The sequence below is a fragment of the Phaenicophaeus curvirostris genome, chromosome 6, assembly GCF_032191515.1.
Source record: "Phaenicophaeus curvirostris isolate KB17595 chromosome 6, BPBGC_Pcur_1.0, whole genome shotgun sequence".
NCBI classification, from domain to species: Eukaryota; Metazoa; Chordata; class Aves; order Cuculiformes; family Cuculidae; genus Phaenicophaeus; species Phaenicophaeus curvirostris.
Window position 1 is genome coordinate 41,960,250 of NC_091397.1, and position 69,855 is coordinate 42,030,104.

At 48.6% G+C, this 69,855-nt stretch overlaps 1 protein-coding gene and 1 long non-coding RNA gene across 4 annotated transcripts; one reads left to right on the plus strand and one right to left on the minus strand.

Moving 5' to 3' along the window:
• Positions 1-471: 471 nt before the first annotated feature.
• On the minus strand, positions 472-22,471 carry CRTAP (cartilage associated protein). The gene is made up of 7 exons (XM_069859949.1): positions 22,001-22,471; positions 17,269-17,418; positions 16,487-16,658; positions 15,100-15,228; positions 13,366-13,511; positions 10,878-10,961; positions 472-1,006 (listed from the first exon to the last, which is right to left on the minus strand). Exons 1-7 carry the CDS (start codon positions 22,451-22,453, stop codon positions 947-949), a joined length of 1,194 nt encoding a protein of 397 aa, XP_069716050.1. The 5' UTR covers positions 22,454-22,471; the 3' UTR covers positions 472-946.
• An 838-nt stretch (positions 22,472-23,309) lies between these two features.
• Positions 23,310-47,282, plus strand: LOC138722107 (uncharacterized). Of its 3 annotated transcripts, none has more exons than XR_011337662.1 (4): positions 23,310-23,397; positions 34,011-34,187; positions 43,341-43,517; positions 46,629-47,282. It is a non-coding gene; the product is annotated as an uncharacterized lncRNA (long non-coding RNA). The 3 variants fall into 3 exon arrangements; XR_011337661.1 differs by lacking the exon at positions 46,629-47,282 and adding an exon at positions 25,046-25,160 and having other exon boundaries at positions 23,315-23,397; positions 43,341-43,589; XR_011337660.1 differs by lacking the exon at positions 46,629-47,282 and having other exon boundaries at positions 43,341-43,589.
• The last annotated feature ends 22,573 nt before the right edge of the window (positions 47,283-69,855 follow it).

The window sequence follows — 69,855 nt, forward strand, 5'->3', positions numbered from 1 at the left end:
GCTCTGATTCACTATTCATCTCTAACACCATTTTTTGGGGAACTTCCAAGTAGGTTTGTATAGGATTCTGCCATATGGTTAATAAAAACTTAATTCCACCTGTACTGACTTTTGGATGAAAACTATGCAGATAGTCCCATCAGACTGAAAAAAGCATGCAAACTGTTTTCTGCAGAAGAGAATACCAAATATATACATTGATGATTATTATTTTATACAAGCTTGGCCCCATGTCACACAGGAACCACAAGTTGTTCCAACAGAAAGAGTAAGAATTGCTAGGAAAAAGGAATTACTTATTATTCAGCTTTAAGTGACCTCACTTTCACATCATGCAATTTCATTTCATTTTTAAGAAAGAACGCTACTTACAGATTTTTTCAAGCAATTTTTACAAGATCTCTGGTTGTGCTTTGTTATTCATCTTCCTTCATATATTTAAATTCATCTTAACATCTTCCAGGTGCACTGGGATTCAGTATCACTTTATTCATCATCACAGAAAAAAGACATATATAAATAATACAATACATAGCTCAGAAAGTCTAGAGGAACTGTTATATCTTCTGTGGCTCATAACCTGACAAAAGTTCTTTGGAATTTAGCTGTCCTGCTATAACAGAAGAACAGCACTGAAATGAGGACCCTTAGTGTTAGTCCAGAAAATACAAATAGTCTACTTTGTTGTGGTTTTGTGTAAAGGAAAGAAAGCACAAGAGGAAAACCCATATGCACCGATTCTGTAAATGCACAGGGAAAAGCCATGGTCACGGAACAGCCTGTGCAGCATGGAGGTGATCTTTCAGGAGTGGACCTCGTGACATAAGGTAGAGCTTAAAGAGCAGCTTTGAGGTATATCTAACCAGAACTACAGGTGACCAAAAAAAGTAGTAAGGAGCAATGGGAGTCTTCACTTCTGTAAAATACTGCATAGTGATTTCGCTCATCAGGATTTCTGGTTTTCCTCTACTTCTAACAGCTCATCAAGGAATTCCACCACTTCACCCTAGAAAGGATTAAAATCAGCAGAAACAGATTTACAGTAAATCCTCTTGTACTTTTTCAGGTTTTTAAACAGACAATGAAATCCTCATACATAGAACATAGAGGCATAAATGTTGAAAGCACCTGTTAAATTAGGAAACTTTTAAATTACCATAAAACATTAAAGAATTCTAGAAAGCTTCAAAATTCAAAGTAAATGTGTTCTGTAGAACCATGACACTGACTTTGCACCTGTCTGCTCTAACTGTTCCATGTCCTCTGTTACATCCTTCAACACACATCACTTCCATTTTCAGCCACAGATCTTCACATGCCATGCTTGAATGCAGCAAAAACGTAAAGAAACAGAGATACTAGAATGTTTTCCATACTGGAAATAAATACGTTGGGTTCAGATTCAGACCAGAAAATATTGTATTTACAAGGCCCCGTCTTCTACTACAGCGTACCAACATAACAATCCCCACTCCTGATGCAGATGTATGTCATATGCAGTAGTTAAATGTCTTCCTGCCTAAATACTTCAGGATCATAAAATCATAGAATAGTTTGGGTTGGAAGGGACCTTAAAGATCATCTGGTTCCAACTGCCCAATGACACAGACCCACCAGCTGGAATTTCACAAAATTGCCTAAGTTGGAAAGGACCCACAAGGATCATTGAGTCCAACTCCTACCCCTGTGCAGTACAACCCCAAATTCACACCACGTGTCTGATTGTCCAAACGTTCTTGAATATTGTTAGGCCTGGTGCCATGACTACTTCCCTGGGGAGCCTGGTCCAGTGCTCCACCACCCTCTGAGTGAAGAACTTTTTCCTATCACTGGTCACCAGAATTTACTACCTTTTCAACCAAGCTACAGAAACTGAGCTCAAACCAGTTGTACTCACTTTCAGCACAAGGGGAAAGTAAATAGCTAATAGCAAATGCGCAGCAGCACCTGAGACTACTCAAAACTGACTGTAGCAGCCCATCTGCTGGCACCCTCAGAAACGCTGGTATTTTCTGGTTTGTCTTCCATGCACAGTTCAGCAACAACACTGCCTGGGATGGGAGACAACGTGGGAATGCCCGTGTACATTCTCACTTTGCGATACAACTGAAATATTGAGCTGTAAGAGATATGTGGATACAAAATATTACATTTCCAACCTTCTATTCTAATACCTACAATGTTCTGTTAAACAGTTTTAATTTAACTGTATTTTTTTAAAAAACCTTCCTGTCCTTCCTTTCTTGACATAAACTTGTGTTCTAAAAAGGTTTTAAGATGTCATTTAGGATTTTTCCGAAACAAATTGTCACGTTCTGAGAGAAAAATATCCTGCTGGAAAATCTGCTCAGCTCTTACTCACTCTCATGTTCAAAATAATGAGAATTTATTAGAGTGATTTTGAAAGCAAGTCATCCTTGTTTTGATGCTTATTCTTCCTCTTCCCTTCATCCCCCAATCCAAGTCTATGTGAACTGTATTAGGCTTCTGAATTTGATCAATGAAGACTGCAAACAGTGTTTTATAATCCTAATTAAATTTTAAGCACATTTTTGTCTAGAAAGGTACTCCTTAGGAAAACAGCACCTTCCAGACACATGCAATTTGAGACTCGACATTTTATAGTTTTCTATTCTGTTAAGAAAGGACATTAAAATCTCTGTTAGTGAAAATAATAAGAGGAAACACAGAATTTTTGTCTATTGTAAACACAACAATTGTAGCATGGATGTAGTGAATAAAAATATGAACATCACATTTTTCAGGAGTGTGATTAGCAAGGAGAGAAGTAATGAGAGTTAAGAAAAAAAAAAAGCGAGAGGAAAGCTGGCTGAAACAACTGCTGCTCTTGCTTCCTGCTTCACAGTTCCATCTCAAAAGAGTGCTGAGTTTTTGCAACTATGAAGTGGTTTTAGCAAGTCCTGAAGAATGACAATTTATTTTGCTTTTAATTTGTTCAAAACATTGAAGTACCCAGTTCAATAAAAAGACAAGAAAATATGCCAGCACTTTCATATTCCCTATTTGTCCTCCTGGCTGCAGGAAATCTGGCAACTGGAAAACAGCAATTCAACATTTCTACACGTTTTCCTTTGTTAGGAGTATTTTGATTGCCTAAGGAGCCCAATCATGGGAGGAACTCAATTCCACTTCACAAATGCACATGACGAAAACAGTCATTAGGTCCAACAGTCACCATGCAAGCAGTCGAGAGATACAGAAACAGAGGCACAAAGGACTCCAAGCCTTCTAACACAGCTCCGAAACTGGGTATAAGCATTTGGGTGCCTCTTGAAGGACTATAGACTAGGAGGTCCTGTTAACTTTGAACGGACTTAAGAGACTGGGAATACACGTGTCTATTTCAGGGGTCCCAGATCTAATAGAACTGATTCTTTTACAACTCAGGATCATAGTTTAATGAAAGAATATAAGATATTAAAAAGGAATTCCCTCCTTTGTCTATCTGCAAAGACAACTCTCAAAGGTAAGAGCCTGAGAGGAAGGGTGAAAGGCACAGCCATCTGACTGGATAACCCAGAATTAGTATCAGGAAGGCATGGGGATTTCAATACTGTACCTTTGGTAATTCAATCATACAGGAACTTAATTCATATTATTGGCATGCTTATCAGTAAAGCACGGTATTGCAGAAGAAACAGAAGATTCAGACAGAATTCAGTTTTCTTTTCTTCTAGTATGTTTTCAAATCCAGAAACACATAAGAAACCAAAGTTTTAAATGGAAAAGGATGTTTAAAAGCAGCAGTATTTGGAATAAATTTTACTGAAATCTGAAATCTCCAGTGCCCGAAACTGATCTCTAAAGGAAGGTATGAAGAAGCTTTTGCAGTGTACTGAGAAGCACTGGTGAGTAAGAGAGGCTGAATTATATTAAAAATATAAAAACAGTTGCTGAAACAACACATAAACAGAACATATGCTGTGAGGCAACAGAAAAATTGTCTGGATGGTGGTTATTTTTGAAAACGTAAAAACCTCCAGATTACAGTTAAAGACAAACAAAACTCACAGCTAAAATATTTTTGCCTGCACATAAACAGTCAGAATGTAAAACATTTGCAAGTCGTCCATACTGTGGTTGACAGCCTGATGAAAAGGTGATAAGCTGTCAGAAAAACTGATCACATTGTCACATGAGCAGCTATGACCAGACTGATTACTGTCCTTGCCTCATTAGCACTCACTTGACACTGTATCAGGCATTTTGCAGGACTGAAGTCAGCAAATATTTCACAGGTGTTCGTTCCAGGGAGTCTCCTGCCTACTGATGTCTGATAACTTTACGCTGGCCTGCAGACCTGGAGACTGAAAATGGTTCTGTCATACAATTTAAGCATTCAGTGTGACAGAGTTATATAGTACGCTCTTTGGTTCCTACCTACCTTTTATAGGAAGGACAGAAAATTTTACGTTCAAAGTGTGCTGCAAACCCATAATTCTTTCTCCTGCCAGCTACTGGAGAGGACAACAGCCACCCAGATGTAACGCAGGTTACATAAACATGCTGCTCAGACACAGCGCTGATATAAATCAGAGTTGAGCAATATACAGCCCACAGCATGATGTAGCTGTCTGGCTGGTAGCTAGTAAATCAGTACCTGAAGTCTGACTAAGCTCAGGGAAAAGAAGGGTTTGCTGCCATACAGATAGTTAGGCAGCCAACAACTGAGAAGAAGTATGCACACATGGACTGCTTGGTTAGCCACAGTGAAGAACATCCTCATTAGGAAGTTGTCCCTGAACCCAGAGTCACTGCCTCCTGGCTGGCACTGGAGGTTAGGTATGTGCCTGCAGGTACAACAGCTTTGCCAGCACCCCATGACCTCTTTCCTCTCCCAATCCCGGGACAGGCAGCAGAAAATGGGAGTGACAGCAAGGATGTATGCGAAAAGATGGGACAGGTATAGCCTGAAATGTGGGAGGCATAATATCAAAGAGCAGCAGGGGAATGCTCCCAGACTGGAGCAAGAGGTAGGAAGATTCAGAGTAGCTTATCTGATCAACTGGAGGCTAATTATCTGTCAGATACACAAACTGAGCACCCTTGGCTTAGATTAATGCCTGAACAGAGGCACAAACAGATAGAATAAGTTCTGTACCACAGCAAGTAATTCAAGAAGGCTTTACAGAGGGTATGTGAGTAGGCAGGTTATACTAAAAAAACAATTTTATAATAGTGATCTTGATCAATTCTGAAGAAGCTAACCCAATCTAGTGAGACTGGTGCACTATTATAGGTGAAGCTAGAACCTTTGAAAAAAGAAGTCCTAAAATGGAGAAAAATGCAGAACTCCTCACTTGCTACCACAAGCTGAGTGTCCAAGACCAAGGTACACATTGGGCCGGGGATTGTTGCCGGCCCTTCCTTATGCAATAATAAATGCTGCATTCCCACACAAAACACAGCCTCTTAGAAGAAACTTCTGTACTTTGGAGACTCCTAGACAGCTATTAAAATAAACAGCAAAAAGAAAAAGCTACCAATACACAGTTCAGTTATGGCCCACTTGAGACTGATGGTCCAGCACCAACTTTTCATTTGACAGCAGCATCAGAAACAGTAACAACCAGTGGCAGTTGTACTGCTCACCAGCAGCCCCAGATGTTTTACCTTTGGTTGCTAAGACTAAGCATTGCCTTCTGCATAGCAAATATTAATCATTCATTGGTTCTTGCCTTCACCTACACTCTGTTCTGTCCTTTCACAGTGTGGACTGGAAAAGTTCTGGGAAAAAATAGCTTTCTTGCAATAACCCACACTTTCTGATCTGTGGATGCCCGTTTCTATGGGGATATCCCAGTGGGGCAGCCTGTTCTTCAGGGAAGGAACAGAGTATATTAAAATAATAGTGATTCAGAATGAATTAAGATCTACAGAAAAATATTATTATTGACATGCTTTCATGTGTGATTATCACTGAATGAATAAGAAACAGTCTTTATCCTAACTCATCCAACAAACTGAACCTTAAGAGACAATATGCATGGCAAAAAGAATTAGCCAGATCTTTGTTTCCTTATAGTCCATGACCTAGAAGAAAAATATCCCAGAAAACATCTCCCAGCTGTCCTTCACAGCAGAAGATCAGATTTTGCCAAAGTTCAAAGATCTTAATGACTGGAAACATTTTCAACAGTGAGAGTAACAGATTTTATTCCCTTACGTATTGTGCGCAGGTTTCAAGACTGTGGTAGCAGGAGGGGCTGCAGTGGTGGCCTCTGTAAGAAGAGGTGAAAGCTGCCCTATAACTAATGTATAACTACCCTGTAACTGTCCCAGTAACTACTTTGAGTAACTAATGGGACTAGTGACAAGGAATTTGGTTCATGAAAAACAGCAGGTTTTGTTCAAGGACAAATAAGCATCTTGCAAGAGAGAAGACAAAGGTTTGATATGTGTGTCTGTGGACGATAGGTGCTCTGTGGGCCTGAGAGAGCCTGCAAACACACAGCACATAGCCCACTGGCCAGTGATATTTTGTGGGGAGAGACATTATTTTGGGATAACAGTAAGGCATGTGTCAATGGGTGGCTCAGTCTGAAATGTTTATTCAGCCTTTGACCAAGAAAAAGTTCCTTGATCTAACTTTCAGTTAAAACACGCGAGTTCACTGTAACCACCTCAAAGCCCTCCCAGATCCTCGACGAGCAGTACAGACTAGGCTGGACATTCCTCGCATTCTAGCAGGAGGAAAAAAAAATCCTTCAATTCTTTGTGCAGAAAAATTATTTGGCCCTTAACTTGTTTATTTTTCAGATACTTATGTCCACAGCATGACCCAGTATCACATGCTTTTAGGGTCTGTTTTTTTTTTAATATTAAAAGAGCTTAGTTGTTCTTCACATGTATATTAACTTCTTTTCTCAGATACATCTTCATTTCATTTTTTAATGATATATTCTGAACATGTAACTGCTCTCTTCTCATACACTATGGGAGACTGCAGTACAATGCAGTTTTTACCATAGTATTTTAAAGTAATCCAGTAAATCTGCATACCTCTTAACTTTTTTATAATGCCTATAAAACATGAGTCAACCCAGTTCCAGAGCAACTTCAACATTGCTCCCATTGCACTGGAAACAGAAGCCTTCTAGTGCCTTTGTTTCTGAGCTCTGCTTATGCTGTCTTGCCTGCTTCATACTGCACACAGAAGCTTAAGTAAATCTGGGCAGGTAAAAATCTCTCCTAATGTCAGTACCTCCAGCTTGGAGGTATTTTGCCATTTAAGCCCTACCATGCTTGCAGCTTCCCATGGCAGATGGTTTAAATGGAAGGAGGAACACCTTTGACCAAGATACACACCTTGGTAAAGAAGCAAGAGGGGGAAGCAGGAAACTTCTGGAGAGCCGGCCACATGGCCAGTATTTACGCTAGGAAATGATGATGATGAAAATTTTTTTTCTTTTTTCTTTAAAGAAATGTTTGTTGAACAGGGATGCTAACAATGGAAATCAGCTGCCAGCTCTCTCAGAAACAGCTGCCACCAGCTCTTCTCAGTGCAGCAGTGCTGTTGTAGCTGTGTTGGTCCGAGGTCAGAGGCAGGGCAGAGTTTACAGGTCTGCATTTACAACTTGCCTTTATGAGCGCACTTGTATAAATTCATTTGAATATACACAAAAAAATGAGTTAATAAAGCTGAAAATATCTTGTTAGCAATTCCTGAACAGAAAAATAGGCTGAACTCAGACTATTATTTGCGATCAGTAGTCCACTGGGCCCCTCATGCTTTGATGTTATTCTGCATGCTCTCTTTTCACCAGTCACATTAGATCATCACTTATTCTCCTTTGCATCCCACTCAGGAATGGAGCATTTCAATTTCAGCCACTGTACAAAATGACACACAGCATATACAAATAAAAAAAAATGGGATGCCAAAAAATGTATCAAAGCCGCCAAAAGTTTTTCACCTTCTGATTACGTACTGAAAGAAAAATCACATTGTGGGATCATCCTAGCCAAATACTTGTGGTTCTTATGTAATTTAGAACAGCTAAGTAGCTATCCCTGAAAAAAAAAATACTCCAGAACATGGATTTTATGGGCCAGAAACATATCTTATACAATTAGCATATTGCTGTTATATCTACAGTAGCTGAGTATAGCATTTCCACTTGCCATTTAATCTTAACAGCATTTCCGTTTGCTATTTAATCTTAACAGCATTTTCGTTTGCCATTTAAAGCTGTGCAGTGCTGGGAGTTGTATCTGTTATAGCCTTTATGCATTACACATCTGAACAGAAATAACACAGCTTGACTACCTATGGTGAACTAAGATGACAACACTGTGTAATGTTCTTTTAACCTCACTGTGGAAAACTGTAAGGATGTTTAATAATAATTACTTTTAATAAAAAGTAATTTGTAGCTAGCTGGCACTAATATTCTTCATCACCTCTACTGTGTTAAACGTTTGAGCTAGAGTTTTTCATTTCCTTGTGGAAAAATATTAATAAAGGAACATAAACAGGACAGTATTTCTGGTAGTGACATGTGCAAAAATCATTACCGCATGTTCCAGCCTCTGCAATAGCTGCAGTGTATTACTGGAAGAAGCCACATGTTCTCACTCGCTTTGCTAATGGGATTTGAAAAGAGACATGGGTGATCTGGGATATGGGAGCACTGAGGAGTCTGAATAAAGTAAGATTCTCCAATTGGGTATAGTCACATATTCACATAGGAATCAATCCTATCACATCAATCCTTCCACATCAATCCTTTTGCTCTACTCAAGAAAAGAGAATGATTTAATTTCAGCAGATTTTTTTATGGGCTTGCTGGCCCACAAGCAGCTTCACAGACAGCAAACATGAACCACAGAAACTCACCAAATGTAAGGCCTATGGCCCAAGAAGCACATGGTTCGAATAAACAGAATGCACTAAACAGATAGGTTGTCTTCATCCTTAACATTTTTTAATAAAGCTTTTACTGTTACACCTTATCTGGGTTTTTCATCACTGTCAGCATTCCTGTGGAATAAACTTTTCTATCTATGCCAGGAGAAATATAAAAAAATATTCCACTTACACTAGCAGGTCCTGTCCATACAGCAGAAACTGCAAGGTAGTGATTTTACCTTTCGGCTATTCCTGCTCTGTCTGGACTCCCTGGAAGGCTCCTGCAGCCAAAGACAAGTTCTGGTAGCCAGGGATTTATGAGTTCACTACTAAAACCCAGAGCCAAGCCAGAAGCATGGACAGCCTCCATCCCTCCCAGGTTCTTCAGCTCTAGTAAGGGACGGTACAGAAACCCTTCTGCTTTTACCTGGCAGAGGAGAATGTTAACTTCCTAAAATTATGGAAGTGTAGGGTAGAGATAATCTGTGGCATGACCAGGACCAGCAATTTTGGTTGTTTAATCCAAACACGTAATCCAGTGTAATAAGACTTCCTTGACACTTCCCCTAGAGTATTAACTGATGTTTCAACTGCACTGATGTTTCAAGGTCATTTATAATTGCACCTGTAAAATGGGCTGTAGGAATGAATGCCAGCAAATGAATGCTTGTTTATTCCATACACAGTGCTTGAGGCTGAAGACTATTTCTATAATACCTTCTTGTAACAACATATGGGGAAAGTCCTCACAACAGACTGCTTCTATCCTTCCTCCATTACTCATCCCCGTGTTTTGAAGCAGTAGATGTGAAGGAAAAGAAATATAAATTAAGTCTAAGTCTAACACAAGAAAACATTATGGGTAAAGTACAAGCCAACTAGGGAATATAAAAAAGTGCTCAATTATTTCACATCCTGATGAAAATCCATACAGACTAGTTGTCATCTAAGCTTAACCTTGTAAGAAGCTTATTAAACTGCCTTTCACAGAGTTTAATCACAATGGAAACTCCTCCTAGAGTCTGGTAACCTTGCAATGGAATTTTATGCACAGAGTTGTTTTCAGGTCACTAGCATAGTGAAGCAGCATAGACATGTTATTACTTCTCTACTATAAAATATTATCTCTCCCTGTGCACTGCATAACATGAAAATTGCAAAAGTGATTTTGTTTTTTAACATAAACAATCTTTCTCTTTCCTAGCTAGAAAAGATCTCCGAAGTGCTCATTACAAGTACCTTGCTCCATGCCATAACTGGACTCAGCTCTTTGCCAACACCAGCAATGAACTGTTCCATCATTTGAAGACTTTTTAAAACTTTAAATGAAAGGTTCTGAAAACAAAGCAAAACAAAAGGCAATCCAAGGCCTCCATGATTTATACTTTAATTTCAGTTGTGGGGACAAAGAAATGCCCTTTCAACAATTCAGCTTCTTTTCTTGCACTAGAAATCCTATTTTTTGTATTTCCAATCTATTAGTAATTATTACATGCTATTTGGCCATGAATTCCTCATTTAAGAAGCAAGACTGGGTGACCAAAATGTTACCATCCAGAAAAGACAAAGAGGAAACAAGACTTCCCTTTGAAAAAAAACACATTTTAGGTTACTTCTGGACAAAATTTTAAAGCTTTGTAAATCTAATTTAAACAACATTTCAGAAAAAAAAACCCCAACCAAAACCAAACAGAAAAACGTTTGGTTTAAACATACATACTACTCCTCTGCCCCCTGGTGTCAGAGCTTGCAAAGTGGATTTTCTGCTGAGTGCATTCTACTTACCCTTGTGTTAATACTGCCCCATTTTTTTTTAATATCACATGATGTTGTTTGGGTTTGTTCCCTATATTCTATTTACAAAAGAAAAAAATATGATAAATTACTCGTGATTACGAGAAGATTTTTCCATACTAGCTAAACCCTGGAATTCCATCTATGCATGATCTTCACCTTAATGTGATTGTTGTTTTTTTGACCATGATTTCCTTTCTAGACAACTCACCTCATCATCATCCATCAGATTTTCCTTTGCGAATTCATACATTTCCAACTGGAGCGTGGTTATGTTGTGGTATCGAATTGCCTCCTATCAAAAAAAAAAAAAAGTCTATGTTACTTTAGGGTAGCAAGACAAGGGAGAGTCATCATATGTTACCTGAAACTATTCCAATGAAGTCAGATCCAGACTTAGTAGAAAGTAGATCCCAGGGGGAGTTATAATGTTTGAGAAAGGGAACAGCAGAACAGCAAGAAGCATATCCAATGTCTTCTGTGGATCTTTTCAAGCACAGGCTCGATCGGTGTGAGAAGAACAAAGCACTCTCCTCTTTCTCATGTTTCAAAGCGCTGGCGAGTCTGAGAATAAGGAATGAGACTGCCAGAGCTGAGCAGCAGCCCGTGCCTGCATTCCAGCGGGCTTTGGACATGAGAAATCCTCTGTCTCCCAGCAGCAGGCAGTTCTGAGAAAAAGAGACACTAAGCTATTTTGCATGATAATGACTCACCTCCCCCAGAGTGTGGGTTAGGGAAATTTTGCCTGGTCCCCCACCTGTCTCTCCTCACTTAACCTGGCTGTTGGCCTGGACAGCAGATTAACTCAGTCACCTACTGTCATATTTGTGAATGCCAACGGTAATTGACTTTGATTATCCCATTTCCCCCTTTTTGGGGAGGAAAACAGATTTCCTCTTCCCCAAGAACATCTAAAGCTTAGACCCAGAGCCAAATGCTGCTGTCACCCCATTCTCCTTTTTGGAAATAAACCAGAGGCATTATATAGCAAGTAATAAGGACAGCAAGCAACTTCTGTTCAGAGTTACATGGATCAAAGTCCCAGTAAACACAGCTGTGTGCATTTAGTATTTTATATTTAAAAATTAAATTATCTGTAATCCCCAGCTCCTGAGAAATTATCAATGAAACATTCAGAACTAATGTGTAGGGCCCTTGTTCTGTCCTCTCCGCACACGTATGCCAAATCTGTCTGTGGTTCGCAATTTTATACAGTTGCTATCCCCACACTCCCAACACCATCAAATATTGTCTCCCATTTGGCTATAAAGTACAGTCCTGTTCCCAAAAGCAGTGACAAAGGAGTGTTCCCTTTCTCCAGTGAGCTCAGACTCGCTACTGCTGCTCGAAAGAACCAAATGCATTTTTGCTGTCTTCTGCCTGGCAGGGCAGACCTGGGTTTCAGCGTGGAGATAAAAGTGTGTTGCATATAACTCAACAGCTGTCCACAACCAAAAACCACTTAACTCTAGTGGAGTAGTATTTTTTACTTGATCTGGCTGGCCTGAGAGGAAGGAAAATGTAATTATCAAATCAGTACAGCCTATAAGGTGCATATGTGAACTGCTCTGCAGTATTGCTAGAGATAAAGCCAGTCAGCTAAGTACTACACAAACGCACTGAGCTTTAATGCAGCACTAAGAGTCAAGGGCTTTGCCTTAGGGCCAGTACAGGTCTCAGTGACTGAAATGTCTGAAGAAGCAACATGGGAATGTTACCCTGTGGGGTGCCTGCTGCTGCTACAGCTCGGTTAACTTTAATGACTCTTCACAGGGAAGTCACGCCATAAGAGAAAGAGAAGGCACTATATTTAATTGACGGAACGTGCACGGCTAATAGCTAGCTGCTTGTACAGCACATACCACTAATGCCTAAGGAGTCATTCAGGTGTCATGCAGTAGTTAATTCTGCATGAAATAAACCCTGGTTACAAGAAATGACATAAAATCCAACTTGACTGTTATATAGAGTCCAGGCTGCAGGATTCCAAAACCACAGGAAAGATGCTTTTATGTTTAAAATTCCCATAGACATGGGAATTTGAGAACAACATAGAAACCCACTTATCAAAGCCAGATCACAATCATGGCTGGATGGACTGATGTTAACTATGTTTTTTTTTGCAGCAAGCATTCTAATTGAGATAATTAGGTAGACTATGGTTGCGAGCCTTTTCCCATCATCATCTACTCAAATACGTTCTAATTTAAGTGGAAAGTGGGTTTAGCTAGGGTTATCATAGGATATCTCATATTATATCACATTTCAATGCACAAAGACCCTGAAAAGACAAGCAGGTGGGCAACTACATGTTGACAAATAATAACGTGATTGACAAAAGCCAGAATGCCACTGGAGCGATCGTTTCATCAGCAGATTTCAGGGGCCAGCTGCTTTATTTATTGCAGTGGATAAAGATATAAATAAACATGAGTGGCAGAGAAGTACCAGTATGAATTTACTTGTCATCATATCACATTATATGCTATTGTAGTATATTTCAACATAGAGGGAGGAATCAGAATGACATTCACTGCCTACATCACATAGTACATCTCTGTGTACAACTTTCCGTACGGCATTAACACAACTTTTAACTCCAGAACCAACAGATAACCCCATTTTCACAACCTCCGACCCAGTGAGTTTTGGGGAAATATCTGGATTTGCCTAGTATGCATTATAAGTAATTCACCTACCGATCTGGGCTGAAAATCCTCTTCTTTAAGTCCCCATTTGTCTTTGTGGTACTGATAATATACCATGTTCTGTTTCATTACTTCATCTTTCTCGTCAAACAGAAGGTAACTAGCAGCACAAGAAGCTGCATTCTTCATGTCATTCACTAATTAATAAACACAGAAAAATATCCAGATAAGGTAAATGAAGAAATTCCTACTATTATCTAAGCTCTGAAAAACTCAGATGGAAAAAGGACCCATTTTCTACTTCTAAACAGCTGCGCAGAAAAAAAAAAATTGCTTCTCAGAAAGGATCTGCTGGTTTTGTGTTCTGAAACAGGTAAGACCATGATTCAGATATGGGGACTTACATCTGATGGTTTTCAATGGAAATCCTAACCAAACGTCCTTCCCAGGTATCTCAGTATCAGTGAGCTGTGATCCCCCTTGGGGCATTGATTAATGAAAAGACACAAAACCAAATTATCATTCCTCCCCACCCCCACCCCCCCCGACTTCTTTGTACTAGAACTGACGAAGAGGGAAGAGTTGATGTGTAAAATGTGTAGTCAAACAACATAATCAAAAGTTATTACTGGCCTGATTCTACATGTCTGGATGCGTCTTCCCTTTAATGTCAGAGCCTGCAGGAGTAGCTGTAAGGGCTACATGTGTTCTTTACAGTGCAAGTAGCTCCTCAAGACACCATAAAATTCACTGAATGATTTATCTACCAAATATGTAATCACTGAGCACCAGAACACTACTTCTGTCAAGTGGTCTCCTCTTTCTTCAAAACCCATTTAACCTCACACGCCCCATTCTAACAGGATTATAAGAAACTACTAGAAGAAAGTGAGTGGTATGAAATACTCTCTGAGTTTGTCCGTGGAACAAATTCTGAGCAGCAAATCGAAAATTGAATATTAATTCGATATAATAAGAGGTGTTTTGTTATATGTGTTATCTTGAAGTCACAATCTTTCTTCTCTCTAACTGAAGGAGTTAGAAGTTTAAGAAAAAAACTTTTTGTTAGAGCAATACATTCAGCTGCTTAATAACTGCATGGGCCTGACAGCTTGACCACCATGACTTTTTGGCACAAGACATGTTTTATTGCACACACGTGGACAAAATGGGTCTATGTCACTGCACGTGTTCCAATGTATGGGGAAGTGGCTGATATTGTTTACCCTGACATGTCATATTACAAGTTACTTCGAAAAGGCAGAAGAGTTGGTTTATCATTTGGACATTTAAAATAAACATGACGAACATTTGTAATTTATATGAAGCTCTGAAAAGTGTAAGCAACTTGTGCTGGCAGTACCTAGCAAATAAAGAATGAAGGACAGTAACAGATCGGATCACACTTACTCTGTAACCACCTAATTTTTCTAACACTCAATTGGAGACCAGTCACAACTGTGCTTAACTTAAAACATAGAGGTCTGCCCCGGGCAAATTCCAGCTCTTGTGGGACTTCTGTTCAGCAATTTTTTTTTGTCATGGACAATTTTATAAACACAGGCTCTATACATAACGTTTATCTCTCATGTCTGTTAACTACAATTACACAAGGAGAAAAAATGTCAGGGGACTCAGACATTCTGTTCCAGAACAGATTAAAATGCAGACGCTGAAGGCCCCTGTTTTACACTTTAGAGCACTGTAACCAGAGGGAAAAGATTATGAATGGAAACTGTCCCACAGCATCCCTACGTTACTTAAGAAAATTAAATCATGACTTACATTTGTAATAAGCGAACTGTAAGTAATGGTACATGGTGGCCACAAATTTCTCGACAACAAAGCCTCCTATAATGGGTGTCAGATTACTCTCACACTGCACTTTGCATTCAAGGACTTCAATATAATGATCTAGAAGGAAGAAGAAAACAACACAGGAAATGGATGAGTGCACAGTGAATTGTTACAATCCCTCCCATTAGCTACTCATTTAAGTTTGGCCTTGTGATGCTCTCCCAGGTCCTGTGCATCTGAATCTTGCTGACTGGAAGTTCTGAGCATCTACAACCTTATCTGAAGTATATACCAAGTGCTGGTACTCAGCCCTTCTGTAAAAATGAGTGCAATCTGGACTTGAAATCTATCAAAGCAGTGATTCCAGAGAACTAAGCAGTTATGTTTCACTGACACCTACAGGCAGGCTTTGGTGGTAGGTTTTATACAGAGCCTTACGGAGTATCGCATTATTTCCTAACTGTGAACTTAACAGTGCTCTTTTTTTTTTTTTTTTTCATTTTGAGAGTCTTTGCAATTTCGTTAAATTATTACATGAATAAGGTCTGCAATGCCCAACTGTGTCACAAAGAAATACAGCAAGTGATTACAAAATAAACCTTCAGGGATGGCTGAATTTAGTGCCTGCATTTTGGATGTTCTAAAAGAGAAGACAGACCCGAATATGCTGCTCACTACAAAACATTTTTCAGCCACAAATGTCTAAGTTAACAAGCTTACCTTGTTCACAAAAACTTGGTACAATGGGATAGGACTATTGGTGATCTTATCTTCAAGAAAATACATTGCAAGAAAACTTTTCATTAAAGAATTACAAGTGTTTTCAGGATCTGTCACGTTAGGCCACACCACCAAACAGAAATATTTTAAAGGCTTACTTTCACGCTTAGCCACATGTGGCAGGTGAAAGCAAGTTGTCTAAGCTTGTGCATCAAGTCCCTACTTGTTACAAGAAAGGAGATATGTGATATAAAACCACAAAGCAGATTTTGAAGGCAAGCTAACCACTGAGCCCCAAAGGTGGCCAAACTGATATTGAAATAATAGTTAAGAGACTTGTCTAGAAAACTTGCTAGCTGGATGGAGCAGTTGTTACTACTTAAACACTTACTCTGATACACAACTTCTGTGCTAATGGAAGAACTCTCTGTTCTGATTTTCTGACAGCCCTCACTTACATTACTGAAAAGAAGAAAAAAGTAAATCGGAGTTAAAGCAGTTCTCAGTGAAACTAATAGATTGGTCCAAATGGAACAGAGGGCACCATGTGCACTTCATGCTGCAAACGGAGGAACAAGACTTCGGCAGCCAATTCTGTGGATAAACTGAAATGCACTTTTGGGACATTTTTCCGTGTTGTTTCCTAACCACTCACCTGCAATGGAAAGATAGAAGTCTTTAAAATCTTTGATCTCTCGGGAGCCCTCACAAGCTGCTATACAGTCATCATAGGCTTTGAAGAAATCAGGAAGAGCCAGTTCCATGTCTGAGATGGATGTCCTCCAATTGTCCCCGTTGTATGCTCTCACAGCCCTGACAAAGAGATTCTGAAAAATTGGCAGGAATGAGAATCAGCAGTAACTGATCTATGGAAAGCTGTGTGTAAATTCGAATACAGTAAGTAATGCCTCTGTGTTTCTAGATTACTATATAAGCTGTTATCCAATAAATATGAGGACAATAAATACATATGACTAATGGATTATACTAGATATTTTCCAGAAAGTAGAGTACCTAATTACATTTCAGATTAACACAAAAAACCTGATGGACAGAAGTAACAGTGAGATTCTAAGGTACAAGTTTTGAAAGAGGTTTTCAATGGAATCTTAACCCCAAGCGTCCTAGTTATTTTAAGCTGTGCCGCTACAGCACTCGTTGCATTTGAATAACTCTATGCACCTGCTTAGCTTCAGTGGTGCACACAGCAGCTTTCAGGTATGCCACTGTCTGTGATTTACTGTGACTTACGAAACAGTGAAAAGCACAAGAGGTGAGAATTACTGAAAGCATCAAGAAGGTGGAACAGAGCTGATAGAGGAAGACAGCAGGAAGGAAAGGAAATTAGAACATGTAAACAAATGAGATCCTTGAATCTTGTGGAATCAGAGAAGGAATAGAACAGTTCCAAAAGACCAGACTGAATAAAAAGCATACCTCATAAGGTTTTGTCTCTAGGTCTTTAATATGCTCCTCAGCATCAGGTAAGCTCTTATAGTAGGCCATATTTCTTTGCATCATTTCATCATCAGGATGCTTCAGAAGAAAAGTGTGAGCTGCTGCAATAGCTTTTGGAAGGTTATTAGCCTAAACAGGGATAGGGAGAGAAGGATGGGGGGGAAAAAAAGGGTTATTGAAAAAAAACACGTGTAAGTTTCCCAGAATTTTCTGCAGCCTCTATATTTCCAAATGCACTTCTCCTGAAAACCAAGGCTCAGCAGGTACAAGGATCCAGTAAAACTGATAGAATTCTTCCTAAGTATATTGATTTTTTTTTTAAAATTTTATTTTAAAAATGTTTTATCATTGCAAATAGCATAGATGATGGTTGTAAGGCTAAAAGACTTCTTTTTTTCCATTGCTTCTCCCCAGTTCTCTGAGCTGGATAGGCATAAGAGTCTACTGGGATTAACCTCGCAGCAAGTACTGATGCCACCCTGTGGATACTGGGCAGGAGTCATCGCTTACCATGTTCCCGTTGTATTTATGTTGCTTACTTGCCTAGCAGCACATAAGACAATGTTACAATAATATGTCTACCTGATGGCACTACGAAGTTAAAGGAAGCAGCAGGCTTGCTACATAACTATATCCTAATATACTATATGACTTTCTGTACCTATTCTGTACCCATTTTAAATTCCATTAAAGATATTTTGTGAAGTAAATATTCCTTCCTTACAGCTGCATGTGCTAAATGGTAAAATCATAGAATGGTTTGGGTTGGAAGGGACATTAGGGGACCATCTGTCCCAACCTCCCTACAGAGAGGAGGGACATCTTCAACTGATCAGGTTGCTCAGAGCTCCATCTAACCTGACTCTGAATGTTTCCAGGGACGGGGCTTCTATCTTTGCTTTGGGAAGCTGTTCCAATGTTTCTGCACCATCATTGTAAGCAACTTCTTTCTTATATGTAGGCCTGATTCTACCCTTTTTTATTTTAAAACCACTACCCCTTGCCCTATCACTACAGGCCCTGCTAAAATGTCCGTCCACATCATTCTTAACCCTCTTTTAAGTACTGGAAGGCTACCATAATGTCTCCCTGGAGCCTTCTCTTCTCCAGGCTGAGAAACGCCAGCTCTCTCAGCCTTCCCTCATAGGAGAGATGTTCCACACTTCTGATCATTTTTGTGGCCCTTCTCTGGACCCACTCCAGCAGGTCTGTGCCGTGCTGGGGACCCCAGAACTGGACACCGTCCCCCAGGTGGGGTCACACCAGAGTGGGGCAGAGGGAGAGAATCACCTCCCTCAAGATGCTGGCCACACTTCTTTTGATGCAGCCCAGTATACGGTTGGCCTTCTGGGCTGTGAGCGCACGCTGCTGGGTCATGGAATCACAGAACAGTTTGGGGTGGAAGGGACCTTAAAGATGATCCAGTTCCAACCCTCCTGCCATAGGCAGGGACATCTCCCACTAGATCAGGCTGCCCAACGCCCCATCCAAACTGGCCTTGAACACCTCCAGGGATGGGGCAAAAATCCAGCTTTGCATCCACCGGTACCCCCCAAGTCCTTGTTGGCAGGGCTGCTCCCAGTTCCTTTGTCCTCCAGCCTGTATTAATACTGGGGGTGCCCCGACCCAGGTGCAGGACCTTGCACTTGGCCTTGTTGAACCTCATGGGGTTCACGTGAGCCCACTTGTCAAGCTTGTACATCTGTAGTTCTGTGGGCATGCACTAATATTTTTTTTATTTATTATATATACACACACGCGTATTTTTATAAATTCTACAGGATATATACACATATTTAGGAAGAGTGAGAGAAAGTAAATTCTTAAGTATTTGTGAAATGTTAAAAACCTTTCCTTTGTAAGCCAAGATCCATATCAATCCATTCAGCATACTGATATGTAGGTGATTGATAGTGATAAGAGTTTCACCTCACAACTCAAACAGCTTATGGAAGTGCACCTAGAAAACTACGAGCGAGAATCACAAGCACGTATGTACGTGTACTCTTCCATTCATACCCTTAAAAGGTACCCTTTTATTTCAGAAAGAAATGTGAGAGACAAGCACACTGAAGGAAGACGTCAGCCCTAACATGAGCCCTTGCTGCTGTGCTGCTCTAACAGTTCCAGTGCTGGAACTCTGCCAGCAGCCCTTCCAGCCTGTCCCAAAACTGCGTGCTTCCAGTCTGTGCTAAACGCAAAGGGAAATCTCAGATGCACTTTCGTCAAATGCCTGGAGAGATTTTGTGCTTTATGCTTTAACCCTGTTTGCTGGTAGGCTGACAAGTCTCTCATTTTTTGCTTAGTTCACGATTCACTCTTGGTTTCCATTTTCACCATTAAAAAACGCAAACCAAGCAAAAAGGTTTTGTCGAAACCCATTCCTATGTGAACTTCAGTGGCTATGAGAAAGCTCCCTCCAGAGGAACAAGGAGCAGCACAGAAACATCTGTTCCTGGGATCTAAGACGTGGCAAAATGTCACTGTTGAACCCACCTGAATAAACACACAGTCACTCTAAAAAATAACATAAAGTGTTTCCCTCTGCCTTCTTCCTATATTGTAAATGCTGCTGGCAGGGTAAGGAGTGGGGGAAGCGACACTCCTTTATTCAGAAACCACCAGCCAGGAAAAAGTCCTTTGTATGTAGCAGTTTGTACTTCTAGAAGGCTCATCCACAACTCCCTAAGTGCTGATAGGAGCTCACAGCTAGGCTACAATCTAAGAAGAAAGACAATACAAACAACGAATGCTAAAACAGTTTAAAGGGAGAGGGATTTCTCCAGTTTCCCTCTCATATTCTTAACTGCATCCCGCAAGCAGGAATTATTTCTGCTGTGATCCATACATTGCAAACTTTGCATTTACCACAGCGGGGAACGAATAGTTTAAAGTAAGAGAAGAAATGGAAACATTTGTGGTGGCTTCATTTTGGTATCCGTAGAGGGCTTTGCTGATGGGAAGAGTGCCTGCCCACTCTGCTACTCGAAAGGAGTGTCCCCTGTCCGATACCTTCTGTTCTGTGTGTGCAGAGGCTTTAATGCATAAAGGGAAGTTCTGTACGGTCTTAGGGATGGCTTTAAATGCGCAGAATTTTGTCGGTGTGATGCTATGCATGTGGACACTGAGAGTTCAGCTTGTTTTCTCCCCCCACAGATGTCCCATTTATTTGAGAAGCAAGGAACTGCAGTATCCCAAGGGATGGCATGAGGGACGGACCTTGATGTCGCGAACAGAAGATGCAGATGAGAAAGAGGAATAAAATCATCAATTAGGCCCTAGAAAGAAGGATGACAAGAAGCTAGAAAAATGGGATGAAACCTGTCATAAGAGGTGTGTGTCCCTAGTCTTGGTGGTCTGAAGTGCACAAAGTAAATACCATTTCAGGGTCAGCATGAGTGCCACGCTTCAGCTCATTTTTACTTTATTCCTTCTCTTGGCTGTAACAAAGCTGGACTTTTGCAGGGACCAGGCTATCTTTGCGTCACAGGTCGAGGGCTGCTGCGCTTAAGACCTGGAGCAGAAGAGAGCAAGTGAGGGAGAGGAAGCAGCAAAGAGCTGGGACGTGAGGGGTCTGAAAAAGGTTTCAGAATAGGTTAGAAGAAAGTAAGGCGGATGGAAAGATGAAAGGGGTGGAGGGAGAAACAGTGCAAGTACAGGACAAGGAGGCAAGGTCCAGCGGCTGGTGGTTGGAGAAGAACTGGAGGGTCTAACTGAGGTGAAATGCTGGATGAGTTGTGGTAAACGCGGAGAAGAGCAAGCTGGATGGTAGTATGTGGGCAAGCAGAGGGGAAGAGAAGGCACGCAGTGGTCCCACTGTGGGTCACACGAGGTGGGTGAGAGGAAGCGGCTGAAGGCCAGGGAGAAGATGATGAAGTGCAGGGTTAACAGCCTGGGAGGGCAGGGACTGGGGAGATCCGATCACAGAGGGGGAGAAATGGAGTGCGGCAAACGGCAGTTGGCACCCAAACCGGAGGGGAGGAAACAATGGGGAAAGACGCTGTGGCCCAGGGGAACCTGCTCTGAGGGCAAGGTGAGAAGTTGGCAGGACAGGAGGCTTTTCCAAGCACTGGGTGCCCAGAGCATTGAAGCTGCGCCACGCACCGGTGACAGACTCGCTTGGCTTGGCTGGGCACCAGGTGAGACTTTGAGGAGCCACCGAGGCCAGGGAAGGAGTGGAGGGGATGGAGATGGAAACAAAGGGGGCTACAAGGAAGCGGGGGGGCACCTTTTATAAAGACGTGTAGTGACAGGATTAGGGGGAATGGCTATGAATTGGAGAGGGGTAGATTTAGACTAGACATAAGGAGGAATTTCTTCACGATGACGGTGGTGAGGCACTGGCACAGGTTGCCCAGGGAAGCTGTGGCTGCCCCATGCCTGGAGGTGTTCACGGTCAGGTTGGATGGAGCCTTGGGCAGCCTGATCTAGTGGCAAGTGTCCCTGCCCGTGGCAGGGGGGTTGGGACCAGGTGATTTTTAAGGTCCCTTCCAACTTACACCATTCTATGACTCTGTGAAAATGGAGTTGATGAGATGGAGACAGATGGAGACGGGGATGGAGATGGGAAGGGGTGTGGGGATAGAGGTGGGGATGAGAATGCGGGGGGGACGAGGGTGAGGATGAGAATGGAGATAGAGATGGGGATTGGGATGAGGGTGAGAATGGGGATGAGGGCGGGCACGGGACAGGAGGGGCTGAAAGGCCTCACCTTGAAGTAGGCGAACTGCAGGTACTTGTAGGGCTCCCTGCTCTGGAACTCGCGGAGCAGGTCCCGGCCGGGCTGCGCCTGGCGGAAGGCGGGCAGCCCCTGGCGGCAGCGCCGCAGACACCGCGCCCGCCGCAGCGCCCCCGCCAGCGCCCGCAGCTCGCCCGGCCAGGACTCGGCCTCCCGCGGGGGGCTCCCCGCCGCGCTGCAGTTGCGGTGGCAGAAGGCTTCGCTGTCCCGCAGCAGGCGGTACAGCCGCACGCTGACCTCCAGGTAGCTGACGCTCTCGGGCCAGTTCTCGGAGCTGTACTGGTCCAGCCCGTAGCGGTACGCGGACTCGAGCGGCATCAGCTCGTCCCGCGGGAAGCTGCGGAAGCTGTAGCGCTCGTACTGCGCCCCCGCCGCGGCCAGCAGCGCGGCCAGCGCCACCCACGGGAACGGCGGCGGCGCCGCCATGGCCCGGGGCACCCACGGGGACACCGCGGCCGCCGCGACGCCCGGGCCGGGAGAGCGGAGCGGGATGGCCGGAAGGCGGGGGCGGAGCCGGCCCGGGGAGGAGCGAGCGGGGAACCGCGGGGGCGGCGCCGTGCGGGGCTCCTGAAGCTAAGCGGGGCCGGTGCTGCAGGTCCAGGACTCTCGGTTTCCGTGATTCGTGGAAGCTGAGGGCCGGCCCCAGTTACTACTGGGATGTCAGACCGCCCGGGGGGCGCATTTTGCCTCTGTCCCTTCCAGAGCTTTTCCCCTTCATCTCTTGTCCTGGCTTCTGGATTCGACCTCGGAACGCGCCTTGCAAGCAATACGGAAAATCGCCACGTGGCTGAAACTGAGCGCGTGAAGATGTTGATGTTTAGGTTGTGTCTTTGTGAAAAGTTCTTCGCGCAGAGCGGGGAGGAGCACTGGAGCAGGTTCCCTCGGGACGGTGTGATGGGGCCAAGCCTGAGGAGCAGCCGGGCAGGATCGGGAGATGCTGCCGGGACACCTGGTGTGAATGTTGGGTTGTGCTCTGCAGGGAGAGGTGCTGGGTTCGATAGTCCTCATTGGTCCCTGCCCACTCGGGACCTGCTGTGATGTTCCACGTCCGTTTTGGGGGGATGGCATCGCCTTCGGGCGGGGGGCAGAGCGCAGCCTCCCCGGTGCCTGGAGCGGGGTTTGGCTGGGGGGCGGGGGCTGAGCGCTGTGGGTTCCGGGCAGGGGGCGGGGCTTAGGGAAGGGGCGTGGCCTCCGGCAACCGGTAGGACTCAGGGCGTGGGGCCGTGGCCTTAGGGGCGTGGCTTATCTCCTGCTCTGGCCGGAAGCGCACTCGGCGCGCGCGGGGCGGTTCCGGTCGTTCCCTCCCCGGGAACGGAAGCTCCACGATGCTGCGGGTGCTGGTGCCGCTGCTGCCGCTTCTCCGGGCGGCGGTGAGTGCCGGGGGGCGGCTCTGGGGGAATCGGTACCGGGGGGGCTGGGGGATGAGCTCCGTGAGGGTCGCTTTGGGGTGGCGGAAGGCGAGCGGCCTTGGTCAGGCCTGGGCAGTACGAGGGAGCGAGACGAGAGCCGGGCGGGATGGATTTCCCGTGTGTATAAACCTTCCCAGAAACCTCGCGCGTCTTCTATGACTTTCTGAGGTCTAGTTTTCAGGTTGTTAGGAACTTGACAACAGTCAAAGCTCTTGCTAATTTGGAGCCAGCTCCGGCTGTGCTTGACGTTGCAGTAGAGATGGAGAAACCCTGCAAACCGAGAGGGGTGTGAAACAAGACGTGGAATGTTGCAAAGTGGAATATTTTGACTGGGGCTAAAGGACAGTCAGGTTTCATCTAAGCCTTGGTGTTTTTTGAAAGTCAGGCAGAACGTCCCTCTGACAGTGTGTTTGCGTTCCCTGAGAATACGTTTTCCTTAAAAAGGTGTTTTTCAGACACTGCCCTTTCTTTGAAAATGATACCATCTTGTGTGAGGATCGATTTGTGCTAATCGGATGTCTCTTCTCCGGTAACCACCTCTGTCTGGAATCCTTGCTAATGTGAAAGGCAAGGTCAAGTAGGGAGCTGGAGCCCGCTCCGCATTAGCATGAGTTTTGACTCATGGCAAGTTTCGTAACGTTAAAATGAAACCATGGAAAATAATAGAATGTGCATAAGACTTTTGGGAGAATTTATACGTGTGCGTGTAAGAGGGAAATACGTTCTGTAACCAGCCGCTGCCTCGCTGCGCGTGATTGATGGAGATCGTTCCTGCATGTTGCCCAGGCCTGATAAAGGATACTTTCTTTCTAAAACTCCAAAACAAGTCTTAGAGAGTTGTATTTGCGTGCGTTTTTGGTATCAGTATTACTTTCAAAGGTCTAATTTTCCTGTTGTTAGTAACTTCACAACAGTCAAAACTCTTGCTGGTTTGGAGCTGCATTCAGCTCTGCTTGACCTTGCATTTGTGATAGAGAAACACTGCAAACAGAGGTGGTTCCAGCAGAAGACGCCTCTGCTCAGCACAGATCACACTGTATGCAAGATGTGCCTATCCCCAACGAATTAACAGTGTCTGGAAAAACACTGAAAGAAAACATGCTATCAGAGGGATGTTCTGTCTAACTTTCAGAAAATACAATTACTTAGATGAAACTTAACTTGAGCTTAAATTGAAGATATTCCGCTTTTTGTAATAACTGCTTCTGGCATCAAAGGCTTTGTGAAAAGTATCAGAGCCCCATGGGAGACCTTTCTGACAGGGAGATTGGATGACAGTGAGTGTGGTCTCTGAGGGGTGGGGTTATGGCTGAAAACAACCTGAAGGTGCTGGGCGAGGGGAATGGAGAACCAATACTCACTGAATTTGGTGGTATTGGAAGAGGGGCAATTGGTGGATTCAGTGGATTAGTTTAAAACCAGATAAAATCATAGAATGCTTTGGGTTTGAAGCGACCTTAAAGATCTTGTCATTCCAGCCCCCATGCCATGGGCAGGGACGCCTCCCAAGCATATAGTGAATGTCAGGAATTTGCTACTACAGGAGTTGTGGGAGCAGACGTTATTTACTTTGGCAAATTCATTTTTGGCATCTGTTTAAATGCATCAGGTTCATAAACAACATCCCGCAATGACGAGGGAAGGATTTGCTTTCTGATATCCCTTCTTTGACAACGTTGTCTGTTGGAGGAGTATGAAGGAAGGAGACCCCAGGCAGAAACCAGGTTCGTGTAGCTTCTTTAAGAACTGGAAGGGGCTAGTTGAGGTGAAACACCAGATGAATTACAGAGAGATGGGTGAAGAACGAGCTGGATGGTGCTGTGTGGACCAGCAGAGGGGAAGACAAGGCACAGAGTGGGTCACATCAGGTGGGAGGGAGGAAGGGGCGGAAGGTCTTGCTGGGGAGGAGATGAAGTGCAGGGCCAACAGCCAAGGAGGTCAGGGAGTATTGCAGGTCCACTACTCTCAGTTTCCGTGATTGTTGGAAGCTGAGGGGCGGCCCCAGTTAGGGTTTCCCCTTCATTGTTTTTATGTGTTTTTTGTCGTTCTCCTTCGAAGGCTCCTCTCAGGTGTTGGTTGTAATTGGCGCGTGGTTGGAACTGAGCGCAGGCAGATGTGCCCGTTGAGGTTTAGGTTGTGTCGTAAGGAAAGGTTCTTCATGCAGAGGGTGTAGGAGCACTGGAGCAGGCTCCCTAGGGAAGGTGTGATGGTGCCAAGCCTGAGGAGCAGCCAGGCAGCAATGGAAATGCTCCTGTGGCACCTGGTGTGAATGTTGGGTTGTGCTCTGCTGGGAGGGTCGATTGATTTGAGGATCGTTGTTGTTCCTTCCCACTTGGGATGTTCTGTGATGTTCCTCGTCCTTTTTGTGGAGTGGTCATTGTATTCTGGTGGGGGTCAGTGTGTAGCCACGTGGCCCCTGATGTGTCTGAGTCTTGGAAGCTAAGCAGGGTCGTCCCCGTTTCCCACTTAGATGGGAGACCACTTGGGTCAGACAGTATTGCAGGTCCACTTCTCTCAGTTTCTCCGGAAGCTGAGGGGCGGCCCCAGTTAGTACTGGGATGTCAGACCGCCCGGGGAGCGCATTTTGCCTCTGTCCCTTTCAAGGGTTTCCCCTTCATTGTTTTTATGTGTTTTTTGTCGTTGTCCTTCGAAGGCTCCTCTGAGGTGTTGGTTGTAATTGGCCGCGTGGTTGGAACTGAGCGCAGGCAGATGTGCCCGTTGAGGTTTAGGTTGTGTCGTACGGAAAGGTTCTTCATGCAGAGGGTGTAGGAGCACTGGAGCAGGCTCCCTAGGGACGTTGTCATGGTGCCAAGCCTGAGGAGCAGCCAGGCAGCAATGGAAATGCTCCTGAGCCACCTGGTGTGAATGTTGGGTTGTGCTCTGCTGGGAGGGTCGATTGATTTGAGGATTGTTGTTGTTCCTTCCCACTTGGGATGTTCTGTGATGTTCCTCGTCCTTTTTGTGTAGTGGTCATCGTATTCCGGTGGGGATCAGCTAGTAGCCACGCGGCCCCTGATGTGTCTGAGTCTTGGAAGCTAAGCAGGGTCGTCCCCGTTTCCCACTTTGATGGGAGACCACTTGGGTGGGACAGTATTGCAGGTCCACTACTCTCAGTTTCTCCGGAAGCTGAGGGGTGGCCCCAGTTAGTACTGGGATGTCAGACCGCCCGGGGAGCGCATTTTGCCTCTGTCTCTTTCAAGAGTTTTCCTCTTCGTGTTTTTATTTAGTTTTCCTCTTGGCCCTTCAAAGCATCCTCTGAGGTGTTGGTTGTAATTGGCGCGTGGTTGGAACTGAGCGCAGGCAGATGTGCCCGTTGACGTTTAGGTTGTGTCTTACAGAAAGGTTCTTCATGCAGAGGGTGTAGGAGCACTGGAGCAGGCTCCCTGGAGACGGTGTGATGGTGCTGAGCCCGAGGAGCAGCCAGGCAGCAATGGAAATGCTCCTGAGACACCTGGTGTGAATGTTGGGTTGTGCTCTGCTGGGAGGGTCGATTGATTTGAGGATCATTGTTGTTCCTTCCCACTTGGGATGTTCTGTGATGTTCCTCGTCCTTTTTGTGTAGTGGTCATTGTATTCTGGTGGGGGTCAGCGTGTAGCCACGCGGCCTCTGATGTGTCTGAGTCTTGGAAGCTAAGCAGGGTCGTCCCCGTTTCCCACTTGGATGGGAGACCACTTGGGTGGGACAGTATTGCAGGTCCACTACTCTCATTTTCCGTGATTGTTGGAAGCTGAGGGGCGGCCCCAGTTAGTACTGGGATGTCAGACCGCCCGGGGAGCGCATTTTGCCTCTGTACTTTTCAAGAGTTTTCCTCTTCGTGTTTTTATTTAGTTTTCCTCTTGGTCCTTCAAAGCCTCCTCTGAGGTGTTGGTTGTAATTGGCGCGTTGTTGGAACTGAGCGCAGGCAGATGTGCCTGTTGAGGTTTAGGTTGTGTCTCACGGAAAGTTTCTTCATGCAGAGGGTGGATGAGCACTGGAGCAGGCTTCCTAGGGACGGTGTGATGGTGCCAAGCCTGAGGAGCAGCCAGGCAGCAATGGAAATGCTCCTGTGGCACCTGGTGTGACTGTTGGGTTGTGCTCTGCTGGGAGGGTCGATTGATTTGAGGATCGTTGTTGTTCCTTCCCACTTGGGACGTTCTGTGATGTTCCCTGTCCTTTTTGTGGAGTGGTCATTGTATTCTGGTGGGGGTCAGCGTTTAGCCACGCGGCCCCTGATGTGTCTGAGTCTTGGAAGCTAAGCAGGGTCGTCCCCGTTTCCCACTTGGATGGGAGACCACGTGGGTGGGACAGTATTGCAGGTCCACTACTCTCAGTTTCTCCGGAAGCTGAGGGGCGGCCCCAGTTAGTACTGGGATGTCAGACCGCCCGGGGAGCGCGTTTTGCCTCTGTCCCTGTCAAGGGTTTCCCCTTCATTGTTTTTATGTGTTTTTTGTCGTTGTCCTTCGAAGGCTCCTCTCAGGTGTTGGTTGTAAATGGCCGCGTGGTTGGAACTGAGCGCAGGCAGATGTGCCCGTTGAGGTTTAGGTTGTGTCGTACGGAAAGGTTCTTCATGCAGAGGGTGTAGGAGCACTGGAGCAGGCTCCCTAGGGACGTTGTCATGGTGCCAAGCCTGAGGAGCAGCCAGGCAGCAATGGAAATGCTCCTGTGGCACCTGGTGTGAATGTTGGGTTGTGCTCTGCTGGGAGGGGCGTTTGATTTGAGGATCGTTGTTGTTCCTTCCCACTTGGGACGTTCTGTGATGTTCCCTGTCCTTTTTGAGGAGTGGTCATTGTATTCTAGTGGGGGTCAGCGTGTAGCCACGCGGCCCCTGATGTGTCTGAGTCTTGGAAGCTAAGCAGGGTCGTCCCCGTTTCCCGCTTGGATGGGAGACCACTTGGGTCAGACAGTATTGCAGGTCCACTACTCTCAGTTTCTCCGGAAGCTGAGGGGCGGCCCCAGTTAGTACTGGGATGTCAGACCGCCCGGGGAGCGCATTTTGCCTCTGTCCTTTTCAAGAGTTTTCCTCTTCGTGTTTTTATGTAGTTTTCCTCTTGGTCCTTCAAAGCCTCATCTGAGGTGTTGGTTGTAATTGGCGCGTTGTTGGAACTGAGCGCAGGCAGATGTGCCTGTTGAGGTTTAGGTTGTGTCTTACGGAAAGTTTCTTCATGCAGAGGGTGGATGAGCACTGGAGCAGGCTTCCTAGGGAAGGTGTGATGGTGCCAAGCCTGAGGAGCAGCCAGGCAGCAATGGAAATGCTCCTGAGACACCTGGTGTGAATGTTGGGTTGTGCTCTGCTGGGAGGGTCGATTGATTTGAGGATCGTTGTTGTTCCTTCCCACTTGGGATGTTCTGTGATGTTCCCTGTCCTTTTTGTGTAGTGGTCATTGTATTCTGGTGGGGGTCAGCGTGTAGGCACGTGGACCCTGATGTGTCTGAGTTTTGGAAGCTAAGCAGGGTCGTCCCCGTTTCCCACTTGGATGGGAGACCACTTGGGTGGGACAGTATTGCAGGTCCACTACTCTCAGTTTCTCTGGAAGCTGAAGGGCGGCCCCAGTTAGTACTGGGATGTCAGACCGCCCGGGGAGCGCATTTTGCCTCTGTCCCTTTCAAGAGTTTTCCTCTTCGTGTTTTTATTTAGTTTTCCTCTTGGTCCATTGAAGCCTCCTCTCAGGTGTTGGTTGTAATTGGCGCGGTGTTGGAACTTAGCGCAGGCAGATGTGCCCATTGAGGTTTAGGTTGTGTCTTACAGAAAGTTTCTTCATGCAGAGGGTGGAGGAGTACTGGAGCAGGCTCCCTAGGGACGGTGTGATGGTGCCGAGCCCAAGGAGCAGCCAGGCAGCAATGGAAATGGTCCTGTGGCACCTGGTGTGAATGTTGGGTTGCGCCCTTTAGGGAGGGTCGATTGATTTGAGGATCGTTGTTGTTCCTTCCCATTTGGGATGTTCTGTGATGTTCCTCGTCCTTTTTGTGGAGTGGTCATTGTATTCTGGTGGGGGTCAGCGTGTAGCCACGCGGCCCCTGATGTGTCTGAGTCCTGGAAGCTAAGCCGGGTCGTCCCCGTTTCCCACTTGGATGGGAGACCACTTGGATGGGAGACCACTTGGGTCAGACAGTATTGCAGGTCCTCTACTCTCAGTTTCTCCGGAAGCTGAGGGGCGGCCCCAGTTAGTACTGGGATGTCAGACCGCCCGGGGAGCGCATTTTGCCTCTGTCCCTTTCAAGGGTTTCCGCTTCATTGTTTTTATGTGTTTTTTGTCGTTGTCCTTCGAACGCTTCTCTCAGGTGTTGGTTGTAATTGGCCGCCTGGTTGGAACTGAGCACAGGCAGATGTGCCCATTGAGGTTTAGGTTGTGTCTTACGGAGAGGTTCTTCATGCAGAGGATGGATGAGCACTGGAGCAGGCTCCCTATTGAAGGTGTGATGGTGCCAAGCCTGAGGAGCAGCCAGGCAGCAATGGAAATGCTCCTGAGCCACCTGGTGTGAATGTTGGGTTGTGCTCTGCTGGGAGGGTCGATTGATTTGAGGATCGTTGTTGTTCCTTCCCACGTGGGACGTTCTGTGATGTTCCTCGTCCTTTTTGTGGAGTGGTCATTGTATTCTGGTGGGGGTCAGCGTGTAGCCACGTGGCCCCTGATGTGTCTGAGTCTTGGAAGCTAAGCAGGGTCGTCCCCATTTCCCACTTGGATGGAGACCACTTGGGTGGGACAGTGTTGCAGGTCCACTACTCTCAGTTTCTCCGGAAGCTGAGGGGCGGCCCCAGTTAGTACTGGGATGTCAGACCGCCCGGGGGGCGTGTTTTGCCTCTGTCTCTTTCAAGAGTTTTCCTCTTCGTGTTTTTAGTTAGTTTTCCTCTTGGTCCATTGAAGCCTCCTCTGAGGTGTTGGTTGTAATTGGCGCGGTGTTGGAACTTAGCGCAGGCAGATGTGCCCGTTGAGGTTTAGGTTGTGTCTTACAGAAAGTTTCTTCATGCAGAGGGTGGAGGAGTACTGGAGCAGGCTCCCTAGGGACGGTGTGATGGTGCCGAGCCCGAGGAGCAGCCAGGCAGCAATGGAAATGCTCCTGTGGCACCTGGTGTGAATGTTGGGTTGCGCCCTTTAGGGAGGGTCGATTGATTTGTGGATCGTTGTTGTTCCTTCCCACTTGGGGCATTCTGTGATGTTCCTCGTCCTTTTTGTGGAGTGGTCATTGTATTCTGGTGGGGGTCAGTGTGTAGCCACGCGGCCCCTGATGTGTCTGAGTCTTGGAAGCTAAGCAGGGTCGTCCTCGTTTCCCACTTGGATGGGAGACCACTTGGGTGGGACAGTATTGCAGGTCCACTACTCTCAGTTTCTGTGATTGTTGGAAGCTGAGGGGCGGCCCTAGTTAGTACTGGGATGTCAGACCGCCCGGGGAGTGCATTTTGCCTCTGTCCCTTTCAAGGGTTTCCCCCTTCCTCTCTTTTATGTGGGTTTTGGGTTTTTAACTTGAAGCCTCCTCTGGGATGTTGTTGAAATCCGTTGATAGAGATAGAGAGAGGAGGAAGGAAGAAAAAAACAAGTTATTGAAAAAAAATACGTGAAAGTTTCCCAGAATTTTCTGCAGCCTCTATATTTCCAAATGCACTTCTCCTGAATATACAGTCACTGTAGGTAGAAGGATACAGTAAAACTGATAGAATTCTTCCTATGTATATTGGATTGTGGTTTTTAAATTTTATTTTTAAAGTTTTTTATCGTTGCAAATAGCATAGATGATGGTGTTAAGGCTAAAAGACTCCTTTTTTTCCATTTCCCCTCCCCGGTGCACAGAGCTTTCAAGGCATAAGAGTCTACTGGGATTAATGTTACAGCAAGTACTGATGTCAACCTGTGGATACTGGGCAGGAGTCATCACTTATCATGTTCCCGTTGTATTTATGTTGCTTATTTGCCTAGCAGCACATAAGACAATGTTACAATAATATGTCTTCCTGACGGCACTACGAATTTAAAGGAAGCAGCAGGCTTGCTACATAACTGTATTCTAATGTACTATATGACTTTCTGTACCTATTCTGTACCCATTTTAAATTCCATTAAAGATATTTTGTGAAGTAAATATTCCTTCTTTACAGCTGCATGTGCTAAATGGTAAAATCATAGAATAGTTTGGGTTGGAAGGGACCTTGGGTCCAGTCTTAGGTTGGAAGGGACATTAAGGGACCATCTGTCCCAACCTCCCTACAGAGAGGAGGGACATCTTCAACTGATCAGGTTGCTCAGAGCTCCATCTAACCTGACTCTGAATGTTTCCAGGGACGGGGCTTCGATCTTTGCTTTGGGCAAGCTGTTCCAATGTTTCTGCACCATCATTGTAAGCAATTTCTTTCCTATATGTAGGCCTGATTCTACCCTTTTTTATTTTAAAACCACTACCCCTTGCCCTATCACTACAGGCCCTGCTAAAATGTCCGTCCACGTCATTCTTAACCCCCCTTTAAGTACTGGAAGGCTACCATAATGTCTCCCTGGAGCCTTCTCTTCTCCAGGCTGAGAAACGCCAGCTCTCTCAGCCTTCCCTCATAGGAGAGATGTTCCACACTTCTGATCGTTTTTGTGGCCCTTCTCTGGACCCACTCCATCAGGTCTGTCCCGTGCTGGGGACCCCAGAACTGGACATCGTCCCCCAGGTGGGGTCACACCAGAGTGGGGCAGAGGGAGAGAATCACCTCCCTCAAGATGCTGGCCACAATTCTTTTGATGCAGCCCAGTATACGGTTGGCCTTCTGGGCTGTGAGCGCACGCTGCTGGGTCATGGAATCACAGAAGAGTTTGGGGTGGAAGGGCCCTTAAAGATGATCCAGTTCCAACCCTCCTGCCATAGGCAGGGACATCTCCCACTAGATCAGGCTGCCCAACGCCCCATCCAAACTGGCTTTGAACACCTCCAGGGATGGCGCAAAAATCCAGCTTTGCATCCACCGGTACCCCCCAAGTCCTTGTTGGCAGGGCTGCTCCCAGTTCCTTTGTCCTCCAGCCTGTATTAATACTGGGGGTGCCCCGACCCAGGTGCAGGACCTTGCACTTGGCCTTGTTGAACCTCACGGGGTTCACGTGAGCCCACTTGTCAGGCTTGTACATCTGTAGTTCTGTGGGCATGCACTAATATTTTTTTTATTTATTATGTATACAAACGTGTATTTTTATAAATTTTACAGGATATATACACATATTTAGAAAGAGTGAGAGAAAGTAAATTCTTAAGTATTTGTAAAATGTTAAAAACCTTTCCTTTGTGAGCCAAGATCCATATCAATCCATTCAGCATACTGATATGTAGGTGATTGATAGTGATAAGAGTTTCACCTCACAACTCAAACAGCTTATGGAAGTGCACCTAGAAAACTACGAGCGAGAATCACAAGCACGTATGTACGTGTACTCTTCCATTCATACCCTTAAAAGGTACCCTTTTATTTCAGAAAGAAATGTGAGAGACGAGCACACTAAAGGAAGACGTCAGCCCTAACATGAGCCCTTGCTGCTGTGCTGCTCTAACAGTTCCAGTGCTGGAACTCTGCCAGCAGCCCTTCCAGCCTGTCCCAAAACTGCGTGCTTCCAGTCTGTGCTAAACGCAAAGGGAAATCTCAGATGCACTTTCGTCAAATGCCTGGAGAGATTTTGTGCTTTATGCTTTAACCCTGTTTGCTGGTAGGCTGACAAGTCTCTCATTTTTTGCTTAGTTCACGATTCACTCTTGGTTTCCATTTTCACCATTAAAAAACGCAAACCAAGCAAAAAGGTTTTGTCGAAACCCATTCCTATGTGAACTTCAGTGGCTATGAGAAAGCTCCCTCCAGAGGAACAAGGAGCAGCACAGAAACATCTGTTCCTGGGATCTAAGACGTGGCAAAATGTCACTGTTGAACCCACCTGAATAAACACACAGTCACTCTAAAAAATAACATAAAGTGTTTCCCTCTGCCTTCTTCCTATATTGTAAATGCTGCTGGCAGGGTAAGGAGTGGGGGAAGCGACACTCCTTTATTCAGAAACCACCAGCCAGGAAAAAGTCCTTTGTATGTAGCAGTTTGTACTTCTAGAAGGCTCATCCACAACTCCCTAAGTGCTGATAGGAGCTCACAGCTAGGCTACAATCTAAGAAGAAAGACAATACAAACAACGAATGCTAAAGACAAAACCATGTAATTGCACAAGCCTACTGTAAATGCGACTGAAAAACAGTTTAAAGGGAGAGGGATTTCTCCAGTTTCCCTCTCATATTCTTAACTGCATCCCGCAAGCAGGAATTATTTCTGCTGTGATCCATACATTGCAAACTTTGCATTTACCACAGCGGGGAACGAATAGTTTAAAGTAAGAGAAGAAATGGAAACATTTGTGGTGGCTTCATTTTGGTATCCGTAGAGGGCTTTGCTGATGGGAAGAGTGCCTGCCCACTCTGCTACTCGAAAGGAGTGTCCCCTGTCCGATACCTTCTGTTCTGTGTGTGCAGAGGCTTTAATGCATAAAGGGAAGTTCTGTACGGTCTTAGGGATGGCTTTAAATGCGCAGAATTTTGTCGGTGTGATGCTATGCATGTGGACACTGAGAGTTCAGCTTGTTTTCTCCCCCCACAGATGTCCCATTTATTTGAGAAGCAAGGAACTGCAGTATCCCAAGGGATGGCATGAGGGACGGACCTTGATGTCGCGAACAGAAGATGCAGATGAGAAAGAGGAATAAAATCATCAATTAGGCCCTAGAAAGAAGGATGACAAGAAGCTAGAAAAATGGGATGAAACCTGTCATAAGAGGTGTGTGTCCCTAGTCTTGGTGGTCTGAAGTGCACAAAGTAAATACCATTTCAGGGTCAGCATGAGTGCCACGCTTCAGCTCATTTTTACTTTATTCCTTCTCTTGGCTGTAACAAAGCTGGACTTTTGCAGGGACCAGGCTATCTTTGCGTCACAGGTCGAGGGCTGCTGCGCTTAAGACCTGGAGCAGAAGAGAGCAAGTGAGGGAGAGGAAGCAGCAAAGAGCTGGGATGTGAGGGGTCTGAAAAAGGTTTCAGAATAGGTTAGAAGAAAGTAAGGCGGATGGAAAGATGAAAGGGGTGGAGGGAGAAACAGTGCAAGTACAGGACAAGGAAGCAAGGTCCAGCGGCTGGTGGTTGGAGAAGAACTGGAGGGTCTAACTGAGGTGAAATGCTGGATGAGTTGTGGTAAACGCGGAGAAGAGCAAGCTGGATGGTAGTATGTGGGCAAGCAGAGGGGAAGAGAAGGCACGCAGTGGTCCCACTGTGGGTCACACGAGGTGGGTGAGAGGAAGTGGCTGAAGGCCAGGGAGAAGATGATGAAGTGCAGGGTTAACAGCCTGGGAGGGCAGGGACTGGGGAGATCCGATCACAGAGGGGGAGAAATGGAGTGCGGCAAACGGCAGTTGGCACCCAAACCAGAGGGGAGGAAACAATGGGGAAAGACGCTGTGGCCCAGGGGAACCTGCTCTGAGGGCAAGGTGAGAAGTTGGCAGGACAGGAGGCTTTTCCAAGCACTGGGTGCCCAGAACATTGAAGCTGCGCCACGCACCGGTGACAGACTCGCTTGGCTTGGCTGGGCACCAGGTGAGACTTTGGGGAGCCACCGAGGCCAGGGAAGGAGTGGAGGGGATGGAGATGGAAACAAAGGGGGCTACAAGGAAGCGGGGGGGCACCTTTTATAAAGACGTGTAGTGACAGGATTAGGGGGAATGGCTATGAATTGGAGAGGGGTAGATTTAGACTAGACATAAGGAGGAATTTCTTCACGATGACAGTGGTGAGGCACTGGCACAGGTTGCCCAGGGAAGCTGTGGCTGCCCCATGCCTGGAGGTGTTCACGGTCAGGTTGGATGGAGCCTTGGGCAGCCTGATCTAGTGGGAAGTGTCCCTGCCCGTGGCAGGGGGGTTGGGACCAGGTGATTTTTAAGGTCCCTTCCAACTTACACCATTCTATGACTCTGTGAAAATGGAGTTGATGAGATGGAGACAGATGGAGACGGGGATGGAGATGGGAAGGAGAGTGGGGATGAGGGTGAGGATGAGGATGAGAATGGGGATGAGAATGAGGATGGCGATGAGAATAGGGATCAGGATGGGGATGGAGATGGGGTTTGAGATTAGGATGGGGATGAGGACAGGGATGAGGATGGGCACGGGACAAGAAGGGCTGAAGGGCTGCGCCTAACCTTGAAGTGGGCGAACTGCAGGTACTTGTAGGGCTCCCACTGCTGCCGCTTCTCCGGGCTGCAGTGAGTGCCGGGGGGCGGCTCTGGGGGAATCGGTACCAGGGGGGCTGGGGGATGAGCTCCGTGAGGGTCGCTTTGGGGTGGCGGAAAGCGAGCGGCCTTGGTCAGGCCTGGGCAGTACGAGGGAGCGAGACGAGAGCCGGGCGGGATGGATTTCCCGTGTGTATAAACCTTCCCAGAAACCTCGCGCATCTTCTACGACTTTCTGAGGTCTAGTTTTCAGGTTGTTAGGAACTTGACAACAGTCAAAGCTCTTGCTAATTTGGAGCCAGCTCTGGCTCTGCTTGACGTTGCAGTAGAGATGGAGAAACCCTGCAAACCGAGAGGGGTGTGAAACAAAACGTGGAATGTTGCAAAGTGGAATATTTTGATTGGGGCTAAAGGACAGTCAGGTTTCATCTAAGCCTTGGTGTTTTTTGAAAGTCAGGCAGAACGTCCCTCTGACAGTGTGTTTGCGTTCCCTGAGAATACGTTTTCCTTAAAAAGGTGTTTTTCAGACACTGCCCTTTCTTTGAAAATGATACCATCTTGTGTGAGGATCGATTTGTGCTAATCGGATGTCTCTTCTCCGGTAACCACCTCTGTCTGGAATCCTTGCTAATGTGAAAGGCAAGGTCAAGTAGGGAGCTGGAGCCCGCTCCGCATTAGCACGAGTTTTGACTCATGGCAAGTTTCGTAACGTTAAAATGAAACCATGGAAAATAATAGAATGTGCATAAGACTTTTGGGAGAATTTATACGTGTGCGTGTAAGAGGGAAATACGTTCTGTAACCAGCCGCTGCCTCACTGCGCGTGATTGATGGAGATCGTTCCTGCATGTTGCCCAGGCTTGATAAAGGATACTTGCTTTCTAAAACTCCAAAACAAGTCTTAGAGAGTTGTATTTGCGTGCGTTTTTGGTATCAGTATTACTTTCAAAGGTCTAATTTTCCTGTTGTTAGTAACTTCACAACAGTCAAAACTCTTGCTGGTTTGGAGCTGCATTCAGCTCTGCTTGACCTTGCATTTGTGATAGAGAAACACTGCAAACAGAGGTGGTTCCAGCAGAAGACGCCTCTGCTCAGCACAGATCACACTGTATGCAAGATGTGCCTATCCCCAACGAATTAACAGTGTCTGGAAAAACACTGAAAGAAAACATGCTATCAGAGGGATGTTCTGTCTAACTTTCAGAAAATACAATTACTTAGATGAAACTTAACTTGAGCTTAAATTGAAGATATTCCGCTTTTTGTAATAACTGCTTCTGGCATCAAAGGCTTTGTGAAAAGTATCAGAGCCCCATGGGAGACCTTTCTGACAGGGAGATTGGATGACAGTGAGTGTGGTCTCTGAGGGGTGGGGTTATGGCTGAAAACGATCTGAAGGTGTTGGGCGAGGGGAATGGAGAACCAATACTCACTGAATTTGGTGGTATTGGAAGAGGGGCAATTGGTGGATTCAGTGGATTAGTTTAAAACCAGATAAAATCATAGAATGCTTTGGGTTTGAAGCGACCTTAAAGATCTTGTCATTCCAGCCCCCATGCCATGGGCAGGGACGCCTCCCAAGCATATAGTGAATGTCAGGAATTTGCTACTACAGGAGTTGTGGGAGCAGACGTTTTTTACTTTGGCAAATTCATTTTTGGCATCTGTTTAAGTGTATCAGGTTCATAAACAACATCCCCCAATGACGAGGGAAGGATTTGCTTTCTGATATCCCTTCTTTGACAACGTTGTGTACTGGAGGAGTACGAAGGAAGAAGACCCCAGGCAGAGACCAGGTTCGTGTAGCTTCTTCAAGAACTGGAAGGGGCTAGTTGAGGTGAAATACCAGATGAATTACAGAGAGATGGGTGAAGAACGAGCTGGATGGTGCTGTGTGGACCAGCAGAGGGGAAGACAAGGCACAGAGTGGGTCACATCAGGTGGGAGGGAGGGAGGAGCTGAAGGTCTTGCTAGGGAGGAGATGAAGTGCAAGGCCAAAAGCCAAGGAGGTCAGGGAGTATTGCAGGTCCATTACTCTGAGTTTCCGTGATTGTTGGAAGCTGAGGGGCGGCCCCAGTTAGTACTGGGATGTCAGACCGCCCGGGGAGCGCGTTTTGCCTCTGTCTCTTTCAAGAGTTTTCCTCTTCGTGTTTTTATTTAGTTTTCCTCTTGGTCCTTCAAAGCCTCCTCTGAGGTGTTGGTTGTAATTGGCGCGTTGTTGGAACTGAGCGCAGGGATATGTGCCCGTTGAGGTTTAGGTTGTGTCTTACAGAAAGTTTCTTCATGCAGAGGGTGGATGAGCACTGGAGCAGGCTTCCTAGGGAAGGTGTGATGGTGCGAAGCCTGAGGAGCAGCCAGGCAGCAATGGAAATGGTCCTGTGGCACCTGGTGTGAATGTTGGGTTGTGCTCTGCTGTGAGCGGCGTTTGATTTGAGGAGCGTTGTTGTTCCTTCCCACGTGGGACGTTCTGTGATGTTCCTCGTCCTTTTTGTGGAGTGGTCATTGTATTCTGGTGGGGGTCAGCGTGTAGCCACGTGGCCCCTGATGTGTCTGAGTCTTGGAAGCTAAGCAGGGTCGTCCCCGTTTCCCACTTGGATGGGAGACCACTTGGGTGGGACAGTATTGCAGGTCCACTACTCTCAGTTTCTCTGGAAGCTGAAGGGCGGCCCCAGTTAGTACTGGGATGTCAGACCGCCCGGGGAGCGCATTTTGCCTCTGTCCCTTTCAAGAGTTTTCCTCTTCGTGTTTTTATTTAGTTTTCCTCTTGGTCCATTGAAGCCTCCTCTCAGGTGTTGGTTGTAATTGGCGCGGTGTTGGAACTTAGCGCAGGCAGATGTGCCCATTGAGGTTTAGGTTGTGTCTTACAGAAAGTTTCTTCATGCAGAGGGTGGAGGAGTACTGGAGCAGGCTCCCTAGGGACGGTGTGATGGTGCCGAGCCCAAGGAGCAGCCAGGCAGCAATGGAAATGGTCCTGTGGCACCTGGTGTGAATGTTGGGTTGCGCCCTTTAGGGAGGGTCGATTGATTTGAGGATCGTTGTTGTTCCTTCCCATTTGGGATGTTCTGTGATGTTCCTCGTCCTTTTTGTGGAGTGGTCATTGTATTCTGGTGGGGGTCAGCGTGTAGCCACGCGGCCCCTGATGTGTCTGAGTCCTGGAAGCTAAGCCGGGTCGTCCCCGTTTCCCACTTGGATGGGAGACCACTTGGATGGGAGACCACTTGGGTCAGACAGTATTGCAGGTCCTCTACTCTCAGTTTCTCCGGAAGCTGAGGGGCGGCCCCAGTTAGTACTGGGATGTCAGACCGCCCGGGGAGCGCATTTTGCCTCTGTCCCTTTCAAGGGTTTCCGCTTCATTGTTTTTATGTGTTTTTTGTCGTTGTCCTTCGAACGCTTCTCTCAGGTGTTGGTTGTAATTGGCCGCCTGGTTGGAACTGAGCACAGGCAGATGTGCCCGTTGAGGTTTAGGTTGTGTCTTACGGAGAGGTTCTTCATGCAGAGGATGGATGAGCACTGGAGCAGGCTCCCTATTGAAGGTGTGATGGTGCCAAGCCTGAGGAGCAGCCAGGCAGCAATGGAAATGCTCCTGAGCCACCTGGTGTGAATGTTGGGTTGTGCTCTGCTGGGAGGGTCGATTGATTTGAGGATCGTTGTTGTTCCTTCCCACGTGGGACGTTCTGTGATGTTCCTCGTCCTTTTTGTGGAGTGGTCATTGTATTCTGGTGGGGGTCAGCGTGTAGGCACGTGGCCCCTGATGTGTCTGAGTCTTGGAAGCTAAGCAGGGTCGTCCCCATTTCCCACTTGGATGGAGACCACTTGGGTGGGACAGTGTTGCAGGTCCACTACTCTCAGTTTCTCCGGAAGCTGAGGGGCGGCCCCAGTTAGTACTGGGATGTCAGACCGCCCGGGGGGCGTGTTTTGCCTCTGTCTCTTTCAAGAGTTTTCCTCTTCGTGTTTTTAGTTAGTTTTCCTCTTGGTCCATTGAAGCCTCCTCTGAGGTGTTGGTTGTAATTGGCGCGGTGTTGGAACTTAGCGCAGGCAGATGTGCCCGTTGAGGTTTAGGTTGTGTCTTACAGAAAGTTTCTTCATGCAGAGGGTGGAGGAGTACTGGAGCAGGCTCCCTAGGGACGGTGTGATGGTGCCGAGCCCGAGGAGCAGCCAGGCAGCAATGGAAATGCTCCTGTGGCACCTGGTGTGAATGTTGGGTTGCGCCCTTTAGGGAGGGTCGATTGATTTGTGGATCGTTGTTGTTCCTTCCCACTTGGGGCATTCTGTGATGTTCCTCGTCCTTTTTGTGGAGTGGTCATTGTATTCTGGTGGGGGTCAGTGTGTAGCCACGCGGCCCCTGATGTGTCTGAGTCTTGGAAGCTAAGCAGGGTCGTCCTCGTTTCCCACTTGGATGGGAGACCACTTGGGTGGGACAGTATTGCAGGTCCACTACTCTCAGTTTCTGTGATTGTTGGAAGCTGAGGGGCGGCCCTAGTTAGTACTAGGATGTCAGACCGGCCAGGGAGTGCATTTTGCCTCTGTCCCTTTCAAGGGTTTCCCCCTTCCTCTCTTTTATGTGGGTTTTGGGTTTTTAACTTGAAGCCTCCTCTGGGATGTTGTTGAAATCCGTTGATAGAGATAGAGAGAGGAGGAAGGAAGAAAAAAACAAGTTATTGAAAAAAAATACGTGAAAGTTTCCCAGAATTTTCTGCAGCCTCTATATTTCCAAATGCACTTCTCCTGAATATACAGTCACTGTAGGTAGAAGGATACAGTAAAACTGATAGAATTCTTCCTATGTATATTGGATTGTGGTTTTTAAATTTTATTTTTAAAGTTTTTTATCGTTGCAAATAGCATAGATGATGGTGTTAAGGCTAAAAGACTCCTTTTTTTCCATTTCCCCTCCCCGGTGCACAGAGCTTTCAAGGCATAAGAGTCTACTGGGATTAATGTTACAGCAAGTACTGATGTCAACCTGTGGATACTGGGCAGGAGTCATCACTTATCATGTTCCCGTTGTATTTATGTTGCTTATTTGCCTAGCAGCACATAAGACAATGTTACAATAATATGTCTTCCTGACGGCACTACGAATTTAAAGGAAGCAGCAGGCTTGCTACATAACTGTATTCTAATGTACTATATGACTTTCTGTACCTATTCTGTACCCATTTTAAATTCCATTAAAGATATTTTGTGAAGTAAATATTCCTTCTTTACAGCTGCATGTGCTAAATGGTAAAATCATAGAATAGTTTGGGTTGGAAGGGACCTTGGGTCCAGTCTTAGGTTGGAAGGGACATTAAGGGACCATCTGTCCCAACCTCCCTACAGAGAGGAGGGACATCTTCAACTGATCAGGTTGCTCAGAGCTCCATCTAACCTGACTCTGAATGTTTCCAGGGACGGGGCTTCGATCTTTGCTTTGGGCAAGCTGTTCCAATGTTTCTGCACCATCATTGTAAGCAATTTCTTTCCTATATGTAGGCCTGATTCTACCCTTTTTTATTTTAAAACCACTACCCCTTGCCCTATCACTACAGGCCCTGCTAAAATGTCCGTCCACGTCATTCTTAACCCCCCTTTAAGTACTGGAAGGCTACCATAATGTCTCCCTGGAGCCTTCTCTTCTCCAGGCTGAGAAACGCCAGCTCTCTCAGCCTTCCCTCATAGGAGAGATGTTCCACACTTCTGATCGTTTTTGTGGCCCTTCTCTGGACCCACTCCATCAGGTCTGTCCCGTGCTGGGGACCCCAGAACTGGACATCGTCCCCCAGGTGGGGTCACACCAGAGTGGGGCAGAGGGAGAGAATCACCTCCCTCAAGATGCTGGCCACAATTCTTTTGATGCAGCCCAGTATACGGTTGGCCTTCTGGGCTGTGAGCGCACGCTGCTGGGTCATGGAATCACAGAAGAGTTTGGGGTGGAAGGGCCCTTAAAGATGATCCAGTTCCAACCCTCCTGCCATAGGCAGGGACATCTCCCACTAGATCAGGCTGCCCAACGCCCCATCCAAACTGGCTTTGAACACCTCCAGGGATGGCGCAAAAATCCAGCTTTGCATCCACCGGTACCCCCCAAGTCCTTGTTGGCAGGGCTGCTCCCAGTTCCTTTGTCCTCCAGCCTGTATTAATACTGGGGGTGCCCCGACCCAGGTGCAGGACCTTGCACTTGGCCTTGTTGAACCTCACGGGGTTCACGTGAGCCCACTTGTCAGGCTTGTACATCTGTAGTTCTGTGGGCATGCACTAATATTTTTTTTATTTATTATGTATACAAACGTGTATTTTTATAAATTTTACAGGATATATACACATATTTAGAAAGAGTGAGAGAAAGTAAATTCTTAAGTATTTGTAAAATGTTAAAAACCTTTCCTTTGTGAGCCAAGATCCATATCAATCCATTCAGCATACTGATATGTAGGTGATTGATAGTGATAAGAGTTTCACCTCACAACTCAAACAGCTTATGGAAGTGCACCTAGAAAACTACGAGCGAGAATCACAAGCACGTATGTACGTGTACTCTTCCATTCATACCCTTAAAAGGTACCCTTTTATTTCAGAAAGAAATGTGAGAGACGAGCACACTAAAGGAAGACGTCAGCCCTAACATGAGCCCTTGCTGCTGTGCTGCTCTAACAGTTCCAGTGCTGGAACTCTGCCAGCAGCCCTTCCAGCCTGTCCCAAAACTGCGTGCTTCCAGTCTGTGCTAAACGCAAAGGGAAATCTCAGATGCACTTTCGTCAAATGCCTGGAGAGATTTTGTGCTTTATGCTTTAACCCTGTTTGCTGGTAGGCTGACAAGTCTCTCATTTTTTGCTTAGTTCACGATTCACTCTTGGTTTCCATTTTCACCATTAAAAAACGCAAACCAAGCAAAAAGGTTTTGTCGAAACCCATTCCTATGTGAACTTCAGTGGCTATGAGAAAGCTCCCTCCAGAGGAACAAGGAGCAGCACAGAAACATCTGTTCCTGGGATCTAAGACGTGGCAAAATGTCACTGTTGAACCCACCTGAATAAACACACAGTCACTCTAAAAAATAACATAAAGTGTTTCCCTCTGCCTTCTTCCTATATTGTAAATGCTGCTGGCAGGGTAAGGAGTGGGGGAAGCGACACTCCTTTATTCAGAAACCACCAGCCAGGAAAAAGTCCTTTGTATGTAGCAGTTTGTACTTCTAGAAGGCTCATCCACAACTCCCTAAGTGCTGATAGGAGCTCACAGCTAGGCTACAATCTAAGAAGAAAGACAATACAAACAACGAATGCTAAAGACAAAACCATGTAATTGCACAAGCCTACTGTAAATGCGACTGAAAAACAGTTTAAAGGGAGAGGGATTTCTCCAGTTTCCCTCTCATATTCTTAACTGCATCCCGCAAGCAGGAATTATTTCTGCTGTGATCCATACATTGCAAACTTTGCATTTACCACAGCGGGGAACGAATAGTTTAAAGTAAGAGAAGAAATGGAAACATTTGTGGTGGCTTCATTTTGGTATCCGTAGAGGGCTTTGCTGATGGGAAGAGTGCCTGCCCACTCTGCTACTCGAAAGGAGTGTCCCCTGTCCGATACCTTCTGTTCTGTGTGTGCAGAGGCTTTAATGCATAAAGGGAAGTTCTGTACGGTCTTAGGGATGGCTTTAAATGCGCAGAATTTTGTCGGTGTGATGCTATGCATGTGGACACTGAGAGTTCAGCTTGTTTTCTCCCCCCACAGATGTCCCATTTATTTGAGAAGCAAGGAACTGCAGTATCCCAAGGGATGGCATGAGGGACGGACCTTGATGTCGCGAACAGAAGATGCAGATGAGAAAGAGGAATAAAATCATCAATTAGGCCCTAGAAAGAAGGATGACAAGAAGCTAGAAAAATGGGATGAAACCTGTCATAAGAGGTGTGTGTCCCTAGTCTTGGTGGTCTGAAGTGCACAAAGTAAATACCATTTCAGGGTCAGCATGAGTGCCACGCTTCAGCTCATTTTTACTTTATTCCTTCTCTTGGCTGTAACAAAGCTGGACTTTTGCAGGGACCAGGCTATCTTTGCGTCACAGGTCGAGGGCTGCTGTGCTTAAGACCTGGAGCAGAAGAGAGCAAGTGAGGGAGAGGAAGCAGCAAAGAGCTGGGATGTGAGGGGTCTGAAAAAGGTTTCAGAATAGGTTAGAAGAAAGTAAGGCGGATGGAAAGATGAAAGGGGTGGAGGGAGAAACAGTGCAAGTACAGGACAAGGAAGCAAGGTCCAGCGGCTGGTGGTTGGAGAAGAACTGGAGGGTCTAACTGAGGTGAAATGCTGGATGAGTTGTGGTAAACGCGGAGAAGAGCAAGCTGGATGGTAGTATGTGGGCAAGCAGAGGGGAAGAGAAGGCACGCAGTGGTCCCACTGTGGGTCACACGAGGTGGGTGAGAGGAAGCGGCTGAAGGCCAGGGAGAAGATGATGAAGTGCAGGGTTAACAGCCTGGGAGGGCAGGGACTGGGGGGATCCGATCACAGAGGGGGAGAAATGGAGTGCGGCAAACGGCAGTTGGCACCCAAACCGGAGGGGAGGAAACAATGGGGAAAGACGCTGTGGCCCAGGGGAACCTGCTCTGAGGGCAAGGTGAGAAGTTGGCAGGACAGGAGGCTTTTCCAAGCACTGGGTGCCCAGAGCATTGAAGCTGCGCCACGCACCGGTGACAGACTCGCTTGGCTTGGCTGGGCACCAGGTGAGACTTTGGGGAGCCACCGAGGCCAGGGAAGGAGTGGAGGGGATGGAGATGGAAACAAAGGGGGCTACAAGGAAGCGGGGGGGCACCTTTTATAAAGACGTGTAGTGACAGGATTAGGGGGAATGGCTATGAATTGGAGAGGGGTAGATTTAGACTAGACATAAGGAGGAATTTCTTCACGATGACGGTGGTGAGGCACTGGCACAGGTTGCCCAGGGAAGCTGTGGCTGCCCCATGCCTGGAGGTGTTCACGGTCAGGTTGGATGGAGCCTTGGGCAGCCTGATCTAGTGGGAAGTGTCCCTGCCCGTGGCAGGGGGGTTGGGACCAGGTGATTTTTAAGGTCCCTTCCAACTTACACCATTCTATGACTCTGTGAAAATGGAGTTGATGAGATGGAGACAGATGGAGACGGGGATGGAGATGGGAAGGAGAGTGGGGATGAGGGTGAGGATGAGGATGAGAATGGGGATGAGAATGAGGATGGCGATGAGAATAGGGATCAGGATGGGGATGGAGATGGGGTTTGAGATTAGGATGGGGATGAGGACAGGGATGAGGATGGGCACGGGACAAGAAGGGCTGAAGGGCTGCGCCTAACCTTGAAGTGGGCGAACTGCAGGTACTTGTAGGGCTCCCACTGCTGCCGCTTCTCCGGGCTGCAGTGAGTGCCGGGGGGCGGCTCTGGGGGAATCGGTACCAGGGGGGCTGGGGGATGAGCTCCGTGAGGGTCGCTTTGGGGTGGCGGAAAGCGAGCGGCCTTGGTCAGGCCTGGGCAGTACGAGGGAGCGAGACGAGAGCCGGGCGGGATGGATTTCCCGTGTGTATAAACCTTCCCAGAAACCTCGCGCATCTTCTACGACTTTCTGAGGTCTAGTTTTCAGGTTGTTAGGAACTTGACAACAGTCAAAGCTCTTGCTAATTTGGAGCCAGCTCTGGCTCTGCTTGACGTTGCAGTAGAGATGGAGAAACCCTGCAAACCGAGAGGGGTGTGAAACAAAACGTGGAATGTTGCAAAGTGGAATATTTTGATTGGGGCTAAAGGACAGTCAGGTTTCATCTAAGCCTTGGTGTTTTTTGAAAGTCAGGCAGAACGTCCCTCTGACAGTGTGTTTGCGTTCCCTGAGAATACGTTTTCCTTAAAAAGGTGTTTTTCAGACACTGCCCTTTCTTTGAAAATGATACCATCTTGTGTGAGGATCGATTTGTGCTAATCGGATGTCTCTTCTCCGGTAACCACCTCTGTCTGGAATCCTTGCTAATGTGAAAGGCAAGGTCAAGTAGGGAGCTGGAGCCCGCTCCGCATTAGCACGAGTTTTGACTCATGGCAAGTTTCGTAACGTTAAAATGAAACCATGGAAAATAATAGAATGTGCATAAGACTTTTGGGAGAATTTATACGTGTGCGTGTAAGAGGGAAATACGTTCTGTAACCAGCCGCTGCCTCACTGCGCGTGATTGATGGAGATCGTTCCTGCATGTTGCCCAGGCTTGATAAAGGATACTTGCTTTCTAAAACTCCAAAACAAGTCTTAGAGAGTTGTATTTGCGTGCGTTTTTGGTATCAGTATTACTTTCAAAGGTCTAATTTTCCTGTTGTTAGTAACTTCACAACAGTCAAAACTCTTGCTGGTTTGGAGCTGCATTCAGCTCTGCTTGACCTTGCATTTGTGATAGAGAAACACTGCAAACAGAGGTGGTTCCAGCAGAAGACGCCTCTGCTCAGCACAGATCACACTGTATGCAAGATGTGCCTATCCCCAACGAATTAACAGTGTCTGGAAAAACACTGAAAGAAAACATGCTATCAGAGGGATGTTCTGTCTAACTTTCAGAAAATACAATTACTTAGATGAAACTTAACTTGAGCTTAAATTGAAGATATTCCGCTTTTTGTAATAACTGCTTCTGGCATCAAAGGCTTTGTGAAAAGTATCAGAGCCCCATGGGAGACCTTTCTGACAGGGAGATTGGATGACAGTGAGTGTGGTCTCTGAGGGGTGGGGTTATGGCTGAAAACGATCTGAAGGTGTTGGGCGAGGGGAATGGAGAACCAATACTCACTGAATTTGGTGGTATTGGAAGAGGGGCAATTGGTGGATTCAGTGGATTAGTTTAAAACCAGATAAAATCATAGAATGCTTTGGGTTTGAAGCGACCTTAAAGATCTTGTCATTCCAGCCCCCATGCCATGGGCAGGGACGCCTCCCAAGCATATAGTGAATGTCAGGAATTTGCTACTACAGGAGTTGTGGGAGCAGACGTTTTTTACTTTGGCAAATTCATTTTTGGCATCTGTTTAAGTGTATCAGGTTCATAAACAACATCCCCCAATGACGAGGGAAGGATTTGCTTTCTGATATCCCTTCTTTGACAACGTTGTGTACTGGAGGAGTACGAAGGAAGAAGACCCCAGGCAGAGACCAGGTTCGTGTAGCTTCTTCAAGAACTGGAAGGGGCTAGTTGAGGTGAAATACCAGATGAATTACAGAGAGATGGGTGAAGAACGAGCTGGATGGTGCTGTGTGGACCAGCAGAGGGGAAGACAAGGCACAGAGTGGGTCACATCAGGTGGGAGGGAGGGAGGAGCTGAAGGTCTTGCTAGGGAGGAGATGAAGTGCAAGGCCAAAAGCCAAGGAGGTCAGGGAGTATTGCAGGTCCATTACTCTGAGTTTCCGTGATTGTTGGAAGCTGAGGGGCGGCCCCAGTTAGTACTGGGATGTCAGACCGCCCGGGGAGCGCGTTTTGCCTCTGTCTCTTTCAAGAGTTTTCCTCTTCGTGTTTTTATTTAGTTTTCCTCTTGGTCCTTCAAAGCCTCCTCTGAGGTGTTGGTTGTAATTGGCGCGTTGTTGGAACTGAGCGCAGGGATATGTGCCCGTTGAGGTTTAGGTTGTGTCTTACAGAAAGTTTCTTCATGCAGAGGGTGGATGAGCACTGGAGCAGGCTTCCTAGGGAAGGTGTGATGGTGCGAAGCCTGAGGAGCAGCCAGGCAGCAATGGAAATGGTCCTGTGGCACCTGGTGTGAATGTTGGGTTGTGCTCTGCTGTGAGCGGCGTTTGATTTGAGGAGCGTTGTTGTTCCTTCCCACGTGGGACGTTCTGTGATGTTCCTCGTCCTTTTTGTGGAGTGGTCATTGTATTCTGGTGGGGGTCAGCGTGTAGCCACGTGGCCCCTGATGTGTCTGAGTCTTGGAAGCTAAGCAGGGTCGTCCCCGTTTCCCACTTGGATGGGAGACCACTTGGGTGGGACAGTATTGCAGGTCCACTACTCTCAGTTTCTCTGGAAGCTGAAGGGCGGCCCCAGTTAGTACTGGGATGTCAGGCCGCCCGGGGAGCGCATTTTGCCTCTGTCCCTTTCAAGGGTTTCCGCTTCATTGTTTTTATGTGTTTTTGGTCGTTGTCCTTCGAAGGCTCCTCTGAGGTGTTGGTTGTAATTGGCCACGTGGTTGGAACTGAGCACAGGCAGATGTGCCCGTTGAGGTTTAGGTTGTGTCTTACGGAGAGGTTCTTCATGCAGAGGGTGGATGAGCACTGGAGCAGGCTCCCTAGGGACGGTGTGATGGTGCCGAGCCCAAGGAGCAGCCAGGCAGCAATGGAAATGCTCCTGAGACACCTGGTGTGAATGTTGGGTTGTGCTCTGCTGGGAGGGTCGATTGATTTGAGGATTGTTGTTGTTCCTTCCCACTTGGGATGTTCTGTGATGTTCCTCGTCCTTTTTGTGTAGTGGTCATTGTATTCTGGTGGGGGTCAGCGTGTAGCCACGCGGCCTCTGATGTGTCTGAGTCTTGGAAGCTAAGCAGGGTCGTCCCCGTTTCCCACTTGGATGGGAGACCACTTGGGTGGGACAGTATTGCAGGTCCACTACTCTCAGTTTCCGTGATTGTTGGAAGCTGAGGGGCGGCCCCAGTTAGTACTGGGATGTCAGACCGCCCGGGGAGCGCATTTTGCCTCTGTCCCTTTCAAGAGTTTTCCTCTTCGTGTTTTTATTTAGTTTTCCTCTTGGTCCATTGAAGCCTCCTCTGAGGTGTTGGTTGTAATTGGCGCGGTGTTGGAACTGAGCGCAGGCAGATGTGCCTGTTGAGGTTTAGGTTGTGTCTTACGGAAAGGTTCCTCATGCAGAGGGTGGATGAGCACTGGAGCAGGCTTCCTAGGGACGTTGTGATGATGCCAAGCCTGAGGAGCAGCCAGGCAGCAATGGAAATGCTCCTGTGCCACCTGGTGTGAATGTTGGGTTGTGCTCTGATGGGAGCGGCGTTTGATTTGAGGATCGTTGTTGTTCCTTCCCACGTGGGACGTTCTGTGATGTTCCTCGTCCTTTTTGTGGAGTGGTCATTGTATTCTGGTGGGGGTCAGCGTGTAGGCACGTGGCCCCTGATGTGTCTGAGTCTTGGAAGCTAAGCAGGGTCGTCCCCGTTTCCCACTTGGATGGGAGACCACTTGGGTGGGACAGTATTGCAGGTCCACTACTCTCAGTTTCTCCGGAAGCTGAGGGGCGGCCCCAGTTAGTACTGGGACGTCAGACCGCCCGGGGAGCGCATTTTGCCTCTGTCCCTTTCAAGGGTTTCCGCTTCATTGTTTTTATGTGTTTTTTGTCGTTGTCCTTCGAAGGCTTCTCTCAGGTGTTGGTTTTAATTGGCCGCCTGGTTGGAACTGAGCACAGGCAGATGTGTCCGTTGAGGTTTATGTTGTGTCTTACGGAGAGGTTCTTCATGCAGAGGATGGATGAGCACTGGAGCAGGCTCCCTATTGAAGGTGTGATGGTGCCAAGCCTGAGGAGCAGCCAGGCAGCAATGGAAATGCTCCTGAGACACCTGGTATGAATGTTGGGTTGTGCTCTGCTGGGAGGGTCGATTGATTTGAGGATCATTGTTGTTCCTTCCCACTTGGGATGTTCTGTGATGTTCCTCGTCCTTTTTGTGGAGTGGTCATTGTATTCTGGTGGGGGTCAGCGTGTAGCGACGCGGCCCCTGATGTGTCTGAGTCTTGGAAGCTAAGCAGGGTCGTCCCCGTTTCCCACTTGGATGGGAGACCACTTGGGTGGGACAGTATTGCAGGTCCACTACTCTCAGTTTCTCCGGAAGCTGAAGGGCGGCCCCAGTTAGTACTGGGATGTCAGACCGCCCGGGGAGCGCATTTTGCCTCTGTCCCTTTCAAGGGTTTCCCCTTCATTGTTTTTATGTGTTTTTTGTCGTTGTCCTTCGAAGGCTCCTCTGAGGTGTTGGTTGTAATTGGCCGCGTGGTTGGAACTGAGCGCAGGCAGATGTGCCCGTTGAGGTTTAGGTTGTGTCTTACGGAGAGGTTCTTCATGCAGAGGGTGTAGGAGCACTGGAGCAGGCTCCCTAGGGACGGTGTGATGGTGCCAAGCCTGAGGAGCAGCCAGGCAGCAATGGAAATGCTCCTGAGCCACCTGGTGTGAATGTTGGGTTGTGCTCTGCTGGGAGGGTCGATTGATTTGAGGATCGTTGTTGTTCCTTCCCACGTGGGACGTTCTGTGATGTTCCTCGTCCTTTTTGTGGAGTGGTCATTGTATTCTGGTGGGGGTCAGCGTGTAGGCACGTGGCCCCCGATGTGTCTGAGTCTTGGAAGCTAAGCAGGGTTGTCCCCGTTTCCCACTTGGATGGAGACCACTTGGGTGGGACAGTATTGCAGGTCCACTACTCTCAGTTTCCGTGATTGTTGGAAGCTGAGGGGCGGCCCCAGTTAGTACTGGGATGTCAGACCAACCGGGGAGCGCATTTTGCCTCTGTCCTTTTCAAGAGTTTTCCTCTTCGTGTTTTTATGTAGTTTTCCTCTTGGTCCTTCAAAGCCTCATCTGAGGTGTTGGTTGTAATTGGCCGCGTGGTTGGAACTGAGCGCAGGCAGATGTGCCCGTTGAGGTTTAGGTTGTGTCTTACGGAGAGGTTCTTCATGCAGAGGGTGTAGGAGCACTGGAGCAGGCTCCCTAGGGAAGGTGTGATGGTGCCAAGCCTGAGGAGCAGCCAGGCAGCAATGGAAATGCTCCTGAGACACCTGGTGTGAATGTTGGGTTGTGCTCTTCTGGGAGGGGTGTTTGATTTGAGGATCGTTCTTGTTCCTTCCCACTTGGGATGTTCTGTGATGTTCCTCGTCCTTTTTGTGGAGTGGTCATTGTATTCTGGTGGGGGTCAGCGTGTAGGCACGTGGCCCCTGATGTGTCTGAGTCTTGGAAGCTAAGCAGGGTCGTCCCCGTTTCCCACTTGGATGGGAGACCACTTGGGTGGGACAGTATTGCAGGTCCACTACTCTCAGTTTCTCCGGAAGCTGAGGGGCGGCCCCAGTTAGTACTGGGATGTCAGACCGCCCGGGGAGCGCATTTTGCCTCTGTCCCTTTCAAGGGTTTCCGCTTCATTGTTTTTATGTGTTTTTTGTCGTTGTCCTTCGAAGGCTTCTCTCAGGTGTTGGTTTTAATTGGCCGCCTGGTTGGAACTGAGCACAGGCAGATGTGTCCGTTGAGGTTTATGTTGTGTCTTACGGAGAGGTTCTTCATGCAGAGGATGGATGAGCACTGGAGCAGGCTCCCTATTGAAGGTGTGATGGTGCCAAGCCTGAGGAGCAGCCAGGCAGCAATGGAAATGCTCCTGAGACACCTGGTGTGAATGTTGGGTTGTGCTCTGCTGGGAGGGTCGATTGATTTGAGGATCATTGTTGTTCCTTCCCACTTGGGATGTTCTGTGATGTTCCTCGTCCTTTTTGTGGAGTGGTCATTGTATTCTGGTGGGGGTCAGCGTGTAGCGACGCGGCCCCTGATGTGTCTGAGTCTTGGAAGCTAAGCAGGGTTGTCCCCGTTTCCCACTTGGATGGAGACCACTTGGGTGGGACAGTATTGCAGGTCCACTACTCTCAGTTTCTCCGGAAGCTGAGGGGCGGCCCCAGTTAATACTGGGATGTCAGACCGCCCGGGGAGCGCATTTTGCCTCTGTCCCTTTCAAGGGTTTCCCCTTCATTGTTTTTATGTGTTTTTTGTCGTTGTCCTTCGAAGGCTCCTCTCAGGTGTTGGTTGTAATTGGCCGCGTGGTTGGAACTGAGCGCAGGCAGATGTGCCCGTTGAGGTTTAGGTTGTGTCTTACGGAGAGGTTCTTCATGCAGAGGGTGTAGGAGCACTGGAGCAGGCTCCCTAGGGACGGTGTGATGGTGCCAAGCCTGAGGAGCAGCCAGGCAGCAATGGAAATGCTCCTGAGCCACCTGGTGTGAATGTTGGGTTGTGCTCTGCTGGGAGGGTCGATTGATTTGAGGATCGTTGTTGTTCCTTCCCACGTGGGATGTTCTGTGATGTTCCTCGTCCTTTTTGTGGATTGGTCATTGTATTCTGGTGGGGGTCAGCGTGTAGGCACGTGGCCCCTGATGTGTCTGAGTCTTGGAAGCTAAGCAGGGTTGTCCCCGTTTCCCACTTGGATGGAGACCACTTGGGTGGGACAGTATTGCAGGTCCACTACTCTCAGTTTCCGTGAGTGTTGGAAGCTGAGGGGCGGCCCCAGTTAGTACTGGGATGTCAGACCACCCGGGGAGCGCATTTTGCCTCTGTCCTTTTCAAGAGTTTTCCTCTTCGTGTTTTTATGTAGTTTTCCTCTTGGTCCTTCAAAGCCTCATCTGAGGTGTTGGTTGTAATTGGCGCGTTGTTGGAACTGAGTGCAGGCAGATGTGCCTGTTGAGGTTTAGGTTGTGTCTTACGGAAAGTTTCTTCATGCAGAGGGTGGATGAGCACTGGAGCAGGCTTCCTAGGGAAGGTGTGATGGTGCCAAGCCTGAGGAGCAGCCAGGCAGCAATGGAAATGCTCCTGAGACACCTGGTGTGAATGTTGGGTTGTGCTCTTCTGGGAGGGGTGTTTGATTTGAGGATCGTTCTTGTTCCTTCCCACTTGGGATGTTCTGTGATGTTCCTCGTCCTTTTTGTGGAGTGGTCATTGTATTCTGGTGGGGGTCAGCGTGTAGCCACGTGGCCCCTGATGTGTCTGAGTCTTGGAAGCTAAGCAGGGTCGTCCCCGTTTCCCACTTGGATGGGAGACCACTTGGGTGGGACAGTATTGCAGGTCCACGACTCTCAGTTTCCGTGATTGTTGGAAGCTGAGGGGCGGCCCCAGTTAGTACTGGGATGTCAGACCGCCCGGGGAGCGCATTTTGCCTCTGTCCCTTTCAAGGGTTTCCGCTTCATTGTTTTTATGTGTTTTTTGTCGTTGTCCTTCGAAGGCTTCTCTCAGGTGTTGGTTGTAATTGGCCGCGTGGTTGGAACTGAGCACAGGCAGATGTGCCCGTTGAGGTTTAGGTTGTGTCTTACGGAGAGGTTCTTCATGCAGAGGGTGTAGGAGCACTGGAGCAGGCTCCCTAGGGACGGTGTGATGGTGCCAAGCCTGAGGAGCAGCCAGGCAGCAATGGAAATGCACCTAAGACACCTGGTGTCAATGTTGGGTTGCGCCCTTTAGGGAGGGTCGATTGATTTGTGGATCGTTGTTGTTCCTTCCCACGTGGGACGTTCTGTGATGTTCCTCGTCCTTTTTGTGGAGTGGTCATTGTATTCTGGTGGGGGTCAGTGTGTAGCAACGTGGCCCCTGATGTGTCTGAGTCTTGGAAGCTAAGCAGGGTCGTCCCCGTTTCCCACTTGGATGGGAGACCACTTGGGTGGGACAGTATTGCAGGTCCACTACTCTTAGTTTCTCCGGAAGCTGAGGGGCGGCCCCAGTTAGTACTGGGATGTCAGACCGCCCGGGGAGCGCATTTTGCCTCTGTCCCTTTCAAGGGTTTCCGCTTCATTGTTTTTATGTGTTTTTTGTCGTTGTCCTTCGAAGGCTTCTCTCAGGTGTTGGTTTTAATTGGCCGCCTGGTTGGAACTGAGCACAGGCAGATGTGTCCGTTGAGGTTTATGTTGTGTCTTACGGAGAGGTTCTTCATGCAGAGGATGGATGAGCACTGGAGCAGGCTCCCTATTGAAGGTGTGATGGTGCCAAGCCTGAGGAGCAGCCAGGCAGCAATGGAAATGCTCCTGAGACACCTGGTATGAATGTTGGGTTGTGCTCTGCTGGGAGGGTCGATTGATTTGAGGATCATTGTTGTTCCTTCCCACTTGGGATGTTCTGTGATGTTCCTCGTCCTTTTTGTGGAGTGGTCATTGTATTCTGGTGGGGGTCAGCGTGTAGCGACGCGGCCCCTGATGTGTCTGAGTCTTGGAAGCTAAGCAGGGTCGTCCCCGTTTCCCACTTGGATGGGAGAACACTTGGGTGGGTCAGTATTGCAGGTCCACTTCTCTCAGGTTCTCCGGAAGCTGAAGGGCGGCCCCAGTTAGTACTGGGATGTCAGACCGCCCGGGGAGCATGTTTTGCCTCTGTCTCTTTCAAGAGTTTTCCTCTTCGTGTTTTTATTTAGTTTTCCTCTTGGTCCTTCGAAGGCTCCTCTGGGGTGTTGGTTGTAATTGGCCGCGTGGTTGGAACTGAGCGCAGGCAGATGTGCCCTTTGAGGTTTAGGTTGTGTCTTACGGAAAGTTTCTTCATGCAGAGGGTGGATGAGCACTGGAGCAGGCTCCCTAGGGACGGTGTGATGGTGCCGAGCCCGAAGAGCAGCCAGGCAGCAATGGAAATGCTCCTGTGGCACCTGGTGTGAATGTTGGGTTGCGCCCTTTAGGGAGGGTCGATTGATTTGAGGATCGTTGTTGTTCCTTCCCACGTGGGACGTTCTGTGATGTTCCTCGTCCTTTTTGTGGAGTGGTCATTGTATTCTGGTGGGGGTCAGCGTGTAGCGACGCGGCCCCTGATGTGTCTGAGTCTTGGAAGCTAAGCAGGGTCGTCCCCGTTTCCCACTTGGATGGGAGACCACTTGGGTGGGACAGTATTGCAGGTCCACTACTCTCAGTTTCTCCGGAAGCTGAAGGGCGGCCCCAGTTAGTACTGGGATGTCAGACCGCCCGGGGAGCGCATTTTGCCTCTGTCCCTTTCAAGGGTTTCCCCTTCATTGTTTTTATGTGTTTTTTGTCGTTGTCCTTCGAAGGCTCCTCTGAGGTGTTGGTTGTAATTGGCCGCGTGGTTGGAACTGAGCGCAGGCAGATGTGCCCGTTGAGGTTTAGGTTGTGTCTTACGGAGAGGTTCTTCATGCAGAGGGTGTAGGAGCACTGGAGCAGGCTCCCTAGGGACGGTGTGATGGTGCCAAGCCTGAGGAGCAGCCAGGCAGCAATGGAAATGCTCCTGAGCCACCTGGTGTGAATGTTGGGTTGTACTCTGCTGGGAGGGGCGTTTGATATGAGGATCGTTGTTGTTCCTTCCCACTTGGGATGTTCTGTGATGTTCCTCGTCCTTTTTGTGGAGTGGTCATTGTATTCTGGTGGGGGTCAGCGTGTAGCCACGTGGCCCCTGATGTGTCTGAGTCTTGGAAGCTAAGCAGGGTTGTCCCCGTTTCCCACTTGGATGGGAGACCACTTGGATGGGAGACCACTTGGGTGAGACAGTATTGCAGGTGCACTACTCTCAGTTTCTCCGGAAGCTGAGGGGCGGCCCCAGTTAGTACTGGGATGTCAGACCGCCCGGGGAGCGTGTTTTCCCTCTGTCTCTTTCAAGAGTTTTCCTCTTCATGTTTTTATTTAGTTTTCCTCTTCGTCCTTCGAAGGCTCCTCTGAGGTGTTGGTTGTAATTGGCCGCGTGGTTGGAACTGAGCGCAGGCAGATGTGTCCGTTGAGGTTTATGTTGTGTCTTACGGAGAGGTTCTTCATGCAGAGGATGGATGAGCACTGGAGCAGGCTCCCTATTGAAGGTGTGATGGTGCCAAGCCTGAGGAGCAGCCAGGCAGCAATGGAAATGCTCCTGAGACACCTGGTATGAATGTTGGGTTGTGCTCTGCTGGGAGGGTCGATTGATTTGAGGATCATTGTTGTTCCTTCCCACTTGGGATGTTCTGTGATGTTCCTCGTCCTTTTTGTGGAGTGGTCATTGTATTCTGGTGGGGGTCAGCGTGTAGCGACGCGGCCCCTGATGTGTCTGAGTCTTGGAAGCTAAGCAGGGTCGTCCCCGTTTCCCACTTGGATGGGAGACCACTTGGGTGGGTCAGTATTGCAGGTCCACTACTCTCAGGTTCTCCGGAAGCTGAGGGGCGGCCCCAGTTAGTACTGGGATGTCAGACCGCCCGGGGAGCATGTTTTGCCTCTGTCTCTTTCAAGAGTTTTCCTCTTCGTGTTTTTATTTAGTTTTCCTCTTGGTCCTTCGAAGGCTCCTCTGGGGTGTTGGTTGTAATTGGCCGCGTGGTTGGAACTGAGCGCAGGCAGATGTGCCCTTTGAGGTTTATGTTGTGTCTTACGGAGAGGTTCTTCATGCAGAGGATGGATGAGCACTGGAGCAGGCTCCCTAGGGACGGTGTGATGGTGCCGAGCCCGAGGAGCAGCCAGGCAGCAATGGAAATTGTCCTGTGGCACCTGGTGTGAATGTTGGGTTGCGCCCTTTAGGGAGGGTCGATTGATTTGAGGATCGTTGTTGTTCCTTCCCACGTGGGACGTTCTGTGATGTTCCTCGTCCTTTTTGTGGAGTGGTCATTGTATTCTGGTGGGGGTCAGTGTGTAGCCACGTGGCCCCTGATGTGTCTGAGTCTTGGAAGCTAAGCAGGGTCGTCCCCGTTTCCCACTTGGATGGGAGACCACTTGGGTGGGACAGTATTGCAGGTCCACTACTCTCAGGTTCTCCGGAAGCTGAGGGGCGGCCCCAGTTAGTACTGGGATGTCAGACCGCCCGGGGAGCGCATTTTGCCTCTGTCCCTTTCAAGGGTTTCCGCTTCATTGTTTTTATGTGTTTTTTGTCGTTGTCCTTCGAAGGCTTCTCTCAGGTGTTGGTTGTAATTGGCCGCCTGGTTGGAACTGAGCACAGGCAGATGTGCCCGTTGAGGTTTATTTTGTGTCTTACGGAGAGGTTCTTCATGCAGAGGCTGGATGAGCACTGGAGCAGGCTCCCTATTGAAGGTGTGATGGTGCCAAGCCTGAGGAGCAGCCAGGCAGCAATGGAAATGCTCCTGTGCCACCTGGTGTGAATGTTGGGTTGTGCTCTGATGAGAGCGGCGTTTGATTTGAGGATCGTTGTTGTTCCTTCCCACTTGGGACGTTCTGTGATGTTCCCTGTCCTTTTTGTGGAGTGGTCATTGTATTCTGGTGGGGGTCAGCGTGTAGCCACGTGGCCCCTGATGTGTCTGAGTCTTGGAAGCTAAGCAGGGTTGTCCCCGTTTCCCACTTGGATGGAGACCACTTGGGTGGGACAGTATTGCAGGTCCACTACTCTCAGTTTCTCCGGAAGCTGAGGGGCGGCCCCAGTTAGTACTGGGATGTCAGACCGCCCGGGGAGCGCATTTTGCCTCTGTCCCTTTCAAGGGTTTCCGCTTCATTGTTTTTATGTGTTTTTTGTCGTTGTCCTTCGAACGCTTCTCTCAGGTGTTGGTTGTAATTGGCCGCGTGGTTGGAACTGAGCAAAGGCAGATGTGCCCGTTGAGGTTTATTTTGTGTCTTACGGAGAGGTTCTTCATTCAGAGGATGGATGAGCACTGGAGCAGGCTCCCTATTGAAGGTGTGATGGTGCCAAGCCTGAGGAGCAGCCAGGCAGCAATGGAAATGGTCCTGTGCCACCTGGTGTGAATGTTGGGTTGTGCTCTGATGGGAGCGGTGTTTGATTTGAGGATCGTTGTTGTTCCTTCCCACTTGGGACGTTCTGTGATGTTCCCTGTCCTTTTTGTGGAGTGGTCATTGTATTTTGGTGGGGGTCAGCGTGTAGGCACGTGGCCCCTGATGTGTCTGAGTCTTGGAAGCTAAGCAGGGTCGTCTCCGTTTCCCACTTGGATGGGAGACCACTTGGGTGGGACAGTATTGCAGGTCCACTACTCTCAGGTTCTCCGGAAGCTGAGGGGCGGCCCCAGTTAGTACTGGGATGTCAGACCGCCCGGGGAGCGCATTTTGCCTCTGTCCCTTTCAAGAGTTTTCCTCTTCGTGTTTTTATTTAGTTTTCCTCTTGGTCCATTGAAGCCTCCTCTGAGGTGTTGGTTGTAATTGGCGCGGTGTTGGAACTGAGCGCAGGCAGATGTGCCTGTTGAGGTTTAGGTTGTGTCTTACGGAAAGGTTCCTCATGCAGAGGATGGATGAGCACTGGAGCAGGCTTCCTAGGGACGTTGTGATGATGTCAAGCCTGAGGAGCAGCCAGGCAGCAATGGAAATGGTCCTGTGGCACCTGGTGTGAATGTTGGGTTGTGCTCTGATGGGAGCGGCGTTTGATTTGAGGATCGTTGTTGTTCCTTCCCACGTGGGACGTTCTGTGATGTTCCTCGTCCTTTTTGTGGAGTGGTCATTGTATTCTGGTGGGGGTCAGTGTGTAGCAACGTGGCCCCTGATGTGTCTGAGTCTTGGAAGCTAAGCAGGGTCGTCCCCGTTTCCCACTTGGATGGGAGACCACTTGGGTGGGACAGTATTGCAGGTCCACTACTCTCAGTTTCTCCGGAAGCTGAGGGGCGGCCCCAGTTAGTACTGGGATGTCAGACCGCCCGGGGAGCGCATTTTGCCTCTGTCCCTTTCAAGGGTTTCCGCTTCATTGTTTTTATGTGTTTTTTGTCGTTGTCCTTCGAAGGCTTCTCTCAGGTGTTGGTTTTAATTGGCCGCCTGGTTGGAACTGAGCACAGGCAGATGTGTCCGTTGAGGTTTATGTTGTGTCTTACGGAGAGGTTCTTCATGCAGAGGATGGATGAGCACTGGAGCAGGCTCCCTATTGAAGGTGTGATGGTGCCAAGCCTGAGGAGCAGCCAGGCAGCAATGGAAATGCTCCTGAGACACCTGGTATGAATGTTGGGTTGTGCTCTGCTGGGAGGGTCGATTGATTTGAGGATCATTGTTGTTCCTTCCCACTTGGGATGTTCTGTGATGTTCCTCGTCCTTTTTGTGGAGTGGTCATTGTATTCTGGTGGGGGTCAGCGTGTAGCGACGCGGCCCCTGATGTGTCTGAGTCTTGGAAGCTAAGCAGGGTCGTCCCCGTTTCCCACTTGGATGGGAGACCACTTGGGTGGGACAGTATTGCAGGTCCACTACTCTCAGTTTCTCCGGAAGCTGAGGGGCGGCCCCAGTTAGTACTGGGATGTCAGACCGCCCGGGGAGCATGTTTTGCCTCTGTCTCTTTCAAGAGTTTTCCTCTTCGTGTTTTTATTTAGTTTTCCTCTTGGTCCTTCGAAGGCTCCTCTGGGGTGTTGGTTGTAATTGGCCGCGTGGTTGGAACTGAGCGCAGGCAGATGTGCCCTTTGAGGTTTAGGTTGTGTCTTACGGAAAGTTTCTTCATGCAGAGGGTGGAGGTGTACTGGAGCAGGCTCCCTAGGGACGGTGTGATGGTGCCGAGCCCGAGGAGCAGCCAGGCAGCAATGGAAATGCTCCTGTGGCACCTGGTGTGAATGTTGGGTTGCGCCCTTTAGGGAGGGTCGATTGATTTGAGGATCGTTGTTGTTCCTTCCCACTGGGACGTTCTGTGATGTTCCTCGTCCTTTTTGTGGAGTGGTCATTGTATTCTGGTGGGGGTCAGTGTGTAGCCACGTGGCCCCTGATGTGTCTGAGTCTTGGAAGCTAAGCAGGGTCGTCCCCGTTTCCCACTTGGATGGGAGACCACTTGGGTGGGACAGTATTGCAGGTCCACTACTCTCAGTTTCTCCGGAAGCTGAGGGGCGGCCCCAGTTAGTACTGGGATGTCAGACCGCCCGGGGAGCGCATTTTGCCTCTGTCCCTTTCAAGGGTTTCCCCTTCATTGTTTTTATGTGTTTTTTGTCGTTGTCCTTCGAAGGCTCCTCTGAGGTGTTGGTTGTAATTGGCCGCGTGGTTGGAACTGAGCGCAGGCAGATGTGCCCGTTGAGGTTTAGGTTGTGTCTTACGGAGAGGTTCTTCATGCAGAGGGTGGAGGTGTACTGGAGCAGGCTCCCTAGGGACGGTGTGATGGTGCCAAGCCTGAGGAGCAGCCAGGCAGCAATGGAAATGCTCCTGAGCCACCTGGTGTGAATGTTGGGTTGTGCTCTGCTGGGAGGGGCGTTTGATATGAGGATCGTTGTTGTTCCTTCCCACTTGGGATGTTCTGTGATGTTCCTCGTCCTTTTTGTGGAGTGGTCATTGTATTCTGGTGGGGGTCAGCGTGTAGCCACGTGGCCCCTGATGTGTCTGAGTCTTGGAAGCTAAGCAGGGTTGTCCCCGTTTCCCACTTGGATGGAGACCACTTGGGTGGGACAGTATTGCAGGTCCACTACTCTCAGTTTCTCCGGAAGCTGAGGGGCGGCCCCAGTTAGTACTGGGATGTCAGACCGCCCGGGGAGCGTGTTTTGCCTCTGTCTCTTTCAAGAGTTTTCCTCTTCATGTTTTTATTTAGTTTTCCTCTTCGTCCTTCGAAGGCTCCTCTGAGGTGTTGGTTGTAATTGGCCGCGTGGTTGGAACTGAGCGCAGGCAGATGTGCCCGTTGAGGTTTAGGTTGTGTCTTACGGAAAGGTTCTTCATGCAGAGGGTGTAGGAGCACTGGAGCAGGCTCCCTAGGGACGGTGTGATGGTGCCAAGCCTGAGGAGCAGCCAGGCAGCAATGGAAATTGTCCTGTGGCACCTGGTGTGAATGTTGGGTTGCGCCCTTTAGGGAGGGTCGATTGATTTGAGGATCGTTGTTGTTCCTTCCCACGTGGGACGTTCTGTGATGTTCCTCGTCCTTTTTGTGGAGTGGTCATTGTATTCTGGTGGGGGTCAGCGTGTAGCCACGTGGCCCCTGATGTGTCTGAGTCTTGGAAGCTAAGCAGGGTCGTCCCCGTTTCCCACTTGGATGGGAGACCACTTGGGTGGGACAGTATTGCAGGTCCACTACTCTTAGTTTCTCCGGAAGCTGAGGGGCGGCCCCAGTTAGTACTGGGATGTCAGACCGCCCGGGGAGCGCATTTTGCCTCTGCCCCTTTCAAGGGTTTCCGCTTCATTGTTTTTATGTGTTTTTTGTCGTTGTCCTTCGAAGGCTTCTCTCAGGTGTTGGTTTTAATTGGCCGCCTGGTTGGAACTGAGCACAGGCAGATGTGTCCGTTGAGGTTTATGTTGTGTCTTACGGAGAGGTTCTTCATGCAGAGGATGGATGAGCACTGGAGCAGGCTCCCTATTGAAGGTGTGATGGTGCCAAGCCTGAGGAGCAGCCAGGCAGCAATGGAAATGCTCCTGTGCCACCTGGTGTGAATGTTGGGTTGTGCTCTGCTGGGAGGGTCGATTGATTTGAGGATCATTGTTGTTCCTTCCCACTTGGGATGTTCTGTGATGTTCCTCGTCCTTTTTGTGTAGTGGTCATTGTATTCTGGTGGGGGTCAGCGTGTAGCCACGCGGCCTCTGATGTGTCTGAGTCTTGGAAGCTAAGCAGGGTCGTCCCCGTTTCCCACTTGGATGGGAGACCACTTGGGTGGGACAGTATTGCAGGTCCACTACTCTCAGTTTCCGTGATTGTTGGAAGCTGAGGGGCGGCCCCAGTTAGTACTGGGATGTCAGACCGCCCGGGGAGCGCATTTTGCCTCTGTCCCTTTCAAGAGTTTTCCTCTTCGTGTTTTTATTTAGTTTTCCTCTTGGTCCATTGAAGCCTCCTCTGAGGTGTTGGTTGTAATTGGCGCGGTGTTGGAACTGAGCGCAGGCAGATGTGCCTGTTGAGGTTTAGGTTGTGTCTTACGGAAAGGTTCCTCATGCAGAGGGTGGATGAGCACTGGAGCAGGCTTCCTAGGGACGTTGTGATGATGCCAAGCCTGAGGAGCAGCCAGGCAGCAATGGAAATGCTCCTGTGCCACCTGGTGTGAATGTTGGGTTGTGCTCTGATGGGAGCGGCGTTTGATTTGAGGATCGTTGTTGTTCCTTCCCACGTGGGACGTTCTGTGATGTTCCTCGTCCTTTTTGTGGAGTGGTCATTGTATTCTGGTGGGGGTCAGCGTGTAGGCACGTGGCCCCTGATGTGTCTGAGTCTTGGAAGCTAAGCAGGGTCGTCCCCGTTTCCCACTTGGATGGGAGACCACTTGGGTGGGACAGTATTGCAGGTCCACTACTCTCAGTTTCTCCGGAAGCTGAGGGGCGGCCCCAGTTAGTACTGGGACGTCAGACCGCCCGGGGAGCGCATTTTGCCTCTGTCCCTTTCAAGGGTTTCCGCTTCATTGTTTTTATGTGTTTTTTGTCGTTGTCCTTCGAAGGCTTCTCTCAGGTGTTGGTTTTAATTGGCCGCCTGGTTGGAACTGAGCACAGGCAGATGTGTCCGTTGAGGTTTATGTTGTGTCTTACGGAGAGGTTCTTCATGCAGAGGATGGATGAGCACTGGAGCAGGCTCCCTATTGAAGGTGTGATGGTGCCAAGCCTGAGGAGCAGCCAGGCAGCAATGGAAATGCTCCTGAGACACCTGGTATGAATGTTGGGTTGTGCTCTGCTGGGAGGGTCGATTGATTTGAGGATCATTGTTGTTCCTTCCCACTTGGGATGTTCTGTGATGTTCCTCGTCCTTTTTGTGGAGTGGTCATTGTATTCTGGTGGGGGTCAGCGTGTAGCGACGCGGCCCCTGATGTGTCTGAGTCTTGGAAGCTAAGCAGGGTCGTCCCCGTTTCCCACTTGGATGGGAGACCACTTGGGTGGGACAGTATTGCAGGTCCACTACTCTCAGTTTCTCCGGAAGCTGAAGGGCGGCCCCAGTTAGTACTGGGATGTCAGACCGCCCGGGGAGCGCATTTTGCCTCTGTCCCTTTCAAGGGTTTCCCCTTCATTGTTTTTATGTGTTTTTTGTCGTTGTCCTTCGAAGGCTCCTCTGAGGTGTTGGTTGTAATTGGCCGCGTGGTTGGAACTGAGCGCAGGCAGATGTGCCCGTTGAGGTTTAGGTTGTGTCTTACGGAGAGGTTCTTCATGCAGAGGGTGTAGGAGCACTGGAGCAGGCTCCCTAGGGACGGTGTGATGGTGCCAAGCCTGAGGAGCAGCCAGGCAGCAATGGAAATGCTCCTGAGCCACCTGGTGTGAATGTTGGGTTGTGCTCTGCTGGGAGGGTCGATTGATTTGAGGATCGTTGTTGTTCCTTCCCACGTGGGACGTTCTGTGATGTTCCTCGTCCTTTTTGTGGAGTGGTCATTGTATTCTGGTGGGGGTCAGCGTGTAGGCACGTGGCCCCCGATGTGTCTGAGTCTTGGAAGCTAAGCAGGGTTGTCCCCGTTTCCCACTTGGATGGAGACCACTTGGGTGGGACAGTATTGCAGGTCCACTACTCTCAGTTTCCGTGATTGTTGGAAGCTGAGGGGCGGCCCCAGTTAGTACTGGGATGTCAGACCAACCGGGGAGCGCATTTTGCCTCTGTCCTTTTCAAGAGTTTTCCTCTTCGTGTTTTTATGTAGTTTTCCTCTTGGTCCTTCAAAGCCTCATCTGAGGTGTTGGTTGTAATTGGCCGCGTGGTTGGAACTGAGCGCAGGCAGATGTGCCCGTTGAGGTTTAGGTTGTGTCTTACGGAGAGGTTCTTCATGCAGAGGGTGTAGGAGCACTGGAGCAGGCTTCCTAGGGAAGGTGTGATGGTGCCAAGCCTGAGGAGCAGCCAGGCAGCAATGGAAATGCTCCTGAGACACCTGGTGTGAATGTTGGGTTGTGCTCTTCTGGGAGGGGTGTTTGATTTGAGGATCGTTCTTGTTCCTTCCCACTTGGGATGTTCTGTGATGTTCCTCGTCCTTTTTGTGGAGTGGTCATTGTATTCTGGTGGGGGTCAGCGTGTAGGCACGTGGCCCCTGATGTGTCTGAGTCTTGGAAGCTAAGCAGGGTCGTCCCCGTTTCCCACTTGGATGGGAGACCACTTGGGTGGGACAGTATTGCAGGTCCACTACTCTCAGTTTCTCCGGAAGCTGAGGGGCGGCCCCAGTTAGTACTGGGATGTCAGACCGCCCGGGGAGCGCATTTTGCCTCTGTCCCTTTCAAGGGTTTCCGCTTCATTGTTTTTATGTGTTTTTTGTCGTTGTCCTTCGAAGGCTTCTCTCAGGTGTTGGTTTTAATTGGCCGCCTGGTTGGAACTGAGCACAGGCAGATGTGTCCGTTGAGGTTTATGTTGTGTCTTACGGAGAGGTTCTTCATGCAGAGGATGGATGAGCACTGGAGCAGGCTCCCTATTGAAGGTGTGATGGTGCCAAGCCTGAGGAGCAGCCAGGCAGCAATGGAAATGCTCCTGAGACACCTGGTGTGAATGTTGGGTTGCGCTCTGCTGGGAGGGTCGATTGATTTGAGGATCATTGTTGTTCCTTCCCACTTGGGATGTTCTGTGATGTTCCTCGTCCTTTTTGTGGAGTGGTCATTGTATTCTGGTGGGGGTCAGCGTGTAGCGACGCGGCCCCTGATGTGTCTGAGTCTTGGAAGCTAAGCAGGGTTGTCCCCGTTTCCCACTTGGATGGAGACCACTTGGGTGGGACAGTATTGCAGGTCCACTACTCTCAGTTTCTCCGGAAGCTGAGGGGCGGCCCCAGTTAATACTGGGATGTCAGACCGCCCGGGGAGCGCATTTTGCCTCTGTCCCTTTCAAGGGTTTCCCCTTCATTGTTTTTATGTGTTTTTTGTCGTTGTCCTTCGAAGGCTCCTCTCAGGTGTTGGTTGTAATTGGCCGCGTGGTTGGAACTGAGCGCAGGCAGATGTGCCCGTTGAGGTTTAGGTTGTGTCTTACGGAGAGGTTCTTCATGCAGAGGGTGTAGGAGCACTGGAGCAGGCTCCCTAGGGACGGTGTGATGGTGCCAAGCCTGAGGAGCAGCCAGGCAGCAATGGAAATGCTCCTGAGCCACCTGGTGTGAATGTTGGGTTGTGCTCTGCTGGGAGGGTCGATTGATTTGAGGATCGTTGTTGTTCCTTCCCACGTGGGATGTTCTGTGATGTTCCTCGTCCTTTTTGTGGATTGGTCATTGTATTCTGGTGGGGGTCAGCGTGTAGGCACGTGGCCCCTGATGTGTCTGAGTCTTGGAAGCTAAGCAGGGTTGTCCCCGTTTCCCACTTGGATGGAGACCACTTGGGTGGGACAGTATTGCAGGTCCACTACTCTCAGTTTCCGTGAGTGTTGGAAGCTGAGGGGCGGCCCCAGTTAGTACTGGGATGTCAGACCACCCGGGGAGCGCATTTTGCCTCTGTCCTTTTCAAGAGTTTTCCTCTTCGTGTTTTTATGTAGTTTTCCTCTTGGTCCTTCAAAGCCTCATCTGAGGTGTTGGTTGTAATTGGCGCGTTGTTGGAACTGAGTGCAGGCAGATGTGCCTGTTGAGGTTTAGGTTGTGTCTTACGGAAAGTTTCTTCATGCAGAGGGTGGATGAGCACTGGAGCAGGCTTCCTAGGGAAGGTGTGATGGTGCCAAGCCTGAGGAGCAGCCAGGCAGCAATGGAAATGCTCCTGAGACACCTGGTGTGAATGTTGGGTTGTGCTCTTCTGGGAGGGGTGTTTGATTTGAGGATCGTTCTTGTTCCTTCCCACTTGGGATGTTCTGTGATGTTCCTCGTCCTTTTTGTGGAGTGGTCATTGTATTCTGGTGGGGGTCAGCGTGTAGCCACGTGGCCCCTGATGTGTCTGAGTCTTGGAAGCTAAGCAGGGTCGTCCCCGTTTCCCACTTGGATGGGAGACCACTTGGGTGGGACAGTATTGCAGGTCCACGACTCTCAGTTTCCGTGATTGTTGGAAGCTGAGGGGCGGCCCCAGTTAGTACTGGGATGTCAGACCGCCCGGGGAGCGCATTTTGCCTCTGTCCCTTTCAAGGGTTTCCGCTTCATTGTTTTTATGTGTTTTTTGTCGTTGTCCTTCGAAGGCTTCTCTCAGGTGTTGGTTGTAATTGGCCGCGTGGTTGGAACTGAGCACAGGCAGATGTGCCCGTTGAGGTTTAGGTTGTGTCTTACGGAGAGGTTCTTCATGCAGAGGGTGTAGGAGCACTGGAGCAGGCTCCCTAGGGACGGTGTGATGGTGCCAAGCCTGAGGAGCAGCCAGGCAGCAATGGAAATGCACCTAAGACACCTGGTGTCAATGTTGGGTTGCGCCCTTTAGGGAGGGTCGATTGATTTGTGGATCGTTGTTGTTCCTTCCCACGTGGGACGTTCTGTGATGTTCCTCGTCCTTTTTGTGGAGTGGTCATTGTATTCTGGTGGGGGTCAGTGTGTAGCAACGTGGCCCCTGATGTGTCTGAGTCTTGGAAGCTAAGCAGGGTCGTCCCCGTTTCCCACTTGGATGGGAGACCACTTGGGTGGGACAGTATTGCAGGTCCACTACTCTTAGTTTCTCCGGAAGCTGAGGGGCGGCCCCAGTTAGTACTGGGATGTCAGACCGCCCGGGGAGCGCATTTTGCCTCTGTCCCTTTCAAGGGTTTCCGCTTCATTGTTTTTATGTGTTTTTTGTCGTTGTCCTTCGAAGGCTTCTCTCAGGTGTTGGTTTTAATTGGCCGCCTGGTTGGAACTGAGCACAGGCAGATGTGTCCGTTGAGGTTTATGTTGTGTCTTACGGAGAGGTTCTTCATGCAGAGGATGGATGAGCACTGGAGCAGGCTCCCTATTGAAGGTGTGATGGTGCCAAGCCTGAGGAGCAGCCAGGCAGCAATGGAAATGCTCCTGAGACACCTGGTATGAATGTTGGGTTGTGCTCTGCTGGGAGGGTCGATTGATTTGAGGATCATTGTTGTTCCTTCCCACTTGGGATGTTCTGTGATGTTCCTCGTCCTTTTTGTGGAGTGGTCATTGTATTCTGGTGGGGGTCAGCGTGTAGCGACGCGGCCCCTGATGTGTCTGAGTCTTGGAAGCTAAGCAGGGTCGTCCCCGTTTCCCACTTGGATGGGAGAACACTTGGGTGGGTCAGTATTGCAGGTCCACTTCTCTCAGGTTCTCCGGAAGCTGAAGGGCGGCCCCAGTTAGTACTGGGATGTCAGACCGCCCGGGGAGCATGTTTTGCCTCTGTCTCTTTCAAGAGTTTTCCTCTTCGTGTTTTTATTTAGTTTTCCTCTTGGTCCTTCGAAGGCTCCTCTGGGGTGTTGGTTGTAATTGGCCGCGTGGTTGGAACTGAGCGCAGGCAGATGTGCCCTTTGAGGTTTAGGTTGTGTCTTACGGAAAGTTTCTTCATGCAGAGGGTGGATGAGCACTGGAGCAGGCTCCCTAGGGACGGTGTGATGGTGCCGAGCCCGAAGAGCAGCCAGGCAGCAATGGAAATGCTCCTGTGGCACCTGGTGTGAATGTTGGGTTGCGCCCTTTAGGGAGGGTCGATTGATTTGAGGATCGTTGTTGTTCCTTCCCACGTGGGACGTTCTGTGATGTTCCTCGTCCTTTTTGTGGAGTGGTCATTGTATTCTGGTGGGGGTCAGCGTGTAGCGACGCGGCCCCTGATGTGTCTGAGTCTTGGAAGCTAAGCAGGGTCGTCCCCGTTTCCCACTTGGATGGGAGACCACTTGGGTGGGACAGTATTGCAGGTCCACTACTCTCAGTTTCTCCGGAAGCTGAAGGGCGGCCCCAGTTAGTACTGGGATGTCAGACCGCCCGGGGAGCGCATTTTGCCTCTGTCCCTTTCAAGGGTTTCCCCTTCATTGTTTTTATGTGTTTTTTGTCGTTGTCCTTCGAAGGCTCCTCTGAGGTGTTGGTTGTAATTGGCCGCGTGGTTGGAACTGAGCGCAGGCAGATGTGCCCGTTGAGGTTTAGGTTGTGTCTTACGGAGAGGTTCTTCATGCAGAGGGTGTAGGAGCACTGGAGCAGGCTCCCTAGGGACGGTGTGATGGTGCCAAGCCTGAGGAGCAGCCAGGCAGCAATGGAAATGCTCCTGAGCCACCTGGTGTGAATGTTGGGTTGTACTCTGCTGGGAGGGGCGTTTGATATGAGGATCGTTGTTGTTCCTTCCCACTTGGGATGTTCTGTGATGTTCCTCGTCCTTTTTGTGGAGTGGTCATTGTATTCTGGTGGGGGTCAGCGTGTAGCCACGTGGCCCCTGATGTGTCTGAGTCTTGGAAGCTAAGCAGGGTTGTCCCCGTTTCCCACTTGGATGGGAGACCACTTGGATGGGAGACCACTTGGGTGAGACAGTATTGCAGGTGCACTACTCTCAGTTTCTCCGGAAGCTGAGGGGCGGCCCCAGTTAGTACTGGGATGTCAGACCGCCCGGGGAGCGTGTTTTCCCTCTGTCTCTTTCAAGAGTTTTCCTCTTCATGTTTTTATTTAGTTTTCCTCTTCGTCCTTCGAAGGCTCCTCTGAGGTGTTGGTTGTAATTGGCCGCGTGGTTGGAACTGAGCGCAGGCAGATGTGTCCGTTGAGGTTTATGTTGTGTCTTACGGAGAGGTTCTTCATGCAGAGGATGGATGAGCACTGGAGCAGGCTCCCTATTGAAGGTGTGATGGTGCCAAGCCTGAGGAGCAGCCAGGCAGCAATGGAAATGCTCCTGAGACACCTGGTATGAATGTTGGGTTGTGCTCTGCTGGGAGGGTCGATTGATTTGAGGATCATTGTTGTTCCTTCCCACTTGGGATGTTCTGTGATGTTCCTCGTCCTTTTTGTGGAGTGGTCATTGTATTCTGGTGGGGGTCAGCGTGTAGCGACGCGGCCCCTGATGTGTCTGAGTCTTGGAAGCTAAGCAGGGTCGTCCCCGTTTCCCACTTGGATGGGAGACCACTTGGGTGGGTCAGTATTGCAGGTCCACTACTCTCAGGTTCTCCGGAAGCTGAGGGGCGGCCCCAGTTAGTACTGGGATGTCAGACCGCCCGGGGAGCATGTTTTGCCTCTGTCTCTTTCAAGAGTTTTCCTCTTCGTGTTTTTATTTAGTTTTCCTCTTGGTCCTTCGAAGGCTCCTCTGGGGTGTTGGTTGTAATTGGCCGCGTGGTTGGAACTGAGCGCAGGCAGATGTGCCCTTTGAGGTTTATGTTGTGTCTTACGGAGAGGTTCTTCATGCAGAGGATGGATGAGCACTGGAGCAGGCTCCCTAGGGACGGTGTGATGGTGCCGAGCCCGAGGAGCAGCCAGGCAGCAATGGAAATTGTCCTGTGGCACCTGGTGTGAATGTTGGGTTGCGCCCTTTAGGGAGGGTCGATTGATTTGAGGATCGTTGTTGTTCCTTCCCACGTGGGACGTTCTGTGATGTTCCTCGTCCTTTTTGTGGAGTGGTCATTGTATTCTGGTGGGGGTCAGTGTGTAGCCACGTGGCCCCTGATGTGTCTGAGTCTTGGAAGCTAAGCAGGGTCGTCCCCGTTTCCCACTTGGATGGGAGACCACTTGGGTGGGACAGTATTGCAGGTCCACTACTCTCAGGTTCTCCGGAAGCTGAGGGGCGGCCCCAGTTAGTACTGGGATGTCAGACCGCCCGGGGAGCGCATTTTGCCTCTGTCCCTTTCAAGGGTTTCCGCTTCATTGTTTTTATGTGTTTTTTGTCGTTGTCCTTCGAAGGCTTCTCTCAGGTGTTGGTTGTAATTGGCCGCCTGGTTGGAACTGAGCACAGGCAGATGTGCCCGTTGAGGTTTATTTTGTGTCTTACGGAGAGGTTCTTCATGCAGAGGCTGGATGAGCACTGGAGCAGGCTCCCTATTGAAGGTGTGATGGTGCCAAGCCTGAGGAGCAGCCAGGCAGCAATGGAAATGCTCCTGTGCCACCTGGTGTGAATGTTGGGTTGTGCTCTGATGAGAGCGGCGTTTGATTTGAGGATCGTTGTTGTTCCTTCCCACTTGGGACGTTCTGTGATGTTCCCTGTCCTTTTTGTGGAGTGGTCATTGTATTCTGGTGGGGGTCAGCGTGTAGCCACGTGGCCCCTGATGTGTCTGAGTCTTGGAAGCTAAGCAGGGTTGTCCCCGTTTCCCACTTGGATGGAGACCACTTGGGTGGGACAGTATTGCAGGTCCACTACTCTCAGTTTCTCCGGAAGCTGAGGGGCGGCCCCAGTTAGTACTGGGATGTCAGACCGCCCGGGGAGCGCATTTTGCCTCTGTCCCTTTCAAGGGTTTCCGCTTCATTGTTTTTATGTGTTTTTTGTCGTTGTCCTTCGAACGCTTCTCTCAGGTGTTGGTTGTAATTGGCCGCGTGGTTGGAACTGAGCAAAGGCAGATGTGCCCGTTGAGGTTTATTTTGTGTCTTACGGAGAGGTTCTTCATTCAGAGGATGGATGAGCACTGGAGCAGGCTCCCTATTGAAGGTGTGATGGTGCCAAGCCTGAGGAGCAGCCAGGCAGCAATGGAAATGGTCCTGTGCCACCTGGTGTGAATGTTGGGTTGTGCTCTGATGGGAGCGGTGTTTGATTTGAGGATCGTTGTTGTTCCTTCCCACTTGGGACGTTCTGTGATGTTCCCTGTCCTTTTTGTGGAGTGGTCATTGTATTTTGGTGGGGGTCAGCGTGTAGGCACGTGGCCCCTGATGTGTCTGAGTCTTGGAAGCTAAGCAGGGTCGTCTCCGTTTCCCACTTGGATGGGAGACCACTTGGGTGGGACAGTATTGCAGGTCCACTACTCTCAGGTTCTCCGGAAGCTGAGGGGCGGCCCCAGTTAGTACTGGGATGTCAGACCGCCCGGGGAGCGCATTTTGCCTCTGTCCCTTTCAAGAGTTTTCCTCTTCGTGTTTTTATTTAGTTTTCCTCTTGGTCCATTG

Bases quoted from the DNA above. Each gene is read 5' to 3' on its own strand.
- CRTAP (XM_069859949.1), bottom strand. From the start codon at position 22,453: ATGGCGGCGCCGCCGCCGTTCCCGTGGGTGGCGCTGGCCGCGCTGCTG. The intron at 17,419-22,000 runs GTGAGGCCTTTC...ATCCCTGTTTAG, and splicing joins TGCAGTTCGCCTACTTCAAG to GCTAATAACCTTCCAAAAGC. The intron at 1,007-10,877 runs GTGAGTTGTCTA...AATCCTTTCTAG, and splicing joins ATCTGATGGATGATGATGAG to GGTGAAGTGGTGGAATTCCT.